General features: G+C 44.0%; 1 long non-coding RNA gene across 1 annotated transcript; it reads left to right on the top strand.

Annotated features, from left to right (window-relative positions):
* The first annotated feature begins 26,480 nt into the window (after positions 1-26,480).
* Positions 26,481-39,529, top strand: LOC116912166. Its single transcript, XR_004389428.1, has 2 exons — positions 26,481-27,723; positions 39,126-39,529. It is a non-coding gene; the product is annotated as an uncharacterized LOC116912166 (long non-coding RNA).
* Positions 39,530-72,089: the final 32,560 nt, after the last annotated feature.

Raw genomic sequence — 72,089 nt, 5'->3', positions numbered from 1 at the left:
GCAAGAGTCAGGAGTTGTTATTTTTACATTCGGATATCTAATTGTTCCATCATCTGTTGTTTCTAAAATTATCATTTCACCTTATTTTGGGGAGATAAGCAATTGGCCATATTTCTGGGTCTATTTCTGAAGTTTGCCACTCCAGGGACTTAGGTACCTTATTTTTCTTACGTATAAAACGCATGCTACATTCTCCTGATGACTACAATGTGATTGCAAATCTTTTTTTCTTAATTTTATTTATTTATTTGTTTTCTCCTTTTTATTAAATTGTGTATTTCTTATTTACATTTCAAATGTTATTCCCTTTCCTGGTTTCCTGTCTGTAAGCCCTCTATCCCCTCCCCCTCCTTTTCTTCTATAAGGGTGTTCCCCTCCCCATACACCCCCCCTTATCACCCCCCTGACAATCCCCTACACTGGGGGTTCAACCTTGGTAGGACCAAGGGCTTCCCCTTCCACTGGTGCCCCAGCAAGGCCATCCTTTGCTACCTATGCGGTTGGAGCCCTGGGTCAGTCCATGTGTAGTCTTTGGGTAGTGATTTAGTCCCTGGAAGCTCTGGTTGCTTGGCATTGTTGTTCATATGGGGTCTCAAGCCCCTTCAGCTCTTTCAGTCCTTTCTCTAATTCCCCCAATGGGGACCCCGTTCTCAGTTCAGTGTTTCGCTGCTAGCATTTGCCTCTGTGTTTGACATGCTCTGAGGAGAGATCTATATCCAGTTCCTGTCATCATGCACTTCTTAGCTTTATCCATCTTATCTAGTTTTGGTGGCTGTATATATACGGGCCACATGTGGGGCAGTCTGTGCTCTAAACTTTGCCTCCCTATCCCCTCCCAATGGTATTCTTGTTCCCCTTTTAAAGAAGGAGTGAAGCATTCACATTTTGATCATCCTTCTTGAGTTTCATGTGTTCTGTGCATCTAGGGTAATTCAAGCATTTGGACTAATATCCACTTATCAATGAGTGCATACCATGTGTGTTTTTCTGTGATTGGGTTACTCACTCAGGATGATATTTTTCAGTTCCCTCCATTTGCCTATGAATTTCATAAAGTCATTGTTTTTGATAGCTGAGTAATATTCCATTGTGTAGATGTACCACATTTTCTGTATCCATTCCTCTGTTGAAGGGCATCTGGGTTCTTTCCAGCTTCTGGCTATAATAAATAAGGCTGCTATGAACATAATGGAGCATGTGTCTTTGTTGTATGTTGGAGCATCTTTTGGGTATATGCCCAGGAGAAGTATAGCTGGGTCCTCAGGTAGTGGAATGTCCAATTTTCTGAGGAACCTCCAGACTGATTTCCAGAGAGGTTGTACCAGTTTGCAGTCTCACCAACAATGGAGGAGTGTTCCTCTTTCTCCACATCCTCGCCAGCATCTGCTGTCACCTGAGTTTTTTTTATCTTAGCCATTCTGATTGGTGTGAGGTGGACCAGTGGTTCGAGTGTTGTTTTCATTTGCATTTCCCTGGTGACTAAGGATGTTGAACATTTCTTTATGTACTTCTCAGCCATTCGATATTCCTGATCTGAGAATTCTTTGTTTAGCTCTGTACCCAATTTTTAATAGGGTTATTTGGCTTTCTGGAGTCTAACTTCTTGAGTTCTTATATTATGGATATTAGCCCTCTATCAGATGTAGGATTGTTAAAAATCTTTTCCCAAACTCTTGGTTGCCATTTTGTCCTAATGACAGTGTCTTTTGCCTTATAGAAGCTTTGCAGTTTTATGAGATCCCATTTATCTATTCTTGATCTTAGAGCATAAGCCATTGGTGTTCTATTCAGGAAATTTTCCCCAGTGCCCATGTGTTAGAGACTCTTCCTCCCTTTTTCTTCTATTAGTTTGAGTGGATATGGTTTGATGTGGAAGTCCTTGATCCACTTGGACTTAAGCTTTGTACAGGGTGATAAGAATGGATCGATTTGCATTCTTCTACATGCTGATCTCCAGTTGAACCAGCACCATTTGTTGAAAATGCTATCTTTTTTCCATTGGATGGTTTTAAGCCCCTTGTCAAAGATCAAGTGACCATAGGTGTGTGGGTTCATTTCTGGATCTTCAATTCTATTCCATTGATCTACCTGTCTGTCTCTGTACCAATACCATACAGTTTTTTTATCACTATTGCTCTGTAATACAACTTGAAGTCAGGGATGTTGATTCCCCCAGAAGTTCTTTTATTGTTGAGAATAGTTTAGTTATTCTAGGGTTTTGTTATTCCAAATGAATTTGAAAATTGCTCTTTCTATCTCTATGAAGAATTGACTTGTAATGTCGATGGGAATTGCATTGAATCTGTAGATTGCTTTTGGCAAAATGGCCATTTTTACTATATTAATCCTGCCAATCCAAGAGCATGGGAGGTCTTTCCATCTTCTGAGATCTTATTCAATTTCTTTCTTCAGAGACTTGATGCTCTTGTCATACAGATCTTTCACTTGCTTGGTTAAAGTCACACTGATGTATTTTATATTATTTGGGACTATTATGAAGGGTGTCATTTCTTTAATTTCTTTCTCAGCCTCTTTTTTCCTTTGAGTAGAGGAAGGATACTGATTTGTTTGAGTTAATTTTATACCCCAACACTTTGCCGAAGTTGTTTATCATGTTTAGTAGTTCTGTGGTGGATCTTTTGGGGTCACTTAAGTATACTATCATATCATCTGCAAATAGTGATATTTGACTTCTTCCCTTCCAATTTGTATTCCTTTGACCTCCTTTTGTTGTTTGATTGCTCTGGCTATACTGAATAAGTAGGGAGAGAGTGGGCAGCATTGTCTAGTCCCTGATTTTTGTAGGATTGCTTCAAGTTTCTTTCCGTTTAGTTTAATGCTAGCTACTAGTTTGCTGCATATGGCTTTTACTATGTTTAGGTATGGGCCTTGAATTCCTGTTCTTTCTAGACCTTTTATCATAAAGGGGTGTTGAATTTTGTCAAATGCTTTCTTAGCATCTAATGAAATGATCATGTGGTTTTTATCTTTGAGTTTGTTTATATAGTGGATTACGTTGATGGATTTCCATATATTGATCCATCCCTGCATCCCTGGGATGAAGCCTACTTGATCATGATGAATGATTGTTTTGATGTATTCTTGGATTCGGTTTTCAAGAATTTTATTGGGTATTTTTGCATTTATATTCATAAGAGAAATTGGTCTGAAGTTCTCTTTTTTTGTTGGATTTTTTTGTGTGGTTTTGGTATAAGCATAATTGTGGCTTCATAGAAGGAATTTGGTAGTGCTTTGTCTGTTTCAATTTTGTGGAATAGTTTGGACACTATTGGTATGAGGTCTTCTATGAAGGTCTGATAGAATTCTGCACTAAACCCATCTGGTCCTGGGCTCTTTTTGGTTGTGAGACTTTTAATAACTGCTTCTATTTCTTTAAGAGTTATGGGGTTGTTTAGATGGTTTATCGGTGTGATTGCAAGTGTTGAAGTCAGGTCGTATTGTGAGCCCTCAAACATTCTTTATTAAAAATATTTTGTTTTGTTAAGATCTTTGTATTATTACATAAATTTTTATAAACTTCTGCTTCCAGCAAAGATGAACTTACAGGGACCCGATTTTTCCTCATACCTGAAACATCTAGAAAATTGAATAAAATATATGAAAGTATAGTTTTGGAGACATCGGATGTCAGTGGTGCATAGCAGTGATCATTGAGAGAGAAGAAGCAAATGAGGTAAGCTGCCAAATTGCAATTCCCCCACCTGGAGAGAGTTTCCAGGCCACAGAGCAGACAAAGGGCACCCAGTAGAGGCTAACTGTCTTCCTGTGGTGACAGAAAGACTGGAGAATCTTGAGAGGGTAATCAGGAGAGTCCCAGGGCAGGCTACAAAGGAGGAGAGAGCTGCCAGCTCTGCAGAGGATCCTGTAGTCTTCAGCTGAGTATAGGGTGTGTGTGTGTGTGTGTGTGTGTGTGTGTGTGTGTGTGTGTGTGTATTTGTACCTATGACTATCGATAGAAAGAATACTACCAGAACACAGCAGAGAAAAAAAAATCAAGTATCCACACAGGCCCTGAAATAAAACAGATTTTATCATTGAAAATGAACAGCTCCTTAGTTCATAGTGCATTGGTTGGGGGATTCAGAAAGGTACTGGAATCAGCCATGGACTAAAGGTTGTTTGAATTCCCACCTAATAGAGCATACAAGCAAGCCTTCTCCGTCTCCAGTAACTAAACTGCATTAACGAACAAAGTTCAAAAACCTTTTTCAAAAAACACGAGACAATCCAGCACTGAACAAGGTAAATTTAGTTTAGTGCCCCCTCCTCCAACTACAAGCACCCTGCTTGTCCAACTGAATGCTCGCCCAAGGCTATCTATGCCCCAACTATGAGAACCTGTGAGTAATGGGTTCAAGATGAAGAGATGGTTAGTGATTGTTCAAGTGGGCTGCAGCTATAATTAAGTTTCCTTAGAAGGGAGGAGAGGGATATGTGAATACAAGAAAAGGCAACGAGGCCTGAAGCAGGGTGCTGTTGGCTTCGAAGGGAGTCAGAGGCCGGGAGCCAAGGAATATGCTCAGGATACTATTCTAGAACAGAGGTTGGGGGTGGGGAGGGTTGGAATAGGGTGATTCCCTCTGAGTCTACAGAATGAGCACCCTGAGGACGCTTTGATTTCAGCCCAGTGAAGCTGACTTAGGGTTTTCAACCTTTAGGACCAGAAGATAATAAATATGTGCTATTTGCACAGCCAAGTAGTAGTTATTACGGTAGGAGATTAATAAGAATTTCCGTGCCAGGAGCGAAGTAATCTTAGTATGCGCCTAAACTTGTGAGGGGTTGTTTTGGAATTGGGTAGCAGGGTCAGGCTGAAGAAGGTGGAGAAGCATGGGTTACTTGCAATAGACTCTTGGGAGAAGTGTGAATGCTCAGTGCTCTGCCCACTGAGAACTCTGGAGGAGGCCAGACACATAATTTCGAAAACTAGCATGTGAGAAATAGATTGTCATGGTCTATTCCCAATGAGATGCACTTGGAGTTCACGGGAGTCATAGATAAGCAGGGTGCACTGTGCCTCCGCCCCTAGCAGCTGTCAAGTGTTTGTCTCAGGATTCAGAGGCTTCAGAGTTTGTGAGAGACTGCGCTCAGGATCAGACAAGGGTGAGGGACATCCTGGACACTTCATTGGATGATGCTCTTGCCTGAAGACAGTCTGATTGGGGACTTTGGCACAAGGTCTGGCTTAGAAAGGAACGCACACTGTCTTGTGGAATCTAAAAAACTACCGTCTTTGGCCAAATCAACCAGCTGGCCACTTCTGCTTTTTCGGCCATTCCCTTCTCCAGAGCTGTATATTAAAAACTGTGTTGTTTTTGGACTCTTATATGTTGTTATCTTATTCATAGCAAGAGGAAAAAGAAGCCTTGCTGTATGATGCCAAACGTCTTACCTGAATTGTGTCTGAAGGTTGTGTGGATAAGTGTTGATAAGTAATCTATTTGGTCCTGTAACTGAGTATATTTTGGAGAAAATGTACAGAAGGCACAACATGGTTTTTTTCTTGTCAATTAGAATAAAATGAGAAATGGAAAGAGAAATTAAGATAAGGACTTTTAGGAAAAAATATAATAAGGCCTTATTGATTTGGAGCAATTTTTATCACATATAAATGACAAAATATGGTATGATTCAGACCTTGCTGCTAAGAAACCATGCTCTGAAGAGACAGCCAAGAATATGTCTGGACAGCCTTTGCTGAAAGAATTCAGAGACAATCTGTCTTTCTAACTCTTCTTTATCTCTGTCTCTGCCTATCTCTCACACACAGCACAGACAGACACAGATACACATAGACACACACACACACATACACACACAGACACACACATACACACGGACACACAGGGACACATACAGACACACAGACACACGCACACAGACACACACACTCATACACAGACACACACACACGCACTCATACACATACATACACACACACATGCACACACACAGACACACACACAGACACACACACTCATACATACACACTCATACACAGACACACAGACACACACAGACACACACAGACACACACACACACACACACACACACACCTTGCTATGTGTAGCTCAGGCTGGCCTCTAACTCATCATGCTTCAGCCTCTCAAGTGCTGGAATTACAGTATGTGAGACCACAACGCCTTACACTAAATTCTCTTTAGGGGAAATTACAAATATTAAACTGGAATTTATAGGCCTCCTTAACTCTCCCCGCAGAAGTTAAGAAGAACATCTTTTTTCCTTCTTTCCTTTTTGTGGTGCTGGAAATTGAACCGAGTGTCTCAAGGTGATTCATCGACCCCAAAACCTATCCTTTGAACGGATGTGACTATTCAGAAAATATATTCAGACAAACCTCTTGTTTAGTGGCATAAAGTCCTGTGAGATACACAGGTGGCATACAAGGCTTTTGAGGATTTCCCTTCAGTGGAAGCAGTGCATTGTTGGTTTACATGTGACAGGCATGATAGACGAAAGAAGAGAATGGAGCCCCCAGTTTCTAGAAAGAGAGCAGGCCAATGTACCCACTCAGCAGTAAATGTCCCTTGGCCTTCAGGGAAAAGGGTAGAGGATGTGGGATGTCTGCTATGAGTCTGCCACTAGCATCAGGAGGGTTGATTTGACTTATCTCGCTGGCTGGCTGGGTGTCCCCATGAATCCCTCTCCAAGCTTCAGGCTTGGTCAGAGGGACAACTTCCCAGCCAGAGGAATGTTCTTGTTCTTTGGTCAAGGGTCTTCGAGTGACTGTACCTCCAACCTGGTTCTCCAGAATAGGGGCGATAACTCAAAGCATGGAGCCTTCGACCCAGAGAGTAGAGCGTGGCCAGCAGCGAGACCCACGAGTCATAGACAATCGTTCCCATGACCAGAAAACTAATGGAATTTGCCTGTTTTTGCTTTAAAATTGCCCAGAAACAGTTCTTCCTCCTACTTTATCTTTTTAGAATATTTATATATGCCATCATTATTTTTGAGAAGACCTTTTTTTGTTGTTGTTGGTTTGTTTCACAGGTCCACACACAGAGGAGATGTTTTATTGCAAGTGGATTGTCCCCAGAGTCTCAACCATATAAGATTTAGATGAAGATACGTGGATTAGCTGATTTTATTAGAGGAGATTTTGACGAATACTGTGCTGGGACACAGAAGGCAGGGATGGGGGCAGCTTCTGTAGACAGTAAGACAGGGCTAGTCTTCTCTTACTTAGGACCCTCTCATGGTCTCCCCTGAGGTACTGAAGTTTTAGGACCACGCTGGTCTCCTAAGAACCTAGCTCACTGCTTCCAGACTCATAACCAGACTCTAGACTCGTAATACATTACGGAGATCCGGTGACTCCTAAGGGGGTACCACACACACCTAAGAGTCACATCACCCTCAGAAATATCTTAGAATTTAAGAGTGTTAGGCCAAGATTCCCAAAGCCTTCAGATTATAAGTATTTTTCTGTATACCTGTAAACCCTCTCTGCTAAATGATGCTAGGTTTCCATGGGAATGTAAGATGAAGATTTACTTTGTGCATAGTTCTGGCAGGGCAGCCCTTCTTCCAAAGAACAACACCCTGCCCTTCACTCAAGGGCTCTGGCTGAGGGGCTAAAAAAAATCCCCTCAGTAACTCAAGTCAAACTTCCTTCATTAAAATTAGTACGCTCTCATTGACATCAATCGGGGGAATCTTTTCAACACACTGCCTGTTTACCTTAGTCCTCAGGGCACAGACCCCCATACTTCTACCACAGCTTCTGTATCATGGCCGTGGCAGCCCTGGCTCTGACTACCGGCCTTGTGCCCTGGCACTCACTGAAGAACTGTATATATGTATGTATGTATTTTAAGCTATTTATAGTGGTTTTATTTTTTACATCTCTTCTTTTTCCTCTCTTTTTCTTATATAACTGGAAGTCATTTTTATTTTTTATCTTTCCCATTAAATTATTTATTCACTTTACATCCCAGTCACTGCCCCTCCCAATTTCCCCTTCCCAAGTCTTTCCTCCTTCCCCTTCCTGAGAGGGTGGAGTCCCCCCAGGTATCCCCCTATCCTGGTGCATCGAGTCTCTGCAGTGCTAGGTGCATCCTTTCCCACGGAGGCCAGACAAGGCAGGCTGGCTAAAGGAACAGATTCCACAGACAGGCAACAGCTTTATGGATAGCCCTGCTCCTGTTGCTAAGGGACCCACATGAAAACTGAGCTGTACATCCGCTGCGCATGCGCGTGCGTGCGTGCGTGCGTGCGTGTGTGTGTGTGTGTGCACGTGTGCGTGCGTGAGTGCGTGCGCGTGTGTGTGTGCGTGCGTATGTGTGCACGTGTGCGTGCATGCTTGTGTGTGTGTGTGTGTGTGTGTGTGTGTGTGTGTGTGTGGTGTGTGTGTACATGCGCGCGCGCGTCTGCGCACGCGCGGAGTGGAACTAGGTTCAGCCTGTGTATGCTATTTGGCTGCTGGTTCAGTCTCTCAGAATCCCCAAGGATACAGGTTAGTTGTCTCTGTTGCTCTTTTTACAGAGTCCTTATCCCCTTCAGGGCCATCAATCCTTTCCCCGTATGTACAAAAGTCCCCGAGTCCCATGTTTGGCTGTGGGTCTCTGCATCTGTCTGAGTCAGGTGCTAGGTGGAGCCTCTCAGAGGACACTTATGCTGGGCTCCTGTCTTCATAGCAGAGTATCATTAATAGTATCGTGATTAATAGTATCATGAATAGATTGGTGGTTGCCCATGGGATGGATCTCGAGTTTGGGCCAGGTATTGGTTTGCCATCCTCTCAGTCTGTGCTCCATCTTTGTACCTCTATTTCTTGTAGACAGGACAAATTTTGGGTCCAAAGTTCTGTGCATGGTTGGTGACCCTATCGCTCCACTGGGGTTCCTGTCTGGTTACAGGAGGTGGCCTCTTCAGGTGTCATATTCCTATTGCTAAGAGTCTCAACTAAAGTCACCCCATAGCCTTCTGGGAGCCTCCCCCGTATCAGGTTTTTGGCACATTCTAGAGATGGCCCCCACCTCCTGACCCTGCCAACTACAGATTTTTATTCTCTTTCCCCACACCTCATGCTGACCCCTCATTCTCCTCCCCATGCCCTCTCCCACCCAATTTCCTCCCTCCATCTGCCTCCTGTGACTATTTTATTTCCCCTTCTAAGTGAGATTCAAGCATCCTTGCCTGGGCCTTCCTTCCTGTTTAATTTCTTTGGATCTGTTCCTTTTCTTCTACTGAAAATAGGGTTTTTTTTTAAATATAATATATCCTAATTACAGTTTTCCCTCCCTCAACTTCTCCCAGTTCCTTCCCATCTTCTGCCATTTCCAAAACAACAACCTTTCTTTTATTAGAGAAAGAATCATCTAAGGAATACAAATAAAATAAAATAAAATAAGACAAATCGGAATAGGGCTAAACAAACAGAAGAAAGACAGCCAAAGAAAGGGCACTAGAAACACATAGGTGCAGAGACACACACATTCACATACACAGGAATCCCATAAAAGGGTAAAACTGGAAGCCATGACAGACAAACATAAACAAGCAAACAGCCCTCACCTCAACATTATGAGAAGATGTTGTTGAGTTCATTCTGTGTTGGCCATTTATTGCAGAGCATGGGGCCTCCGTGGAGAAAACTAGTTCTTGTTGCAAGTGATTATCGACGGGAGATTAGCCTCAGGGTTAAGGATGGGCCATGTGTTCACTTGCCCTTGCTGCTCTAGGACTCCATCGGGTGCAGATCCAGGACTTGCACGTGCTGCCTCAGTCTGTGAGCCTTACATGTGTTGGTCCTGCCATATTTAGAGGGCCTTGTTTCCTTGGCGTCCTCCATCCCCTCTGGTTCTTACACTCTGTTAGCTCCTCTCCTGATCCCTGGCTGGAGGGACTTTATGAAAACATCCTATGTAGAGCTGAGTGTTCCAAAGTGTGTCACTGTCTGCCTGCGGGTCTCTGTATTTGTCCCCATCCACTACCGGAGGAAGTTTCTCTGATGCTGTCTGAGCAAGGCACCGATGTGTTTCCTTGGTCAGCATGGCCAGTGGGTTTCCCACAGAGGACTTCTTGTCTTCTTTTGTTTCTTCTTTAAGCTAAGATTTTTGTCTTTTTGCGGGGACCCCAATGGAGGAGTTAGAGAAAGGACTGAAGGAGATGAAGGGGTTTTCGACCCCATAAGAAGAAAAACAATATCAATGAATCAGCCCTCCCCAACACCACAGCTCCCAGGGACTAAACCACCAACCAAAGAGTACACATGGGGGGGACCCGTGGCTCTAGCCGCATATGTAGCAGTGGATGGCATTGTCTGGCATCAATGGGAGGAGAGGCCCTTGGTCCTGTGAAGGCTCGATTCCCCAGTGTACCTGATGCTAGGGCGGTGAGATGGGAGTGGTGGGTGGGGTAGCACCCTCACAGAAGCAGGGGGAGGGGGAATGGGATAGAGGGGTTCCGGAGGGGAAACCAGGAAAGGGGATAACATTTGAAATTTAAATACATAAAATACCCAATAAAAATTTTGTCTTTTTTGTCGTTTCCTTCAAAATTTATGCTTTTAGTTTTATTGATATACACCTAAATTTTGTTTCCTTTAATGATTTACGCTTTTTAATCTCTTTGAATTTCTTTTAACCTAACTGTATTTTAAAAATTTCAAACTCTGGAACTTAGAGTGGTGTCTTGACTTTTTCATTTCCAGCATCCTGCTTTCCTTAGTTCAAATTATTTTAAGATGCCTTTTGGTCATTTCTTGCTCTTGATGCTTGAGTTCAAGGATAGTGATTCCCCCAGAAGTCCTTTTATTGTTGAGGAGAGTTTTAGCTATCCTGGGTTTTTTGTTATTCCAGATGAATTTGCAAATTGTTCTGTCTAACTCTTTGAAGAATTGGATTGGTATTTTGATGGGGATTGCATTGAATCTGTAGATCGCTTTTGGTAAAATGGCCATTTTTACTATATTAATCCTGCCAATCCATGAGCATGGGAGATATTTTCCACTTTTCTTCCTTGTATTTATTGCAATTTATTTTACGGACTAAATAACATGGATGATATTTGTAAGTCTGGTTACAAATGCTTTGTCCAGGGAGTGGCTCTCTTAGGAGGTATGGCCTTTTCTGAGAAGTGTGTCACTGTGGGCGTGGGCTTTGAGACCCTCCTCCTAGCTGCCTGGAAGTCAGTCTTCTCCTAGCAGGCCTCAGATGAAGATGTAGAACTCTCAGCTCCTCCTGCACCATGCCTGCCTGGATGCTGCCATATTCCCACCTTGATGATAACGGACTGAACCTTTGAGGCTGTAAGCCAGCCCCAGTTAAATGTTGTCCTTTATGAGAGTTGCCTTGGTCATGGTGTCTCTTCACCGCAGTAAAACCCTAACTAAGACAGTAACTGTTCTGTGTGTTTAAAGAAACCAATGCTGGGGTTGGGGAGATGGCTTAGCTGATAGGGCCCTTGCTGGGCAAGCATGAAGGGCAGAGTGTGGATCATGTAGTCCTAGCACTTGGGAGGCTCACTAGACTAACTGGAATCAGCGAGCTCTTTGCTCAGTGAGAACCCAGCCTTGAACATACTGAAGCGAAGGACAAACAAGGAAGGCACCAGATATCAGCCTCCAGCCTCCATGGGTGGGCACACTCATGTGCCTGCCCATCTGCACACGTGTGTGCCCAAGCATCTGTGAACAGACACACACCACACACACCTGCGAACAAACCCAGATCCACCATCCACGGTTTGCAGTCTAAAAGACCTACTCACTTCCGCCATACACACGGGTTTTAAAATTCTGCTCTCGCCTCTCCCATCTTTGAACTGAAATAGGACAACTGTCCGCAGTATTTCACCGTTTTATTTCACTTCCTCCTCTCCCTTCTCTCCATGCCTCTTATTAATTTCTGTTATTATACTTGTCATTGTCATAGTATCATCACAGTTGTCGTTGATGTCTTCATCATCACCACCACCACCATCATCATCACCACCATCATCATCACCATCATCATCACCATCATCATCATCATCACCATCATCATCACCATCATCATCATCCTCTTACTATGTAGCTCTGGCTGTCTGGAACTCACTATGTAGACCAGGCTGGTCTTGAACTTGGAGAGATCTGCCTGCCTTGGTCTCCCAAGTGCTGAGATTAAAGACATGTGCTACCATGCCCAACCTACTACTTTTATTCCTCAATCATGATTTCCCCGGTTGTCTTTTTCTGGATTGTAGTTCTAAATTATCATTTGCTTATCTTTGAGTTTTCTGTTTACAAGTCTTACATCAAAATTATATTGGATTTTGAGTTTGATCATGCTTCTGCTTTTAAAAACTAGCAGCTTTCTCTTTCACCACTGCCTTTTAGTGTGTACTGGCTTGAGATAGTCGCCCTGAATAATAATAATAATAATAATAATAATAATAATAATAATAATAATAATAATAATAATTTTGCTTCTTGGCTTTTTTGGCAGCATCCTATCTGAGTCATATCGCTTGTGACTGTGCAAACTTCTTCCTTCTTCCAGAAGTGTGAACATGACTGAAAAAGAATTGACTTTTACTCTACATCTTTGAAAAGAATGCGCATATATTTTTCCTTTTGTTCCCAGTATTTCATGTGAGAAACCTGATGTGATTTTCTCTTCCATGTTAAGCTCCCCCCTGTCCACACATCAGTGCCTGGAAGTATGAGATTTTGTTAATAATTTTATCTGATTTTGTGCAAATGTGTGTCAGTTTAAAAAGTAACTATGCCCAGCACATTTACTCTGTTGTCTCTTGACGCACTCACTTGTGTGGTTTTCTTTTTAGCGCTTTGGATTCACTTTTTTATTTGTCCAGATTCCTCTGCCTCATTCTATGTTTTGAGACTCGTGGCTTTTGACTTTCATGGGGGGGGGCTCCTCTACTGATCGTCTAGAGTTTGGATTTTGTTTGTGGGAGCGCTCGCCCTCTTTAGTTGTTTACACGTGAAATTTGAAATGTTTTCAAAGAAACCATTTTGGTTTTCTGGTCTCTCGTTTGCCAACGTTTTCTTATATGTCATTGACTTCCAAATATACTGTTTTAGCTGTTTCCTCTCTACGTGTTAATGCTTCAATGGGCCATGGCCATCCTGGTTTTTGCCTTGGTTTTCCTTGTTCAAGTATTTAACCCATGGGGAAAAAATGGGTTGAGATCTTTGCTCTTCAACACGTTACTGTGCATGTGCAGTTGGCGGCTGCCTCTTTCAGGGGGTGATGGATAGGCAGATTCCTCGGAGAATGACTCACAATGTCAGAAGCAGAACATTTCCTTGCACTGGTCCAAACAGCCAGCTGCCCCAGTAGATGCAAAATCAGTCCAGGTCACTTTATCATCTGCTAGGTGATCTGCCCTCTCCTTCCTGACTGGCCTTTGATCCTTTTGGCTTTGCAGACACATCAGCAACTATTCAAACCAGGCCAAGCAAACTGTCTCCCTTGGATGCTAAATCTAAAATAGGCCAGGCTTTCTTCAGTTTCCTTTCTACTCTCCAAAGCCTCCCCCTATCAGCTGTTGTCCTTCAGAATCAGCTGAAAACAAAAACAAAAACGAAGAAACAGAGGCTGTGTGCTCCCCTCATCTTCCCGCAGAGGCTGCGTGCTCCCCTTCATCTTCCCGCAGAGGCTGTGTGCTCCCCTCATCTTCCCCAGAGGCTGTGTGCTCCCATCATCTTCCCCAGAGGCTGTGTGCTCCCCTTCATCCTCCCGCAGAGGCTGTGTGCTCCCCTCATCTTCCCCCAGAGGTTGGGTGCTCCCCTCGGTCTTCCCCAGGGGCGGTGTGCTCCCACTCGAATTCCCCGGAGGCCGTGTGCTCCCCTACATCTCCCCCAGAGGCTGTGTGCTCCCCTCATCTTCCCCAGAGGCTGTGTGCTCCCATCATCTTCCCCAGAGGCTGTGTGCTCCCCTTCATCCTCCCGCAGAGGCTGTGTGCTCCCCTCATCTTCCCCAGAGGCTGCGTGCTCCCCTCATCTTCCCGCAGAGGCTGAGTGCTCCCCTCATCTTCCCGCAGAGGCTGTGTGCTCCCCTCATCTTCCCCAGAGGCTGTGTGCTCCCCCAATCTTAATCTCTCCCCAGAGGCTGTGTGCTCCCCTTCATCTTCCCCAGAGGCTGAGTGCTCCCTCATCTTCCCCGCAGGAGGCTGAGTGCTCCCCCATCTTCCCATGCAGAGGCTGTCTCCCCTTCATCTTCCCCAGAGGCTGTGCTCCCTCATCTTCCCCAGAGGCTGTGTGTGCCCCTTCATCTTCCCCAGAGGCTGTGTTCCCCCCAGCAGAGGCTGTGTGCTCCCCTCATCTTCCCCCCCCCAGAGGCTGCGTGCTCCCCTTCATCTTCCCATGGAGGCTGTGTGCTCCCTCATCTTCCCCAGAGGCTGTGTGCTCCCCCATCTTCCCCAGAGGCTGTGTGCTCCATCATCTTCCCCCAGAGGCTGTGTGCTCCCCCCAGAGAGGCTGTGTGCTCCCCTCATCTTCCCTTGGAGGCTGTGTGCTCCCCCTCATCTTCCCCAGAGGCTCGTGCTCCCCCATCTTCGTGCTCCCCTTCATCCCAGAGGCTGTGTGCTCCCCTCATCTTCCCAGAGGCCGTGCTCCCCTCATCTTCCCCAGAGGCTGTGCTCCCCTCATCTGCCCCCAGAGGCTGTGTGCTCCCCTCATCTTCCCCAGAGGCTGTGTGCTCCCTCATCTTCCCCAGAGGGTGTGCTCACCCCGTCTTCCCCAGAGGCTGTGCTCCCATCATCTTCCCCAGAGGCTGAGTGCTCCCCCATCTTCCCCAGAGGCTGTGTGCTCCCCTTCGCCTTCCCCAGAGGCTGTGTGCTCCCCTTCGTCTTCCCCAGAGGCTGTGTGCTCCCCTTCGTCTTCCCCAGAGGCTGTGTGCTCCCCTTCGTCTTCCCCAGAGGCTGTGTGCTCCCCTTCATCTTCCCCAGAGGCTGTGTGCTCCCCTCATCTTCCCCCAGAGGCTGTGTGCTCCCCCTCGTCTTCCCCAGAGGCTGTGTGCTCCCATCATCTTCCGCAGGAGGCTGTGTGCTCCCATCATCTTCCCCCAGAGGCTGGAGTGCTCCCTCATCTTCCCAAGCAGAGGCTGTGTGCTCCCATCATCTTCCCCCAGAGGCTGTGTGCTCCCATCATCTTCCCCAGAGGCTGAGTGCTCCCATCATCTTCCTGCAGAGGCTGTGTGCTCCCATCATCTTCCCGCAGAGGCTGTGTGCTCCCCATCCCCAGAGGCTGTGTGCTCCCCTCATCTTCCCCAGAGGCTGTGTGCTCCCCTCATCTTCCCCCAGAGGCTGTGTGCTCCCCTCATCTTCCCCAGAGGCTGTGTGCTCCCCTCATCTTCCCGCAGAGGCTGTGTGCTCCCATCATCTTCCCCAGAGGCTGTGTGCTCCCATCATCTTCCCCAGAGGCTGAGTGCTCCCCTCATCTTCCCGCAGAGGCTGTGTGCTCCCATCATCTTCCCCCAGAGGCTGTGTGCTCCCATCTTCTTCCCCAGAGGCTGAGTGCTCCCATCATCTTCCTGCAGAGGCTGTGTGCTCCCATCATCTTCCAGAGGCGCTCTCCCCATCTTCCCACAGAGGCTGTGTGCTCCCCTCATCTTCCCCAGAGGCTGCGTGCTCCCCTCATCTTCCCCAGAGGCTGTGTGCCTCCCACAGCATCACCAGCTTTCTCTAGTTTCATCCCTTTTTACTTCCGGCTCCCTTGCTGAGAACCCTCCATACCGATTCTGGCCTCCGGTGGCCCTGTTCTTTTAGTCTGAGTTTTGATGACGTTCTCCCTTATATCTCCAGGCTATTGCATAGTCTTCAGTTATTTACGTTTTTATTATGTAGAACTTCCGTTACGTTTTTACTTTGGCAAGTGTATCTTTATTTTCCAAAAAATCCTTTATGTGTCTGGCTGCTTTATTTCTCTCTCTCCAAAGTCATAGTAGCCTGGCTTGCTTTACAGAAATGCTGCCCTTTCAAATATCTGAGGATAAAAATTCAACTTAAAAAATCATGTTGTTTCTTATATGTTGTTTCTTATATGTTTTTTTTTTTAACTCCAAGATTCCTCATGGCATTTGGTTATCTTTGCATTTCTTTTTCCAAGCTTTGTTTCTTTTCTTGGCTGTATCTTGATTGTGGTCATCTATTCCTGTCTGAGGAAGCACTAGGCAAAACAGTGCAGTAGCTGAAGCAGTTTTACACTGGAAACTCTCCGTGCATCTTCCCTGCCTGGGGTGTGTGTTCCGGATGCCAAAGTGAGGTCAGTGCAGTTATGCAGGTAAACGTGCAAAGACAGGGCAGACAGGAGAGCCGCTGACCTCTGTGACTGACCAATGTACAGAGTCTACCTTGGGCCCAGGGCTCTGGTTTTATTTTTTTAATTTAATTTAATTAATTTATTGTCTATTTTTTAAAATACGCATTGGTGTTTTGCCTTCATGTATGTCTGTGCTGTGCCAGGGTGTCCCATCTTAGAATTACAGACAGTTGTGAGCTGCCATGTGGGTGCTGGGAGTTGAACCCGGGTCTTCTGGAAGAGCAGTCAGTGCTCTTAACTACTGAGCCATCTCTCCAGTCCAGGGTTCTGGTTTTTTGGTTTTTTTTTTTATTAAATCTGTTTTAAAATCTATTTTTAATTGTTAGAATTGCACATATTTACAGAATATGCTTAGCGTTCCCATGCATGCGTACAACGTGTGGTGATAAATCAAGGGTTACTATTATTTTCAACAGTATAAACATTTACATTTTTGAGTACTGATTGAGATTATTCTTTTACTTTGAAGTATACAACAAGTTACTGGTGTGTAGATGAGTCACACCACTCTGCTACAGAACATTCCTCTTATCCTAACATAATTTTGTAGCCTGGGACCTCTCTCTCTCTGTCTCTCTCTCTCTCTCTCTCTGTCTCTCTCTCTCTCTGTCTCTGTGTGTGTGTGTGTGTGTGTGTGTGTGTGTGTGTGTGTGTGTGTGTGTGTAACACACTGACGTGGTAATGTATGTAGAGACCTGCCCATCCTGATTTTCTCTTGAGGTAGGGCCTATCTATTGCTGGTACTGATTACACCAGGCTGGCTGGCCTGTGAGCCCTAGGGATTTACCTGTCTCCACACTTCTCCCTGCCAAGCTTTTTATGTGGAGGGTGGGGGTTGAACTCAGGACCCTATGCTTGGCAAGCCCCTTCCCATCATCCCTCTGGCCTCTTGGTTACATAGCTTAATAGTCTAAGTGCAGCTAATTAAGATCTGCTGCTCAGAGTTGTTTTGTTTTGGTCTGATGTAGGTAGCCAATTAGGGAATCCGCACTCTTACAGTGGAAATAAGAAACTGGACTGTGGGGGGTAGGGTGGGGTGGGGGTAGACTGTGGGGAGTGGGTGGGGAAGTGGAGGGGGGATTGACTGTGGGGTGGGGTGGACTGTGTGGGGGTGGACTGTGGGGGACAGTGGACTGTGGGGGTAGGGTGGGGTGGGGGTGGGGGTGGAATGTGAGGTGGTGTGGACTGTGGAGGGCAGTGGACTGTAGGGGGGTGGACTGTGGCGGGGTTATGTAAAGCATCCCTGTCTTTTATAAATAATTTCCAGTTCAATTCAAACTTCGGCTTAAGTGTTTTAATATCTTTAGACTGTAAGAGGATTTATAAGTCTAGTTGTAGACAAAAAAATAACTGTCTCTCTTTTTAAATAAAGAAATATGCTTAAAGCACAGTCTCCATTCCTTTGCATTATTCCTGTGGTGGGAAGAGTGACCACGCTGGAGTCTATAAGCTTTGTCCTCTCCTTAGATATCTATGAAGTTAATCACGGTCTTACAGTGTTTCGCTTTTCTTATTTGGGCCGCATCCCTTCTCGGTCGAAAACTCTTCATGTAAACCAAGATGGCCCGACACATTTTCTGAGCATCTTTGGCCTGGCTTGTTTAAGTTGACCTTTCCGTGCTGCCCGACCTGGTAGGTCACTGATTCCAAGTCAGGCTCGCATGTGCTGGTGAGAAGCACACCAGCGGACCTTGAGGGAGATCGTTGAGCTGGCAAGAAGCGGCCATCGTCAGGGACAAACACTTCTCCCAGCTCTGAGGCACTCGACGTTCAGATTCTGTCTATTCTTGGCATTAAAAGGTGAGGGGGGACATGGCCATGGCCATTCGCTGTCTTCTTTCCCACCTTCCTTTTGTTTTCTTCCCCTGGGGGTAACATTTCTCAACTCTATAATCTCCTAAAAAAAAAAAAAAATGACAGCAGGCTTAGGGCTGTGTGTCTGCCAAGAGACTGCCAGGGGGAGTGAAGGCCAGGTTTTCCCTGCCATTTCAGAGTCCACAGTCATTTTAAGATTGAATGACTCTAGAGGATCTGAAGGCAGGACCACCGCAACCTGGCTGTCACATAGACATTCACAGAATAAGAGAGGAAATAGGAAAACGGATAGTTAGTGTCTTCAGCCATCCAACACGCACACAGACCACGGATGAGTTCTCATTCTGGTGAAGACGTTACTGAAGGTCTTTAAAACAAATGACGTAACTAAGGATGATTGAGCCTTCAGGTGCCAATCAAAACAGGAGATCATCTGTCTGGACTCCTCATTTATAGAGAAATATCACTACCATCATTATCGTCGTCATCATCGTCGTCATCATCATCATCATCATCGGTTTGATTTATCTGAAGAGCTGGCTGAAAGAGACCTCTGGGAGCATTTACATATCCAATTACAACGGGGTGATTATTTATATCCCTAGGACTGCCTTGCGCAGAAAAATGCCTGACCTAGCTGAAATTTCTTAATAATGCTTTGCCCCTGTGCAAGTACTCTCGACGTTTCAAAAGTTTCGCATCCATTTTCTTAAACCGGGTCTCATTAGAACCCAGGTTGATAAGTGGCTCTCAAATATTATTATCTCTCCCTTCCAGACAAGAACTTAGAAGATCTATTAATGACTTAATCTGAAGTCAGGTAACCAGCTAGCCCTGAAACTTAAATTTGCATCCTGAGTATTTCACGCCGGGCTCCTAAGATAATGCTGTCTTCTTTCCAACATTTTGTGGAGTCCAGAATCATTGGATCACTGCGAAAATAATCTCAGAGTCTGTAGCTTGCTTCTGAGAAGAGGGGAGATACTGCTCTTTGGCATTCTTGCCCTGACTTACTTAGGAAATGATGGAAGGCAGGCTTGCCCAGGATACACTGGGAGTGTTACGTTTCCTGATGTTGACTCTTAGCTACACATCCTTAGAAAGAATCTCTTATAAACAAGCTGGGTGGGAAGGAAGCCTCACAGTCGCCCACTTTCCCTTCACAGACAATTTATTTTGCAGCTATATTAGTTCCATGTGAATTTCTTATTTTCTTGGAGGTCAACATCTTTTTAAGACTTTCCGCTGTGGCTTCCCCTCAATACCCATGGCTCTCCATACCTTGTCTTTCCAACTGCCAATTTGTTCGGGTGACCAGGTCTTCTCCAGGAAATCAAGTCCTTTGGGAAATCTTGATTTGTGTTTGTGTTATTCCGGGATATTTATTAGTATCATGAGTTTTTTTTTCTCTCTTAAGAGTGTCTTGGATTGAATAATAAATTAACCTTCCTGTTTTGTGGGGATGTGAAGTCTATTCACTGTCAGAATGTGGCACGTCATATAATTCAAGTCTTAGCTAGTTTGGTGAAATTCAAAATTCTTCCAGGCATGTGGGTTCCGGGATGGGTATGGCACCAGTTTGGTATAATGAAGCAGAAGGGAGGGTTGGTAGAGGCTCACAATTTTCCTAGACCTGGATTAGCCCTCCATAGACTGTACCTTCTCTTGACCTGTGGGAAACTTTTTTGAATGTCAAAGGGCTGAAATGGAATATGAGGGTGGCAGAGGTTTGTCAGGATGGGCTAGGTTACGCTTGAAGTAACAAGCAACCTGAAATTGCCACGCTCAGGAAAACAAGGCTTGCCTCCCACTCTCGCTCACCCTTGAGAGTTCTTGTGGGCCTTTTTGCTCCATATCACTGCACTGAACGTTGACTCGTTGAGGATCCACCATCTTGGAATGCTATTATCCCTATATCTGGCTTGGAGAAGGCAGAGCTTTGAGGCAGCCCTTTGTCTCCCGGAGTCTAAAGCGGTGCTGTTGGACCCATAGCTGATGTGCAGCAGATGTGTAATTTTACTTGACTTTATTATTATTGTTGTTGTTGTTATTGTTATTATGTTATGATATCTGAATGTAGTGCTTGCTTCCTAAGATTTCTTTGGTTGTTTTAAAATAGGAGTTAGCTTACATGTAGTAAAATTAAAACTTATCTTTTTTTTTTTTTTTTTGGATACAGGCTCCACTTGTCTTTCTAAGTAGCTAGAATTACAGGTATGACATAATACTGCCAATCAATGCCTGATGTATGTCTGTGGTTTGCTTCATTTACTAAGTCATAGTCTGTCTCTCTCTCTGTCTGTCTCTGTCTCTGTCTCTGTCTCTGTCTCTGTCTCTCTCTCTCTCTCTCTCTCTCTCTCTCTCTCTCTCTCTCTCTCCTTCTTTACTCCTCTGCTGATTTTTTGAGACAGGTTTCTCTGTGTAGTGTTGGCTATCTTGGAACTCACTCTGTACGTAGACCAGCCTAGCCTCTAACTCACAGATAAGCTTGCCTCTGCCTCCCGAGTGCTGGGACTAAACGCACGTGTCACCACTGTGCCTGCTTAAGTCATAGACTTTTCTATGGACGTTTTATTTACTTTGTAACTGAGGTAGTTGGTTGTTTAGATTTTGGTGACTGAGAAAGTCAATGTAAACAGTCATCTATAGAATTTTGTATGAGTTCTCTTTGGTAAATATTTAGGAGTAAGGCAGCTAAGTCATATGGTAAGCTTATGTTTGTCTTCATAAGAAATGATTAAACTGCTTTCCAAATTGGCTTCCATTTTCCATCAACAAAGTATTAACCAGTATTTATGGGAATTCAAGTTGCTTCATCTCCTTGCTTGATAATATCAGCTTATTTTTAAACTGCTTCATAGGTCTATAGTGAACACACATTCCTTACCAGTGACTGCTTTTTATTCAAACAAACAAACAAACAAACAAACAAACAAGAAACAACAAACCATAAACCTACTACCAAAAAGAGAAACAGGTAAAATGATGGAGTTTTGTTTTGAAATAGGTTGATAGAGAGCCCAGATGTGGCCTTCAGTCATATCAGAAGACCCCTGATCTTCCCAGCTTTGCCTCCTTAGTGGGGTAGAGGTGTGCACCATCACACCTACTTAATATCAGTGTTAATTACACACTGTGCACATAATTCTAATACAACATAAAGTATTATTATCTCAACACATAATTTCTTTTACCAAGTGTTTGGAACACCTAGCGTATTTTGTCCTTTAGCACTTCTCCCTGTTGCACTGCTTAAGACCCATTAGCCATGTGTGAGCACAGGGGCTGTTCTGACTGGTGTGCACCTAGGTTTAGTTATGGCTCAATGCATTTGTGGGTGACCTGGTAAAAATGTGATGTCCTACATATCCAGAAAATGATGCCGACCATTATCACGTCTGCCCAAAGTAGAGGAAGACAAATGACCATCCTTCAGTTGCTAAGGTGAACTAAATCTGAACATCTTCTCACATACGAACTTCTGCCTTTCATAACAGAAATGAAATGCATGAACTGGCTTCTTTTGTCGCTTGAAAAATCTCCTTGATATGATTTTTCATTGCAAAAGTAAATATGTGCTCAGAAAAATTTCATTCAGAAGAATGAAAATCCAGGTAAGCTCAATAGGGGAATGAAAATTCACCTGGAATGTCAGAGATGATATTCTGGTGTACAATTTTCAAAACATATTTGTATTGATGTGTGTGTATGTGTGTGTGTGTATATGTGTGTGTATGTGTGTGTGTATGTGTGTGTGTGTGTGTATGTGTGTGTGTGTGTGTGTGTGTGTGTGTAGTGTGTGTGTGTGTGTGTGTGTGTGTGTGTGTGTGTGTGTGTGTGTGTGTGAGTGTGTGTGTGTGTGTGTGTGTGTATGTGTGTGTGTGAGTGTGTGTGTGTGAGTGTGTGTGTGTGTGTGTGTGTGTGTGTGTGTGTGTGTGAGTGTGTGTGTGTGTGATGTGTGTGTGTGTATGTGAGTGTGTGTGTGTGTGTGTGTGTGTGTGAGTGTGTGTGTGTGTGTGTGAATGTGTGTGAGTGTGAGTGAGTGTGTGTGTGTGTGTCCACGTATAGGGACCAAATGTAGAAAGGTCTGTGTGCCTTCAGTAGATGCTTAGCTTAAGAAGCCAATTTCAATTATTTCGATAATACAAATTGACTCTCCCTTATATGAAATGCTCAAGGACAGAAATGTTGTGGGGTACAGATTTTGTATTTGAAATTTCAGCATTTTTGGAAGTATGCAATGTGATACTTTAGGTTAAGACTTAATTCTAAAATTCTAAGTTCACTTGCTGTGTATGTATTCTATGCATTTACTCTGAAGATTGTTTTTATGTTTGTGGTCTGCTTGCAGCACACATGAGGATAGGTGCGGAATTTTCACACAGGACATCATCCCATGACATAAAAGCTTTATTGGGAGCATTTCATATTTGGGGTTTGAATCTAGCTTTGTGCCTTTGTCTGGAGGTCTCACAATTTACCCAACCCCATTCTATATTATAGCTGGACCACTGAGAATATTTCACTGTATACTCTGGGGTGGGGCGGATGGAATGTCTATTTTGGAATATTTCCTTACATGACCCCCAAAAGGAGTGTTTGGAGATATTGTTGTATTAGTTTTCTGTCTTGGGGGAGAGGGGGAAACCTGAGGAAAATCACCTTAAAAGAGGAGAGGTTTATTTTGTCTCCTGATTTCAGAGGTATCAGTTCTTGGTGTCTTGGCTCCATTGTTTGGGGCCTGTGCTGAGGCAGAGCACTACAGCAGGGAGCACCACATCAGGGAGCACTGCTGCAGGGAGTACCACATCAGGGAGCACTGCAGCAGGGAGCACCACAGCAGGGAGCACCACAGCAGGGAGAACCACATCGGGGAGTACCACATAAGGGAGGACCACATCAGGAAGCACTGCAGCAGGGAGCACCACAGCAGGGAGCACCACAGCAGGGAGCATCGCAGAAGGAAGCATCACATCAGGGAGCACTGCAGCAGGAGCATCACATCAGGGAGCACTGCAGCAGGAAGCACCACATAAGGAAGCACCGCAGCAGGGAGCATCACATCAGGGAACACCACAGCAGGGAGTACCACATAAGGGAGCACCACATCAGGGAGCACTGCAGCAGGGAGCACCACAAAAGGGAGCATCTATTGGAACAAAGCTATTGAGGTCTCAGAGATCTCAGGAAGTCAAGAGTGAAAGGAAGGGGCTGGGATCTTGGTGAACCCTTCAAGGACAAGAACCAAGAATTTGATCCAATTAAGTTTGTCTCTTAAAAGTTCTACTACCAACTGGAGGCCAGGCCTTCAGCACATGACCACTGAGGAATGCTAAGAATCTAAATGACAACATTTCGTCTCTGGATCTCAAAGGCTCACTCATCTCTAAGGTATAGGTCTAGGGATGCCTGCCCACAACCTCACTACCAGGGAGGAAGGACCAGGAGGAACAGGAACCTAAGACCTTCCTGGCATACATTGTGAAACCTAGTCTCAAAAAGAAACAGAAGAAAAGAGCACTCACCCGGCCCCACCCCGAGGAATGCTTCTAGTCTTGCCAGTTCACAGCATTGCTCTGAATGTCCAAGTTCGAAGTCCACTCTGAAACTTGAGGCAAATTCCTTGCTGTAAAACTAAAACCCTCAGACACAATAGCACAAGGCAAACATTTCCATTCCAAAGGAGAGGGGTAGGGGCCTGTTAAGGAAGAAGCAGACCCAAGCAGGGTGGGAGCCAAGCAGGGCCACCACACAGTCTTATAGCTGGCTGTTGAGCACAGGGGCCCAGGTTGCATTCTGTATTTCCTCTCCTGCTGTGTTCTTTCTCAACCTCTCTTGTTACATCTGCCTTCTTCTTAGGTCTTGCAATAGAAATAGTTACAAATGGGACGGAACAGCTCAGCAAAGTAACTAATTAGGAAAAGGAAAACTGAGTTTCCTATACAGTTGTCAGTAGTTTTTGCCTTATTTCTGTCCCTAACCAGCAAGTGTTAGGCTGTGGCAATTCATGGTGTTCCAGGTGCAAGAATGGAAAACAGCAGATGACCTGTGAAAAGCCCGGAAGGAAACATAGGAAGGGCAGGTTGGCCGAGGTTTTATTTTAAATCCAAAAGCCAATGTAACCTACACAGGAAAAAATGAACTGTGTTGCAGTGTTCCACATGCTTCTCTTTTATTGGCTGTGGCCATTTGGCCTTTCCAGTGACCTCCACTGCCTAGCTTCCTGCTGTGGAAGGTAGAGAAGTAGTATTAAAAATACTTAACAGCTGCTAAGGCAGGGAATTCAAGCAATGAGAAAAAAAGAAAAAAAACCCTTGTCGAATACAATTGCTATGATCTAAACAAGGTGCAAGAATTGGCTGGCTACCTGGGGCGAGGGAAATAAAACAGAGAAATGCATTTTAAAACCTTGGAGGGTTTGCTCATTTTATTCCAGTAAAACCGTTCTAGGTACAAAACCTTTTTTCTTGGTTTTAACCTTGTGTACATTTCAAATGATACCGATAAGGAAACTTATTTCCCCACAAAACAATGAGTTGCCTCATCCTTTTATAACACAGTATCTGAGTTCACAGAGAATGATTAATATACCGACTGTGTGAGAAATGCAAAAAAAAAAAATTCTACATAGAAACGAACAGAAGGAAGTATTCGCAGGCCACTCAGAAGAAAGAAATAAAGAAAGAAAAAGAAGGATCGCCATTTTCCTGAGAGCAGAGAAACGCACCTGTAAAAGACCCATCGTAGAAGAATATAGGCTTCTCTGTGAGCAGAGATTTTAGTGCTCTTGGGGTGGGGACCGTTGGACCATTTGCTCCTGGGGAAGAGAGAAGACCATGGTGGAGGGCTTGTGGTGAAAGGAGGGATGTTTTATGAACAACTTGTTAAGAGCCACAAACTCTGTACATGATGATAGCATGTGGCGATGCTTCTGCCCCTCTCTCTACCTTTTCCTTTTTAAAGATTGTTTTCATTTAGCAAGTACAAAAGACGTTTTGAGACCCCTTTGAGTGCCACAATTGTATGCTTTTTTTTTTAACATTTATTTATTTAATGTATAGGCTGGGATTTGAACTCAGGACCTCTGGAAGGGCAGTCAGTGGTCTTAACCACTGAGCCATCTCCCCAGCCCAATTGCATGCTTTCGTAAAAACAAAATCCAATAGTTTATTCTAGGGGAATCAGCTGTCTTAAGTTACTCCTGGTCAGTAGTGGTTACACAATAACTGTTTAGGAGGGGTTAGGGGTCGCTAGTGTCTATCAACCTGAATTTGGACATTACTTTCCATTGGCCTGAGAACTATACTTTCTAAACCAAGAGAGGGGAAGTGGGAGGAGGGAGGACTCAGGTCCTTTCTGAGCTGTGGCTGAACTCTGAAGGTGGTTACTGGCTTGATTCAGGGCACTCTTTCAACAAATGTTTACAGAGTTGCCATATGTGCTTCAAAATACAGAGATTAAAAAACGCTGCTGTCTCCACAATGGCTCCGGAGAGCTTTGAGGAGGAGCTGGGCAATTCCTAAATCCTCTAAATATTCAACAGCCACACCCAGTTCAATCCAGTGTCGCTATGGCTAGGTGGTGACAGTTAGGGATCCTCCAGTTTCATTTCATTCACTTATTCTAAAAAGCAAGGAGTTCAGGTACTATCGGCGTGCTTTAGAACATGGGCCTCCCCAGTGGTCCTCAGCAATATTGGAGTCTATTAAGATGCCTGCCCACCACCCTGAACAGCTCCGTGTTCACTGCCACTTCGAAGTCCTTTCTGGACAGTCTAGCCGTCAACAGCTCTGCCAAGATAATCCGGGAATCTTTTCAGTCTGCCCATCGAAATCCAGTCTGTATCTCTCCCATGCAACGATCCCCAGTTACAAAAAAAATGATCAAACCTGGGCCAGCTATTTTTATTTAGTCCTCTAAAAATAGCTATCCCTCAGTACTGGCTGGAAACCAGACCCCACCCCATTCCTCACCTACCACCAAGTGTGCACACCAGGATGCTTTTGCCCTGGCATTGGCTTCCCAGTCATTGACATTTGGAGACTCAGCTGGACCCACCCAGGCCGTGTGGTGTTTTCAGAGTCTTTTAGGAAACTCTAGAGGTGCACTAACCGTGGGAATTTCAACCTAGAGCACCCGTGACTGCCAGGCTACAGGGAAAACCCCCTGAGGGTCCAAAAAGCGAAGAAGGCCATCAGTTCTGCTCCAGACTCTGTGTTCAGCAGCAGTGGGCAAACTGAGAGGTAGAGAGGTAGCAGTTAGGACTTGGGTGTGAGCACCCTGTCGCTAACTTGCTTCTCGGGTGGACCTGGATGAAGTACCCTCCACAGTGCCTGAATGGAGACCCAACCTCCCGTTTCCACCCCGCCCTCGGTGTGACCACTTTTGATCCCGCCTCAGACAAAGCCAATCCAACTCCCGCAGGATGAATAAGGGGATCAGGTTGCTCTCTCGCCTTCCCCCACCCCCTCACCGCGGCTCCCCTTCCCCACGTGACTCTCCGGAATCTTTGCCAAAGCTCAGAGTCTCTGAGTCCATTTTCACACCCAGCAAAGGAGAGAGGAAGGAGGCGAGAGAGGCGGAGGAAGGCGGAGCGTGTGTGCTTTAAATGCGGGGATCCACTCGGGGACTTATCTTGTGCGTTTCCAGGCCCCTCATCTGAGGAGCATTGAGTTCGGAGGCGTCTTTTCTAACCCCTCTCTTTCCTCGGTGCATCTACAATTATGGCTCCACCTCCACTTGGGTAATCGCACCTCCGCCCTGCAGCGCAGCTCGGGGGTGCACCGTGCGGGGAGGTGGGCGTCGGTGTGGAGCAAGCCGCGCCCCTCAGCACTCCTCCTCTCGGCTAGGGGCGGGGGCTAGAAAGTGGCAGCAGCGCCCCCCGCGCCACCTTTCGCGTGGAGCTCTGGAAGCGCCTGCAGCAGCCGGGCGGCGTGGTGCGGTGCGGCTGCAGCGCCCCCGAGTCCCGGAGCTCCTGCAGGGCCGCACAAAGTTTGCAGCCAGCGGCCCTGCACGGCCGAGCTCCCTGAGCGCTGCTGTGGCCCGGCCCGGTGTGTTCGCCGCGACCGCCCTCGGCCGATGCTACACGGACAGACGGGGGCGTGCCGAGAGAACTTTGAAAAGCTGCGGAGAAGGAACCTGCGCCTGCAGCTCGCCAGTCGGGGACCTCGGGAGGAACTGGTCTAACCCGAGGCAATGCTGCGGGATCCCAGCAGCCACTGACCTGCAACTTTCCTGCTTAGACTTAGCGGCGGTTTAAGCGTTGCCTCCTCCTCGCAGGCTCTGCTCACATTGGTGGCCGCTCTGCGGGAGAGCGGAGTGAGCCTCCGGGCTGACTGAGGGTTGCAGTCGGCGGCATCCTTCTCCGGTCCACCCGGCCAACCTCGGCTCCCGGACGAGCAGCCCCGCGCTTCCCCACTATCTGCGGCTACCGGCTCCCGGCGCCGCTGCCTGGGGTTTGGAGGAGAGCAGGTTCTTGGATGCTGAAGGCTGGGCTCCTCCTGCGAGAGTGTCGCGGCGGCGATGGGTGTCTTCAAAGCGTGGCTCGGGGTGGCCCTAGCGCTGGCGGAATTTGCAGTGTTGCCTCATTGCGAAGGTAAAAAGAGCGGAACCCCGTATGTGTTCGTCCGTGCAGTTTAAAAGACTCAGCCGGGTTTAGTGTTGTGGGTTGGGTGGAAGTTTTGATTTGAGGCGAGAGGTGGATGTGGAGTGGGTTTTACTCCCGGCTCAAATCCCCACTCCTGGTTTCTCTTGTGGTCAAATCTCAGCCTGGCCACGGCCTCCTCTTTGCTTTTTTGGGGGGGGGGTGGGTGGCCCCTTGAGGTGACATTTCTGAACCTGGATGAATCTTCCTTCCACTTCTACCCTCCTCCTCAAGGAAAAGCAGCTACTCGGAAGCTAAGCGAGAAGCGAGCAGTTGCTCTCAATCCTCCCCTAAGCCCCGCTGTTCTGTTTTGCTTTCCTCGCTCCAATAAGTCTCCCCTCTTAAAGACCACTTAAGATTTTATAAGTAGTAGGTTAGAGTGCTCTGGATGGTGAGGTTTCAGTTGCTGTGAAATAAATCTTAATCGGCACCGAGAGCACGAGGCTGCCTGCTTCTCAAGGAAGAAAAAGTGGTCAACGACAGTGTATGAGCTTCTCTTATCCCTGGGGTTTCTATGGGGGGCTGGGGGGGGGCTCCAACCCACTTCTTCAAGAGCCTGGGGAGAGAAAGCAGACTTGAGTGTTGTCGCCAGGAGAGCACCCACAATCTCGGCTCAGATAATAAATCAGTAAATCAAGAGGGGTGTGTGTGTGTGTGTGTGTGTGTGTGTGTGTGTGTGTGTGTGTGTGTGTGATGTTGAGTCTGGTGCGGCTTCCCCCACTCCACCCACCCCCCCAGGCGCGCAGTGAGCTCTCACCTGCTCAGAGCCGCGGGGACAGTGGCTGGGTTAGCACTCGCAGAGGGGGAAGGGAGTGGCGTGGTGGGAGAGGGACGACTTCATCCACTGTTGGGCTCTCTCTCTGTTTCCATTCCCGGCTCCATTCATTATTCATCCAGCTGCAGGGAAGAGTTCACCTGCCCAGTCGCAAATCATATAGGCAGTGGCTTGCACGGGTCGCCTTCCCCGCCCGCACCATAGGTGCTGAGTGGGGGCAGCTGGAGGTCGCAGGAGGGTAAAACCTCAGGTGGACTTCCAGTTTTCAGAGCAGTGGCACCTCTCTTCCTTAGCATTTTTTTCTCTTAGCAAGCAGCCTGGCCTTGGAAATCCATGCACGGACTTTCCCACAGGTTTAGGCAACACCTTCTCACACTGTCTTGGGAATTATGTCAAAAAGATATTATTTCCAGGAAAAGCACGCCTGGGGAGCCGTGCAGTGTTTTTCCGAACTGTGGACAACCTCTTTTAAAAAGAATTGTGTGTGTGTGTGTGTGTGTGTGCATGGTTTTTGCATACTTAAAAAAAAACGTTGTAAGGTTTAATTATAGTAATTAGCCAGATGGGAGAGTCAGGCCAGGCTCCTCAAACTTCAACTTAGAGCTTAGAAAAATTACAGTTACACTTGGTGGCAGTTTCTTATTTAAAAATTATATCCCAACAACACAGAGAATATGCTATCACTCCTGGATTGCTCACCAGGGGGCAGTTGGAGCGATGCTGTTTCTCAGAAGCAAATCTCTTGAAATGACAAAAGCCATTATTATTAAGAGGCTATGGGCTATGCTCTTTGGAGGGCTGGTAGATATAGCAAGTGTCTGAAGTGCGTGCGCACACACGTGTATGCATCTATGTGTGTGTGCATGCATGAGTATATATGTGTGTGGGTACATGAGTATATGTGTGTGTGTGTGTGTGTGTGTGTGTGTGTGTGTGTGTGTGTGTGTGTGAGAGAGAGAGAGAGAGAGAGAGAGAGAGAGAGAGAGAGTCCTTCAGTGATTCATTGGAGAACTTTGCATCTATTTTCTTTACCCATCTTAAGAGCATTCTGCATCAGCTCACAAATTAGGTCCTAGATTGCAATAGGTCAGAGAACTCCCAGCCAACCCACGATGCTTGGCTCAGAATGAGTGAGCACAGACAGCTACTGGTCACATATTATTTCTCTGTACTATGTATGCTGAGCAGTTTGCACACTCTACCCCATTTAATTTGTTTAATTGTGTGATGATGGTCTCGCATATACAAATCAGCTGTCCTCTGACGAGGCTGTTCCTTTGGGCCAGGCGAGGCTCTTTGTAAAGAGGTTGAGATGGAAACCGAGTGGACTTTAGAGAGTCCCTTAAGTGTTGTTATTCACCCGGGGAATGCTTTTGAAAAACTGCCATCTACATGTGCTTTGCTGGATAGGCCAAACCCTCACAGTTCTTCTTTGTGAACAACAGGGAGTGCAGAACTCCAGTTAATTCTTCTTACAGTTACTTTAGTGAGTCTGTCCTCAGTGGTGGTGGCTGAGCTGAGAGCAGCTTCAGGAACTCCTGTGTCTCCACCTTGATTCTTAGTGCTGTGAGTTCTCAAGAGCACCAATCAGAGGAGGGAATGCCAAATAACATTCTTTTCAATGAACTTAAATAGATCAGCCTCCATGATGAACCCGCTGGCCTTGAATGAACCTGAAGGAGGTGTTATGTAGTGGTAGCTTTAAATATGCTTTCTAATTGTGGGGGGGGGGGGGGGGAGAGAGAGGGGGGGGAGAGATATCAGGGGTCAGGGCTATAGATCAGTAATAGAGTTTGCCCAAGGCCTTGGGTTCAACACTCAGCATGCTGAGACTTTCAGGTTCTAAATTTTTATCTTAAATATCAAGAAAAAGATGAATTTTTATAGCTGAGTTGTTGGCAGTGTTATTGTATATTGCCTCAAGATTGCTAAGCTGATAAGCCATGATTTGAGGGCTTTAATAAAATCAAAAAGTCACAGGGAAGCTTCAAGCATGGCTGCTTTCCGAATCAGAGAAACCGGAACAGCATTTTCTTGGAGACTCAGTCTGAGTGGTGCTCACATGTGCAAATGATGGGAGTTTAAACCAGAGAGACTCCTGGTATGGACTTGGGAAATACGGTTGGAGACCTGAGCCCTACTTTGGGTCTCATTATTATAACCCGCCCCACGACTTCAGCCTACAGCTGCCCTCGTTTCTCCTATACCTATTATTAACAGATTACAGTGGAGAGGATTATTTGTTTGGACATTTGTCTTATTTACAGATACATCAGTAATTTGTGTTTGGCCAGAGTTCCTTTGGTGAGACTTTCTGTGCTCGAAACTCGGCATTGGAGACGAGGGCTGCACTGGCTGGATAAACAGCCTCCTTCCATCTTTTGTTCCATGAACCTTTACTGAGAGAGCTCTTAGGCCGTGTTAGGCTTGGTGGGACTTGGGGTTTCCGACATCTTCAGGAATGAGCAAAGTATCCCTTGCATGTGGGGCTTGTCTTGAAAGGCATTTACATGTCCCCAAATTTATAATATTGGTGAAGGACTTGTGGCCCTTCTTGAGTCTCTCAGGATTGAGATTTTTACAGGCTCCAGCTGATTGATACTGACCGCAACTTCGCACGCTCTGGTTTTCATCACGCTCTGCAAGTAGATATAGGTACGTGATGTATTATCATAGGCTCTTGTTTCTAATATACTGCTTTCCCACTCCCCTCTGGGATTAGGTTTTGCGTTATCACCTTCTCCATAGACATCCTGGAGTAGGGACACAGACATCCATAATCACTGTTATGGACTTGGGTGGCAACCTCACTGAATTTTCTTTTTTTTTTTTTTTTTTTTACTCAGGCAGGAGTAGCCATAAAACACTCCACCACATGGGCTCAGAAGAGGGGAGGGATCGCCACTCGGCCAAGCTGCTGCCTCGTGCCAAATCTGACGGTGGTTCAGAAGCAGTTGGCCTGTTTTTTGTTTTACTATTCTATTAATTGATCTGATCCTAGCTGACAGTCACCAGGATGTGAGCCATCCTGTCAGTCTAGACGTGATTCTATTTTAACTGTTCCACAGTGTGCCCGGCCATATGCCGAATTATAATAATATAAAGCTTGAACATTTAAGCGCCAACGTGCGGCTGCTTGATCCTAAGGAGTCATCCTTTTGGAATACCCTGCATACTGGCTACTCTTATGTCAACTTGAAACAAGCTAGATTTATCTGAAAGGAGGGGACCTCAACTGAGAAAATGCCTCTGTAAGATCCAGATGTAAGACATTTTCTTTTTTTTTCTTTTTCTTTTTTTTTTTTTTTTATTAACTTTAGTATTTCTTATATACATTTCGAGTGTTATTCCCTTTCCCGGTTTCTGGGCAAACATCCCCCTAATCCCTCCCCCTCCCCTTCTTTATGGGTGTTCCCCTCCCCACCCTCCCCCCATTGCCGCCCTCCCCCCCACAATCAGTTCACTGGGGGTTCAGTCTTAACAGGACCCAGAGCTTCCCTTCCACTGGTGCTCTTACTAGGATATTCATTGCTACCTATGAGGTCAGAGTCCAGGGTCAGTCCATGTATAGTCTTTAGGTAGTGGCTTAGTCCCTGGAAGCTCTGGTTGTTGGCATTGTTGTTCATATGGGGTCTCGAGCCCTTCAAGCTCTTCCAGTTCTTTCTCTGATTCCTTCAACGGGGGTCCTATTCTCAGTTCAGTGGTTTGCTGCTGGCATTCGCCTCTGTATTTGCTGTATTCTGGCTGTGTCTCTCAGGAGCGATCTACATCCGGCTCCTGTCGGCCTGCACTTCTTTGCTTCATCCATCTTGTCTAATTGGATGGCTGTATAAGTATGGGCCACATGTGGGGCAGGCTCTGAATGGGTGTTCCTTCTGCCTCTGTTTTAATCTTTGCCTCTCTCTTCCCTGCCAAGGGTATTCTTGTTCCCCTTTTAAAGAAGGAGTGAAGCATTCACATTTTGATCATCCGTCTTGAGTTTCATGTGTTCTGTGCATCTAGGGTAATTCAAGCATTTGGGCTAATAGCCACTTCTCAATGAGTGCATACCATGTGTGTTTTTCTGTGATTGGGTTACCTCACTCAGGATGATATTTTCCAGTTCAACCATTTGCCTACTGAATTTCATAAAGTCATTGTTTTTGATAGCTGAGTAATATTCCATTGTGTAGATGTACCACATTTTCTGTATCCATTCCTCTGTTGAAGGGCATCTGGGTTCTTTCCAGCTTCTGGCTATTATAAATAAGGCTGCGATGAACATAGTGGAGCAACGTGGTAAGACATTTTCTTAATTAGTGATTGATGAGGGAGGGCCCAGCCCATTGTGAGTGGTGTCATCCCTGGGCTGGTAGTCCTGGGTTCTATAAGAAAGTAGGCTGAGCAAGCCAGGGAGAGCAGGACATTGAGCAGCACCCTTTCATGACCTCTCCATCAGCTTCTGCCTCCGGATGTTTCATCAGAGCGATTGCAACCCTAACTAGGACACCCTGCTCTTTAAGTATCTTATCTAACGACTCTTTGAGCCATGATTTCTCTTGACCTGTGTGTCTGTTGTGTGGCAGACTTTTCGTGGGAAGACATACACATGCTTCTACAGCTACTCACTCCAAATAGGAGTCCACGACAGATCAAAGTAGGATACCATCAAAGTCAACTTAGTGAACCAGTGAGTTTTATTGGGGTTACTTACAGGAGCAGAAGTGACTCAGAGACAGGTACATCACCAAAGCCCACCCCCAGCATGGATGACATCTAACAAACCTGGGGACCTGGCACACATTGGTCAGCCTGCACAAAGCTCAAGAGGTTGCAGGGTGACCTTTCCAGGTGGCTCAGGTAGCTGAGTCTCTTTTAGGCATCTTTCTTGGTCTTTGGTTTGCTTGGCTTCTGCTTCTCTCAGGCCCCTTGTCTGACCTCTGCTTCTTGTTTATAACCAGACTCCTCTGGGAGTGACTCTCATCAGTCTTTACTCTTTTTTTTTTTTTTTTTTTTCGGGGCTGGGGACCGAACCCAGGGCCTTGCACTTGCTAGACAAGCGCCTACCACTGAGCTAAATCCCCAACCCCCGAGTCTTTGCTCTTTATACACTCTTGGGGACAAAGAAACCTAGTGAATCTTGTTAGCTTCAGGGACTTCCTGAAGCTATTTTGAGTTTACTTCCTGTCTTATGGAGCTCCCTTTGCTGTGTTTTACTCCCCTGGAACATCCTGATGTTTCATCTCCTAGTAAACATCTTAAGTTCCCTAGAAGATGCAGTTTTCACAGAGGAGGAAACTGCTCTACAAAAGTCTGACATTTTGTGGCTGTTGGATTTTAATTGACCCAGTTACCAGCTAATGTCTCTGTGGCTAATAGTTTTTGGATGGAAGTAAGGTACAAATTATATCTCAAAGTAACCCTAAAAATATTAAGCTCTTTATGGGTGCCTCAGAAAGGAGTTCATTATACTTTCCAAGAGACTTCATAAAAGGAAGCCCTTTGTGGCTTCTAGTATATCCAGGTAACAGTCTGCATATGTAACTCAAAAGAAATAAACCAAGTAGCAGGGGAGAACAGCCCAGTCTCAGGATACAGGCTCCGTATGTGAAACAGAAATATGCCTCATTGTAGAAATTATGATCATGGCGTCTTAGCCATAGTTCATGCCCTGAAACTAGAGATTGCCTTAGTTAGAGAACTCCAGTTCCAACTGTGCCTGCTACCCCTAGTCTTCCTGTATAGAAAGTCCATTTCTCCTTCTAGGCCTCTACCATTTCTAACAGTCCATTTAAAGCTGTAGTTCTTTGTAAATTCATCTAAGCCCATCAAGTCCAAACCATAGACCCTCAGGGTGGTTCTAGTTCTCCTTACAAACAAGTGTGGTGAGTGGAAGGAGTGGCTGTGTTTTCCATATGAAGTAACTGGACAGAAGAAAGGCCCCTCTGCCTTTCTTGTGCCAGGAGATGCTCCCAGCACCCCCTGCCAGAAAACATCACAGCTTCACCTGTGGGTGGATGTGCAGCCTGACATACTGTGGGAGAAATACGCTTGCTCTGGAAGGCCTTGTCTGGCTCTGGGTGATGATAAATGTTTGATGGGTCTGGGCATCATACTGGAATGCTTTATTTTCTCCAGAGAGTAGAATTGAGGTTTTGGAAAGTGTGTTAATGGAGACTCACATAGGCAGCTGCCTTCCGGGTAGCACTGTTCGTTTTAGGGAAACCCTCAGAGGGCAAAGCTTATTTCTTTTGGAATTGCACATCACGGAGTAACCCAAATTGAGTTGTTCCTTTTTCTAATGATAGAATTTATCAGCTCCATATTGTTTGACTTGGGTCTGTCCCAGATGTTTGGCTTAAACAAGTACACGTGTAGAGCCATTCCCGAGGCTGCTGGGTATTTTCGTGCTGCCGTGAGTTTACAGGTTCTGACCTGACTCCCGAAAATGGGCTTTTCTATGGCTGTTTGCGTATTTCGCAAGGTGCTGGATTTCCTTACGAGCATTGAAAACGAGCTCATCTTGCAACACAACGTTATGGAGACCAGAACTAATACTACAGTAGCGTGCTCTGCACTGATGTGATGGGCAGTGTGTGCGTCGGCTCTAGGTGATTCTGCCCCAGCCTGTGTTGGTATCTGAGTTTGTGCCATTGCACAGTGATGCCCACACGACAAGGACACTACTTAATGATGAGCTTTCTTGGAAAGTTGCCTTATACAACTGTGTGGGAGGATGGTCTTATTCTAAAGGGTAACTATTGCCTTTTTTTCCCTAAAAGTAAAATTTTCTTAGATTATTTTAAAGGTTACACAAACACTTGAAAATACATGATAAATGCATACAATTTCACCTATCAATTCAGAGAAAACCTGAATATGTCACAGATATTCAGTTGTTTAACCGCTAAGAGATTCACAGTCTGAAAAGACGATTCAGTTTTTTTAAATTGCACCTAAGTGGTGATTATCTTCATTATAATTTTAAAAACATCATTATCATTTTATACTTATAATAAGTGTCAGAAGTTAGTAAATGTATGTTTAAATAGCTTGGAAAGCGAATGGTAGGCATGAATGTAAAAGTTGACCGAGTGGGAAGAAAATGGGGACTGGTGGGAGAATGGGGTAAGAGGTGTCAACAGAGAGTGCATATGACCAGGGTATGTGATGTGGACACACAGAAGTGTCATCACGGAACTCAGTATCTGGAATGGCGAATGTGGTGTGGATAACATTTTAAAGCCGTATTGCTTGTTCGGGAAACAGTTCAGTTGGGAAACTGCTTGTCACGCCAACATGTAGACTTGAATTCACTACCAGGATCTCATGCTTGCAATCAGTGCTAGGAAGGTGGAGCCAGCCACCCAGCCGTGCCTGCCCAAGTTCCAGTCAGGGAGAGATCCTATTTTAAAACACAAGATAGAAAGTACCCATGTAATGACACCTACACCTGAGGTTGATCTATGGCCTCCACATGCACACATACACACACACACACACACACACACACACACACACACACACACACACACACACACACACACACACACACACACACACACACACACACACATGCACACATATATACACACACGTACACACCCATATACATCACACATACACACACACACATACTCATATACACACATACATATACACACATACACACATTTACATACATACACATACACATGCACACATATATACACACACGTACACACCCATATACATCACATACACATTTACATACACATACATTTACATACACACACATACACATGCACACATATATACACACACATACACACCCATATACATCACACATACACACACATACACACACATACACATGCACACATATATACACACACATACACACCCATATACATCACACATACACACACACATACACACACATACACATGCACACATATATACACACACATACACATGTACACATATATACACACATACATACACACCCATATACATCACACACACACACTCACACTCATGTACATGCACATACAAACAGCACATATGCACACACTCACACATTCACATGCACACGTGCACAGATACATACACACATGGGCATCACACACAGACACACATACACATATGCATCACACCCCCAGACACACACATATGTATCATACACAGATGCACACAGACATACACATATATGCATCACACACACGCACACACACGCACACACACACACACACACACACATGCACACTGATTTGAAAACTGAATTGTTGAGGTATATATCTCTTGTAAATATACATGATTGTTTAATATTTATACACATATGTCTCTCCTTCCTTACAACATATAGATTGAAAATACTGTCTTCAGAACAATGTTTCTTAAAAATAGGACAGTTAAGATCAATTTCCCCTCAAGTTTTTTTATCCCAAATCTTTCTTATTTGAATGCCAAGGACATAAAAGTCATTTCAGCGAATTTGCCCACAGAGATCTTTCATTGGAACCCAGTGTAAACAGTCATCTCATTGTCTTTAAAGATTGTTAGATCCATGATTGACAGGGAAGGTAGGCCAGCCATTGCTGCAAAGTTGGCTTTTGTGGGACCTGTTGGGAAACAGTGCTGTAATAAACCTGTCCAGCCCTCCTTGGACTGTGCCCTGTCATGATACGCCTTGTTGCGTCTGCACTCTGGTGCCCTGCTTTGTGTTTCGTTTGCTGAGTGTGGCAGCACACTGTGCCCCTGCTTTGAGATTACATGGCACCTGTTGTGCTGTTCAAGAATCGCTGGAGAACATGTGCACACGTCTTACAAGTAGGGTTGCAGTTTCATTCAATTCAGAGTGTAAGCTCCTCCCACCGACCCCAGTCCAATCCTGCCCTCTTTTGCCTTTAGAACAGATCACCCTTTGCTTTTTTCATCCAGTGTCTAATGACTGGAAAATATAAAGATGCCTCAACTGATAAGCAGCACATCAAGGGAAAAACGTGGAGTGGGAAGATTTTGGAGGTCAGGGGCTCAACAGGAGAGGCTGCTTTTCAAATAGCTTACGTCTATGCCTGTGCTTCTCAACCTGTGGGTCTCGACCCTCTCGGGGGTGGGGTCACTTATCAGATACCCTGCATGTCATATATTTTATGTGACCTTTCATAAGAGTAGCAAAATTACAGTTATGGGGTAGCAACGAAATAATTTTATGACTGCGATCACCACAACAGGGAAAGGGTCACAGCTTTAGAAAGGTTGAGAAACACTAATCTACATACATACCCGGCATAGTGGGTTATGCTCCCTGATGATGGATGCACTATAGGAAAGGTGTGCAGTGGGTGTTTTTGTGTTCATATAGTAAGTTGGCGAATGCTTACTATGGGGACAGGTGGTGGAGAAGTTCATAGTTGAGGCAATCCCTTTCCTGAGCTCGGCGTCCTGATGCTATGAGGCAAAGGCACCATTTCCCATCCTTAGCAAAAATGTCACACGCAGGGGTGATCATGGTGCTCTCCAGAAGCTGAGGCAAGAGGATTGCAAGTTGTATGTCAGTTTGAGCTACGTGGGGAGACCTCGTCTCAAGACAAACAAACATAAACTAACCAGGCAGACAAGCAAGCAAGCAAAGAGCAAATAAAAATAGAATACCACAGGGAAGTATGAAGAATGGGCCAGCAAAAAGGAATTCAGGCAGGAAGGACTGTGAGTTTAAGGAGAAGGAATGTTATTCTGTTCGAGGGTGGTCTCAAGCTCAAGAATCCTGAATAGACTGAATGCATCTCCATAGGAACGGAAGATGAGGGAAACTTTGAGCCATGAAAATTACCATGGAATAAATTGGCCCCTTGAGTTGATCTAGAGAGTTTAGGTAGCAAAGTTTGGATAAGTAAATTGGGATTGGATTATGGAGGCGTTTGCGACAGATCACAAGAATAACAACATTGTATTTAGGCTATGTCCCTATAAATACATTTTTGATTAAAATATAGTTTATCACTTTTCTCCATTCTCCCTTCTTCCTACAACTATTCATTTCACTCATTCTGAATCCTGGTCTCCGCTTCTTTAATTACTATTGTTACACACACACACACACACACACACACACACACACACACACACACACACACACACTGAAGTCTGCTCAGTGTTGCTTGCATGAACACGATTTCGGGCTGACCACTTGGTATTGGATAACCAATTAGGGGCCTTCTCCCTTGAGAGAGGACTACTTCTCCAGCTCTTGGCATCCCTTTGACGTCTATAGTTCTTTACCAAGGGGTGTAGTCCTCGGAGAGTTCCCCCTTGTGTGTTAGCATGTCAGCTGCTGTTGTCCTTTTCGGATCTCCTTTAGGCAGCCATACTGTTGAGGTATAAAGACATTTCTTTTACAATTCCAATAATATGCTTTAATCATGCACTTTGTCATGTGTCTGGGAGAGACGTTGATTTGATATAAGGGGTAGATTTCCCTCGGGGGAAGAACGTTCTAGCCTCTAAGTAGTTCGCCCAGTCCGCTGTAGATGGAGTTAAGGAATAAGCATTCTGGGTAGTGACTATTGGTTTGTTATGCATCACATTTTAATCTGTGGTTTGTTTTTGTTTCCTCCCACAGGTGCTTGCGTGTATCGGGGCTCCTTGCTTGCGGTAGGTCATTCTCAATCTATTTCTTTTGGATGTAAGATGCTTGACTGGGATGACTGAGTGATGAGGTGATCGGTATCATCGTAAAATTTATTCATTTTTCTTCACGGGCTGGAGATGACTTTTCATCCGGGTAGCGGGGTACCATCGGGCTCAATTAATTAATAACCCTTTGAGAGTAAATTAGTTCCATTTGGATACTCAGTTATTGAATGAAAAGTCCAATGCTCTCCCCACCCATTTACATTCAGTGGCTGTCCTTTGTGCTCCTTCAGTCAGAGATAATTGGATCCCATCCTCTTGTCACATACAAACTAGGGCACGGTTTGTTTATAATCCTGGTGTATTTGTTTCCTGCTTTGATCCCCTCTTTTTTTTTTTTTTTAATGCTATTATTAAACTCAGCACACTAGAAAAGATTCTTGATTATTTCTCCAGGATGATAAGCTTAAGTTTTGGGTAAACAACAAACAAGTTAGCATTTTTATCCCTGACCCTTTGCCACCGGGTAGGCAGAATTGATTTTGAATTTAATGTCGGAATGAATTGGGGGGAAGCTGATGCAAGTCTCACGCGTTCCTTTTCATTAATAATGTACCGTGGTGCATAGCAGTGTGCTAAAGCCTTATTGAAAAGACTGTCTCCACTCCATCAACTCTAATAAATGCTATGACAAGTCATTCTTCACCACTTTTTGAGTTTGGGTTTAATGCATGCTGCACTAATGCAGACTCTGAGGGTTGGGAAGGGTGCGTTCATCTGCGTCCAGGTCTGCCATTGACACGTGCGGTTTTAGTTCGTCATCTGGCATTATCCTTGTGCCCAAATAGATGAGGAACAGCTAAAGTTTCCAGGCGTCTAGATAATTACAGATATTTGAAGTAATATTTTTCCAATATGGTCTTTATGTGCTACAGTTGAAGCCCTACAGATGAATGTATTTTTTTTTTCCTCCTTGATGTTTTTCCATTAAAGAATCACGGAAAAGCTATTTTTTTCCCTCTCTTTCCCATTCCATGCCCCTAAAGCAGAATTTTCTTTCTGTTTATTCTTTAATACAGTTCAGAAATCATTCTGAGATCAGAGTCTGCCATCAGTTTTGGGGAGTGATGGTATGTAGTGTAGACGTCAGTACAAGGAGGCTGCTTACTGTATAAAGGGTTCTATACTTTTTGTAGCCATTGAGTCATCTGATACTGAGGCCAGTGCTGTAGGCAGGCCATGTACCACTCCAGGTTCCTATTGTGGAGGCTAGGGTGGCATTGAACTCATGACCTTGAATGCTGGTGGTGGCTTACCAAGCCCAGAACTGCATCCTGCCCCCCTTTTTAATGGCGAATTGGAGGAGAGAGAGGGAGATGAAGAGATTGGCTAGAGGTCTTTGGCTATTGAGGGATAAGTAGCATTAAGCAATTTGTCTTCTTTCTGTTTTCTACCATTATCTGAAGATGTATCTGGAGTTTAGATTCTAGACCATCTCCCATACTTGGCTTTGCTGTGTGTTGCTGTGTACTTGAGTTAAAAAAAAAATCAGAAAATTAAAGGGTTCAGTTCCATCCAGATAAAAGAGGTATGGTCTAGCCAACTTGCATTGGATGAAGAACCTTGATTCCTTCTGTCCGTGCCTTCTGGTCATGCCTAGAAGGGTGTTCTTCCTTTACCCACTCACTCATGGGCCGTCCAGGTGCTGTCTTTGTTCCTCATTCATCTCAAGCCTGAAGTATTTGAAGCGCTTAGCGTTGTGTTGTGTTTATGCAGTTCAGTCAGAGAGGTCTATGCTAATTACCACAACAAAGACTATTATTAAAGCATTTACCCACTCGGTGAGAACACTGGGCCTGCTAGTCTCAGTCCTGGAGAACATCAGTGAACAGATAAAGCCCTCTGTCATCCTGAAGTTCAAATTGTACATCAGGCGTGCTCTCAGGAAATGGACCAAAATAAAAATAAAGACGCATAGGATGGGAAGATGGAGGAGACTCAGTCGGGGGCCATTGCGTTTGATAAGATGAGACAGTGATACTTGAACCGAGAGGTCCTTCTAAGACTCAACCCTGCAGACATCTAGAAGATGGTAGATATAAACTTTGGGGTCAGAGCTGAAGCCTGGAGGTCAAGTAGCTGACGAAGATCCTGGAGGAAGAAAGAAGCTGAAGAGGAATCCAGGAAGGTGGGCAGGGGACCGGGTGTCCAGCCTTGGCCTGGAGTTTGCTTGTCCTTTCAGTGAGGTGAGTGAACCGTTGGAAGTGCAAGAGAAGTGACAAAGCCTGACTTATCGTTTAATTAAACTGCTGGCGTAGGAATATAAAAAGAAATAGAGCTCTTGTTTCTAGGGAAACAATGTTGAATACTTTAAAAAGACTGGGTAGAGGTGAGTCACTAAAAATTGCTGTCAAATCAGGTGTGGGAGAAGCAGACACAGGGATGGGGGTGGGGATAGCTCAGAATCTTGAGATTCCAAGTTTTTATATTTATTTGTAACCACCTTTTGGTTTAAGGATATTAAAACTGACAGTAGCCTTTGGGGTGCACCTCAGAGGTGGATTATCTGCCTGGCATGCACCAGGCCCTGGGCTTGATGTCTAACATCATAGTGGGGGTGGGTGGGAGAGGAAATAAAGAAGGGAGGGGAGAATGAGGTGGTGGTCGATAATCTATCATAGTCATGAGTAATTACTTACTTTGTCATGAGACCTTCTTCACACGACCTACCGAAGACAGACTGGAGAACAAATGTACACAAATCTATTTAGAATTTTAAGAGTCTATTCTATTCTAGCAGTGTAGCATACTGTTCTAGGCATCAAGAATCAATAATTCTTCCACTCTTTGGGTGAGAGAGTCCGTCTCGTAAACCGCATCACTCTAGAGTTAACCCTGAGTGTGGCGGCTCAGGGCCAATTTATAATCCCGCCTGCCCGCTTGTTCATTATTTAGAGCTAGAAATGACGTCAGAGATCTTGCTGTCTGGGGTTCCTGGGTTTGTGGCTGAGGATAGCAGCACAGGGATGTGAAGTTCTTGGGGCCCATTCCTTTGTCTAGTGGGCAACCAGAAGGTGACCTGGTCGGCTTAAAGATGACAAGTGTGAGCTTCATGCGAAAGACTTCCATGAAACGGGGCTGGAGAGGTGGCTCAGTGGTTAAGGACACTGGCTGCTTTGGTTCCTGGTAACCATATGAGGGCTCACAACTGTCGGTAACTCCAGTTCCAGGGGGAATCTAATGCCCTCTTCTGGTCTCTGCAGGAACTGCACACATACGATGCACAGACTACACACAGGCAAAACATTCATACCTATGACATAAATAAAGTTTAAAAAGTCAATGAAACATTTCATACATGGCAGCATGAATTGAGGCAACTTTTAGCTGTAAATTGCTACACCCCCTGTGTCTTGTGAAGTCACTCCTCACTGATAGATCCTTTTGCTTTCTTCGGTATTTAGGAGGTCACTAAAGAGCAGGACGTTCAGGGTCCTGGTAGGGAGCAGTGACCTCGTGTAGAGCCTTCCTCTTCTGCTGCAGAGCAGCTTGGTGACCTTGGGCACATCATACAACCTGCTCAGGCAGAACCTCCATTGCCTACTATGTGAAGTGGGGACAAACATAAGGCCCCTCTTGAAACAGTTTTTACAGGGTAAGAACGCAGAGTGTGTGTGGCATTGTGCCAATACAGTGCCCGACATGGGATTTTTTTTTTTTTTGTCACAGCAAGTTTTCCTTTTTACAAACAAAGAGACAGTGAGTGAGCATTTGCTGGGATTTAAAAACTTCCAGCAACTCAGGAAATAAGTGTTTGAGCTAAGGAAGCTGGGGTTCAGGCCATGTACCACCCCACCCCCAGTCTCAAGGCAAGCAAGTGCCAGGGAAGAGGGTCCAAACCCGGTTCTGAGTCTAAGCCACCACGCCCAGCATTCTGTCTCTCACCGCCATGCTGGCCCCTGAGCATGTCTTATTTTACCTTTCTTTCTCTACGCCCAGCTCCCTGCACACTGCCATGCAGTTGTCCCTGCCACTCACCGTCTCTGGCCTCCTGGAGAAGCCAGCTGTCCCTGACTAACCTCTTCCCATTTTGCAGAACTAGTGCGAGTCACACTCACTGACTTAGTGACAAGACGCTAAAAGCATTTAGAGGCTCATTGCATTTTAACAGGCATAGAACGCCCCTTACAGGTATCCCGTGTGTGTGTGTGCGTTTACTCAATCTGTGTTGTGATTTCCAACTTCTGGGAGCCACATGGGCATGCCGTGGTATTCCGGGATGATCTGGCCCTAAGCCATGTGGCAGTCAACTTCAAGTCATGCTCTGACTTCAGCTGTCCCCTTTCTTTCGCTGTCTTCCCTATTTTTACATTCCTTCATTTGTCAAGTCAGAGATGGCTGGAAGGGATACAAAGGAATACCGAAAGAACACCGAGTAATCTATTTTTGGGTCTGTTTTACGCTCCACCATGCTCGTACATTTTCAGACCCACAGGACTTTCATCAAGGTCAGCCTCATGAAAGGGGGAGTGTCCTAGGTCAGGGTCTGTTAGAGAGAAGCAGTTATGATGCCCTGTCACCCCAGGAGTAATGCATGTGTGCAAGGAGAGAAATGTCCTGTTTTAGTTCTTACGCATCTGTATCTTCTGCTCTTTCTTGCGTAACTGGAACACAAAGAATTTAACTGTCCCATTGTCTTGTGCCAGTGCATTCGAACCCCTCTCCTGTATGTACGTTCTTCCTGGGCACAGATGGGTTGATTGCTCCCTTAGCCATTTCTCAGTGGTAAAGTGCATCTGAAAGCAGGATTGCTGGCAAGCCGAAAGGAGACCAACACGATCCACTTGGCCCAAGAACACTTGGTTTAAAAACACATCGCAGCCATCATTAGAAAATTGGTTCTGCTTTGCCAGAAGTGAACAAGACTACTGTTCCACTCTAGGTCAAATGTGCTAAATATTGAGATGCTCTTCAGGCAACTGCGGACAAAGCGAGTCATAAATCGTTAACTTTTAACACATATGAAAAACAATATCAGGGACAATAAGACACGGCGTGTTTGCAACGTGCAATACAACGGTAGTAGAAAAACCTGGCTTTGGGAGTTTGAACCTTGAGACCATAGCCTACCTGGTGCATGGCCTCAGATATAAACTCTCTGAGGGGTGATCGTTTTCATAGGGCCAATGGAAGGTTAATTGAGTGGGTGCTTGTCGTGAACAGAGGGCTGACCTGACACAGAGCAGGCATTTACATTATCCAAAGGGTGACAAGGTACTGGAGTGGATGTGACTTAGTGATGGAGGCCAGTGGGTCTTGGTTGAAGTCCTGGTGCTAGAGAACTGGCTGTGTAGCCTGGAGTGAGTCCCTGGGATGGAACCAAGTCTCAGGTTCTAAGTTTGTAGCTAAGAGAGTTAGAGTAGACTCTGCAGGGTTCCTTACCACAGTGCTGAATTGGTGGGACTAGGCCTTGGTTGTATCCCCTACTACAGCACCCCAGAGACAAATGTGGTTCCTGAGTGGACTCAAGATGTAGACCCCGGGAACTGGATTTTAAGTGATGATTAATCTTAGTAACAGGTTTATTTTAATTTTTCTATTCTTTCCTTCCTTCCTTCCTTCCTTCCTTCCTTCCTTCCTTCCTTCCTCCCTCCCTCCCTCCCACCCCCCCTCTCTTTTTGCGTTTTTTGTGTGTGTACATGTGTGCATTGTGTAGCACGTATGTGTAGTTTCTACACAGGATGCGTGTAGAAACTAGAGGATGACCTACGAGAGTAAGTTTTCTTCTATGTAGGGATTGGGAATTAAATTCAGGTGATCAGGCTGGGTGGTAGTGCCTTTACTGAGCCATCTCACTAGTCCAGAAATTTATGTTTAAATAGCCATTGTGGCTACTGGCTATTGATTGTATGAGATCATCTCTATTCATTTGTTTGTTTTTGAGACACGGTCTTTCCATGCAGCCGTGGTTGGCCTGGAACGTGCTGTGCAAATTCAGCTGACCTCAAACTCATAGAGATCCGCTGGCCTTTGCCTCCAAGTGCTGGGTTAAATATGGCACACCATACCTGGCCAGAACAGCTCTAGGGACTTAAAGTTCTCCATTTACTCTTGAGGACTTCCGGTTAGAGTACGGCTTCATGGGTGACTGTGACCCTGGGGAGGAGGATTTCCTGTAGCATTTCCAGGAACTGAAAGGCAGGCAGTATGATATTTACAACAATGCCCGTGCCTACCCTTTTCACGTCCTTTGAGTGGTTTTGAGCTCATCTATATTGCACATCTCTGCTCCCATTGTTCACTATGTCCTCTGGAACTAAAGAAAGAGATAAAGCGACAGCTGAGCCACTTCCCCTGCATCTGTGTCTTGCATATTTCCTGAACACTTTTGTATCTGTTTGCTCAAAATCTGGTCTAGTCTTGTGCGTACCATGGCAACGAAGAACTAAGACCCTTTGCTCTGCTTGGGAGGCCCAAGACAACTGACCAGGGACACTTAAGGTCTGGGGTGCTGCAGCATTTTTAGATGTGCTCTGTCCATGACTTTCTTTTTAAACTGTATCAGGGATGTGATCCTGTAGGCTTGAAGTGCCCACTTTTCATTGTGTTGATATCCATCAATGTTCTCAGAAATCCTCTGGAAAAGAGAGGTGAAGGAAGCTCCAGAACTTTCCCTACTAACTGCCCTAAGTCCCTCTCACCAGAAGAGTCTTGCTTAGTGGCTGCAACTAAGACATTCCAGGCTTCGCAGTACTGGGGTGAATATGGGACTTCCTGTGAATTTATTCAGAAGGGAAGCAATTTAGCCATTCCTCAATTCCTCAATTTCCTGTAAGTATGGTAGATAATTTTCCAATACCTTTCTACGGGGTATTATAAAATATCTTTTTTTTTTTTTTTTTTTGGTCAACTTGACACAAGTTGGGGTCATCTGGGAAGAGAAACCTTGTTTAAGAAAATGCCTCCATCAGATTGGCCTGTGAACAAGTCTGTGGAACATTTTCCTGGTTAATGATTGATGTGAGCAGGCCAAGCCCACTGTGGGCAGTACAATCCCTAGGCAGGTGGTCTTGGGTTGTGTCTAAAGTGAAGCTGAGTAAACTATAGGGAACAAAGTAGGAACAGCATTTCTCTCGAGTCTCTTGCTTCAATTTTTTGCCTCCAGGTTGGGTCCTGCTTTGACTTTCCTCAACAATGGACTGTACTTTCCTTTCCAAGTTGCATTCGGTTCTGGTGTTTATCACAGCAGTAGAAAACAAACTAAGGCACCCCTTTTCATTTACTTTTTACTACAGAGTAATATGCTCTGGAATGGGGAGGCCAGGTTTTTAATTAAGATGTACCTGTTTTATGATAGAAACTTAATTTCTCTGTAATACAGCATTACTGCTGAGGGATGGCAAATACATAGGGATCTGTGAGCTCTCTGATTCTAGCTGGAGAAATTCAGATGAAGACTAGACAAAAATCAAGACCGATTATTAGAGGAGCTCTTCTGACTCCTCTAATCAGGGATGCTCTAATCTGGTTCTCCCTGTGTAGACTGAATGTTAGAGCTGTGTGTTTCCTATTCAGGGACTCTTCAAGAAGGTGAAAAAGTCCCTGACTTGAGGGTGCTATCTGTCTGCCTGCCTATCTATCTATCTATCTATCTATCTATCTATCTATCTATCTATCTATCTATCTATCTATCTACTATTTATCTACCCACCCATCCTTCTATGTATCTGTCTATACATGTATCTATCATCCACCCACCCTTCTATCTATGTATCTATGCATCTGTATATCTATCCATGCATCCATCTATGTATCTATCTGTGTATCAAACTATGTATCTATGTATCTGTCTACCCACTCACCCTTATATCTATGTTTCTATCTATGTATCCATCTATATATCTATGTATCAACTATGTATCTATGTATGTATGTATGTGTGTGTGTGTATGTACGTATGTATGTATGTATGTATGTATGTATGTATGTATCTATCTATCTATCTATCTATCTATCTATCTATCTATCTATCTATCTATTATCTATCGAGATAGGATCTCACTATGAAGCCCCAGATGGTCTGGAACTCACATAGATCCTCTTGCCTCTTCATAACTGTTGAGCTGAGAGGCATGCTCAACTACTATGCTAACCAGTATACATTCCTTTTAAGGGACCCATACCCTTGAGTTTGTACACTTGAGACCCAGGTGGTGAAGAGTGGTCAGTCAGAGCTGTAGATGATGTTCTGTCTTCATTAGGGCTTTGCGTGTTGTAGGTCTTCATCAGAGATGCTGGTTCCTTATTTGGGAATTGATGCCTTCATAGGATAATTATGTGTGAAAGGAATAATACAAGAAAATTTGTACTTTTATTGACAAATAATCCATATGCATTTTCATTCTTATTCATATTCTTTCTGGAGGAACAGATGTTTTAAATTAACAAACACATTTCTTATGCTTTGTTTGCAATGTAGAAGATGCAGCTGAATTTGGCAGCCATATTTATTTGCTCCAACTGTGTTTTGTATGATCATATATCTCAATTTTCTGGTTAGGCCATACGTGCCCGCCTTCCATTTGTATTTATGTTTCAATGTTTGTGCCAATTTTTTTTTTTTGCTCAAAATTGAAGTCTAGTAGTTTGTTTTATTTCTACATTTCTGTGCATAACTATAAACTATTTATATGTGAATGTTTATTTTATACATAGTACATTTATGTATACATATCCATGTATGTAGATAGTTCCTAGAGGAGAGCTGCCAGTCATTTGTGACAACTTATGATACTACATTATTATAGTTTGCTTACTCTTCCAAGTCTTTTGCTTACTAAGGGAAAGATAATATGTGAATATCAAATGATGATTGAGTTTAACAACTGAGCTTATATTTTCTTGGGATTTGAATTGCAAATGCCCAAAGAAAAGATAGCTTGAAATTTCAGATAGAGGTTTGCTTCTATGACGGGAGGGACATTTATACATGGAATTGGCACAGGATAACTTTGAAAAAAGCCATTGAGCCATTCCATATAAATTAAGTGCATAGTTTCTGCTGTCCCTGCTAGATTCCTTCAGCAATGAAGTTTTGGGCTTTTGGTATTCCCAAGTGGGTCTGGAGGAAGACGGGAAAGGCTCCCAGAGTAAGAAACAGTTTATTGTTAGTATCCAAGAGACCCTAGAGTTTGGTCATGACCTGTGAGTGGTTCTGCAGTAGCTCCCGAGATTGGTGATTAAGCAAGTTTACAATCATTCCTTTCCTTCAAAGGGAAATTGGGCAGGAAAGGGTTGCACGGAAGAGCAGATTTCATTGTCCTTTGCTCTGTTCTTCACATGGGTTTGCACATAGAAAGCATGAGGAAGTTATTAACAGAAATATTAATATTCTCTGGTACACTTCTGGGGTTGACTCCCTAGGGCGGATCTTGGTCTAAAGGATGAGAGATCAGGGATGGAAGGAACTTGAAGTAAATGCAAAGCAGGAAGTGCTCCCCCAATCCCCTGCTCGCTATAGGAATGGATAGTAATGGGACCTTGTTACAGTCCAGAGGCATTGATCGACTTCCAAGCACTGGGCTTTGTGAGCAGATCCATGGAGGCCACATGATATGAATGAAGCCAGTAGAATATGAACTAGCAGATCCCGGGCCGCCTACTCACCAGTTCCTTTTCCCGCCTTCTGCTCACACAGCTCTGCCTTTTTTTTTTTTTTTTTAAATCAGTTCTTCATCCCTTTGTTGGTCTATAACCCAGTTGTAAGCTAAACAAGATCTTTCCACTCCCTTGTCAGGGGTTAGTTAAAACCCTCCGTGGATGTCTGGCAGAGTGTTGGCCAATAAGATGTGAGTAGAGGTCCACTAAGACTGTTGGGTGTTTAAAAAGAGGCCCACACAGATTTCCCCCCTTCCTGAGGCCTGAACAAGCAGAGAAAAAAAAGAGATAGTAAATACAAAAGTCAAAATACTGCCCTAAGGACTTGAGCAAGTGGAAGAGACCTTGCCTAGCAGGAGCAAATTGCTGGGTTTGAATCTCAAGCACAGCTAAATAAATAAATAATTGCTTTAAAAAAAAAAAAAACCTATCTAAGAGGAGCCTAGAGCTTGAGTTTCCTTTTCCAGACACAGGCATTCATGGGAGAGCTCGGATGATTTTTTTTTTTTCTTGTAGAAGGTTGCACGGAGAAGAATAACTGTTTGGAGGAGCAAGAGAAAGATTTTTGTTGATAGCTTTGCTCCATGAAACAGGACTTGGAAGGCAGAGCTGTTAAACACATCAAGTTATTATTATTTTTTAAATCGGCCTGTTAGATAAGGTGTGCTACCTTCCTCCTAAGGATAAGAAAGGCCTGGAGCCACAGGTTCATCCTCTTTGGAGGGGAAAAAAAAAAAAAAAAGAATCCTTAAGGGTAGAAAAAAAAATCTACTAATGGAAAGTTTTGAAGGTTGGAGTTTGAATTGCTATACACATGAAGACATGCTTGCCTGAGCTGCTGCACCCAGTTTATAGTTTAGGTAGCAAACAAAGCTTGTTGGAAGAGGAATATGGGAGAGTTTGAGTCCTCCAAGAGTTTGGCTATTAATATGCAGACTTAACTAGCACAGGGACAGACTTTCCTGGGGAATTCTTATATGGATGGATAAATTTTCTCATTGTTTAAGCCAATATAAAGTGTCTTTTCTGTTTCTTCAGTGTTTGAGCCAATATTCTATAATTACTTAGGGACTGCAGTCTACAGCACTTTGGGATATGTGGCAGTAAATAAGAATAGAGCATCATGTTTAAAGCAGGAGGGTGGGGTTGAGCTTTTTTCCTACTGTTTTTCCTTGGACTTCTTTAAAATGGATGTATAATATAGTTGGACCTATATTATAGAGCTGATGCAAAGATAAATAAGATAATGCGTGAAAGTACCTGGGATAAAGTCAGTGAGTGCTAGCTCCTGAAAATACCCTTCTCCGGGAGAAAACCACTTTTGATGTTGGTCTTGAAATGTGGGTCAGTGTTGATGTGGAAGGGGCCGGGGGAGGGGCTCGTAAGTCAGGATCAGCATGAGTACACAGCTAAGTGGCAAAGGGACCCCCCACTTGATTGAAGTCTAAGAAGTGGTGGATAAAGTATGGAGAAGGGGTGTTTTATACTCCAGCTCACATAGGCATGGAATAAGGCATTTGAAGTGGAAATCATTTGCTCTTGAATTCAGACTCTGTCTGACGAACCCATGCCTGTTGGAGATGAGATATGGCAGTGCCTCCCTCTGCTGTGTGCTTTCTCTTCTCATTTTCGACACGGTCCAGATGTCCTTGCTCCGTCGAACTTTGGAAAGGATGCAGATGACTCTGTGTCAGTGATCAGCACAGTGTAAAAGCAAGGTCAGTTCGCAGGTATCCCCTCATATTGGTCAGTACTGCTAAGGCTACTGTCGGCTCATCAAAAGTAGCTTCCCCTGGTGTCTGGAGACAAGGCTTGTTACAAGGAACTGGTGATGCCCTCTGTAGTTTCACTGTCTACCACGACGATGCCCTGCTACCAAGGAGTCTCATAACCCTTTTCAATTGTCTTTACTCTAGTCCCATTTCTCATTTCCTTTCCACAATTGGCAAGGATTAAATTACGACTGGACAATATTATGATAAAGTACATGTTGCATTCAAATTTCCTTTTGAAATTAGGAGGTTGATTCTGTTATATAGGCCAACCCAGAGACTGAGGAGTGTGGCTTTTCTTTCATGCTGGACAGTAGAATTCTTCTAGTTGCTTCTAGACTTTTCTCAGATTTTCCAATTCCGACATCTAAAATGTAGTTTTTAGATGAAATATCAGGTGTCCCCAGAAGCTTTGACGGTAGTAGGACCACTTGAAAAAACGTGTTCTGCTAGAGAAGATTCTTAATAGCCCGGGAACCTAGGAGAAGAGAGGAAGATTTCATAGGCAGAGCAGCTCAAGTGCATATGAAAAGCAGGGAAACAGATTAGATGGCCATTTTGGTAGCCCCTTTACAAGAGCCAAACAAGCTATCGGAGAAAAGATGTCTTTTCATAGTTCTTTTTCGGTTTCATTGATGATTCTGGAGATAAAATACAATCAGGGCATAAATATAAACAATAGAAAAGAAATAATGTAAGTACTTAAGCATGTATATTCTTATGAGATGCTTCCATGCAAATGTATTGGACTCAGGATATGGGAGATTAGGTCTTTAAGATTAGGATTTTCTTTTGTATTGTTAGTGTATTAGAGAGTAAAATGTAGATAATTAATAATGATTTTGTTTCTTTGTTTGGAGTCAGGGACAGGCCTTGGGCTTCTTATGTAGCTGAGGGGCACCTTGACCTTGAACGTCTGACCCTGCTGCCTCTACCTACCAAGCGTGGAGAGTATAGGCACACACTCTCATGTTTATTTCTTTCCTGCTTTGCTTAAGATCAAACCCAGAGCTTTCTAGATGTCAGAGAAGCACTCTATCAACTGAGCCCTATTCCTGGTCCTAACAATAGTGTTCTCTAAAAACTAAGACATAGGGCTAGAGAACTGGCTCAGTAGTTACAAGCTCTTGCAGGGAACCCAAGATCAGCCCACAGCATCCATGTTGGGCAGCTTCTAACCTCCTGAGATTCAAGAGGGAGTTACATGGGCATGGTGCATAGAAAGTCATTACATGTGAATTAAAAAAAAAACCCCTAAACTTTATAAGGACCCAAACCATAAAATTCAGAGCACCAATTCTAAGGGATGAAAAGTTTCTTGACTGGTTTCGTAAGTGGACTAGCCTCTTGCTTTATTTATAATATTAAAATAATGCAGACTTTTCCTAAAGGAATGTAAAGGAAGAAAAGCTCAATTAATCTCAGTAATTTCACAAATAAAAATACTATTGAATATCAGACAGTAACATTTTAGAACCTTTGCTATGAAGGCATGTCCTTCATCAAATATGCATGCATTTTCCTACCTATGTTTAGATTTCATGTGCTATAATGGATTTTTTAGAAAAGACTTACCTCTCTTCCTAATACTTGCCTATTTGTACTGTGATCTTTCATTGATAGACTGTGAGATACCAGTTCCTATTGACTGGTGTCATAGTAACCCATGAATTTAGGATTGTAAGTAACCTCATGATAAATCCATTAATGCTTCCTAATTGTTGTGTAAGCCTACACTCCTTAGGGAAACGACATCCGAGGCACATGGTATATGTTTTTTAAAGCACATCTGTATGCACAATTAATACATAATTATCGGAAGACATGCGATTCCCATTGCCTGTGATTTCTGTATCCCTCAATGTAAGGATCAAAATCACACTCAGCTTTCGAGTGATCGGCTTTAAAAGAGGATGGGGTAGAAGATGGTATTGGCCAATTGGATAACATTTAAGAGTATCTAACAATTCAAAACAAAATAAGAGCAAGAAAATACAGGTTTTTGAAAGATAGAGTCTTACAAAGGATCAGTATTTAGACTTCATGTAACTGTTTAAGAACATCAAACTTTAGAAGCTGAACAGACTGAGAATAGAGCTCTCACACCAGTGATAATCAAGAAACAGACAAAGGGGTCAAGTTTGGTGGTGTAGGCCTAGAGTCTCAGTACTCAGGAGGCAGAGGCAGGGGGAAAGTGAGTTCCAGGCCAGCCTCGGGTACAGAGTAACGTCCTGTTAAAAGAAGTAACTATCATTGTTATTAATGACTACATTAAAACCAAACCTACAGTGAGATATTATCTTATGTGTATTAGAAAATAATTCAGTGAGTAAACTCAGTTTGGCTATGGCTCCTAAGCATTTGCTCTAAGGAATGTGTATAGAAAAAAAAGGAAAGTTACCTGTAAAGAAGTTCCTTCTGGTGTTATTTATATTACAAAGTAAGGAGTATCTAAGTAGAAGAGTGGCTAAGTAAATCATCATAAATTAACTTAATGTGGGACATTATATAGTCATTAAAATAATAGATGTAATGAACATCTAGCCATGCAGACATATTTATGTTAAATAAGAATGCCAAGCTCACATTTTGAGATTAAAGCTCCTGCAAAAAAAATGTCTTTATATGATCTGAGCTTGGGGAGGGGGAAACATGATTGATTGGTCAACAGGACAAAGAAAGCTTGGCAAGTGGAGAATGCAGCCAGCATTGAGAGGGGACACGAAGACAATGGGTGGAGAAAGTCAAGAAAGGGGTGGATGGCTGTGAAATGGCAAAGCCCTGGTTATGTAGAACACACACGCAAGAAGTTTTCTTCAAAGAAAGGAGTAAAGCAAGAGAAAGAGTATGAGAGTTAAATTATTAGGATTCTTAACATAGGTAATTGATGCTCAACCCACTGTTCCCTTAGCCTGAAGTCCAAGGATACGGACAATGGGAGCCCAGGTGCCTCTGACTCTTTTGCCTGCTCATGGAATCTATTTCCTTCTACTGGGTGCCTTGTGCAGCCTTGATATGAGGGTTTGTGCCTAGTCCTATTGTATCTTGAGTTCAGCTAATATCTGCGGGAGACCTGCACTTCTCTGATGGGAGATGGAGGAGCAGTGGGTCTGGGGAAGAGAGGAAGTGGTGGTGGTGGGGTGTAGGAGGAGAAGAGGCCTTGGAGTGAAGAATGAGAGAGAGAGAGAGAGAAAGAGAGAGACAGAGACAGACAGAGAGAGAGACAGAGACACAGAGACAGAGACAGAGAGACAGAGACAGAGACAGAGACAGAGAGACAGAGACAGAGACAGAGAGACAGAGAGAGACAGAGAGACAGAGAGAGATCCAGAGAGAGAGAGAGACAGAGAGAGAGACAGAGAGAGACAGAGAGAGACAGAGAGAGAGAGAGAGAGAGAGAGAGAGAGAGAGAGAGAGATAGAGACAGACACAGACACAGACACAGACACAGACACAGACACAGACACAGACACAGACACAGACACAGACACAGACACAGACACAGACACAGACACAGACACAGACACAGAGATAGAGTGAACAAGCTCTTTTGGAGGATAGCATCTCCAGCAACAGCTCCAGGGAAAGTTGTAGTTGCTGTGGTTTCGAGTCAAAGATCTCATCCCAGCTATGATGGTACCCTGTGGCGATGAAGAAACCTTGTGAGCGAGCCCATCACCAAGAGAAAGAGAGGAGCTCTGGAAATGAAAGCAGGCCAATGAGAAAGGAGCAGATGTTCTCTTCAAGGGTACACAGACCTTTGGAAGCCACTGGGCTTGTTTACTGAGTCTTAAGTGTCATCGGCCATCTGCCTGATTAGCCTAATCATGCTGGTGAAGCCACCAGAACCTGGTCTCTGGCTCTCATCTTGTCTCTTTCCTCATAGGCCAGTAGCTGGGACTTGCCCTTTTGACTTTGGACTTCAGACCTTTCGTGGAGTGGTTCACTCAGCCTCTCACTAAAGATGTCTGTTCCTTTTGCTGCACTAGGCCATAGTTCAGATGTTCCCATTTCTGTCCCACCCCTAGGCTAGTGTCTGAGCTCACTTGCTTTCATCTGACAACCAGGAAGATGTTAGATGGATGCATTTCCCTCTATAACAAACCTCTTGTCTGAAAATAGAAAGTCTGGACCTAATGATGAATTAGGGCCGCTGACATCTTCTCTGGTAGTTTGGGGGTTGGGACAGTGAAGTGAATGGGCTGTAGGTGAGATGTTAATATGTCTTGAAACGGGACGGTTTATTGTTCTCTTGATATACCGGTGCGGACCATTCCTTGGGTACTTAGTTCTGTGCTTCATTTATTTTCCTTTGATGAATGGCTAGCAGAAAGGAAAGGGAGTCCATAATGCAGTCTGAAAACACATCAGCTAGGAAGATAGAGTTCGGAGTGATGGGGCCAGGCGTTTTTTTTCCTAGTCCTCTGGAATGAGTGGATGTCTTGATGCAGTTTTCATGGCAGAACCTTTTTCCAATGGTGAGGACAGAAAATGGCAGGTTAAAGCCATATACTTAGTGTGTGTGAGAGCTGTGGATTATTATCTGAAGGAGCTCTCATCAGTTCCAGCCTTGCTGCCGACATAGCTCTGCCCTTGGCTCTTGAAAATGTGTGAGAAATGGGTTTCGAGATACTGGGAAGAAGTTAAGTCTCTCATTGTCAATAAATGCCCCATGATGCCTATAAACTAGACTTCCCTCTCATATCCATACTGGAAGTCTTGTGTGGGACATTTAATTTACTCAGTTTCTTTGGCTCCCAGCTGACATGTGAGGGAGTAGCTCGAGATGTTGCTTTGACAGACTGGAACTGGAACAACCGTCTCAAGGAGTAATAGTCTGGGGTGTGCTGTGCTGTGGGCCTTCCTGGCTGTGGTAGGTAGAGCCACTCTGGACGTCTGGATGTAGGTAGCATCCATGCATGGACTGCTCCTCAGACTGAATGGAAAGGGAGGAAGTGCTGAGCCCCTTGCTCTGCTCCTGACTGCAGCAGCTTCAGGTTCCTGGCCATGATGGACTCTAACCAGGAATCGGAAGCTAGAATTAACCCTTTCTTGCCTAAGTTGCTTTTTAACAGGATATTTTATTGCAGTGACGGAAACAAGGCCACTGACTCTCATTGTGACATCGGTATTCCTGAAGGGGTTTCCTCTTTGGATACCCTCTCGAAGGGAGGCGATGGCTCAGGCTGTAAAGTGATCGCTGCACAAGTATGAGGACCTCTGATATTCTGAACCTACATGTGGTGGCATGTGCTTAGAATCCCAACATGTGTGTGTGTGTGTGTGTGTGTGTGTGTGTGTGTGTGTGTGAGAGAGAGAGAGAGAGAGAGAGAGAGAGAGAGAGAGAGAGAGAGAGAGGGGACACTCTCCTACCCTTGGTTCTGCCTTATATTCTTCTGTCTCTGGATGTCTGAGTGGGCCCAAGCCTCAGTCATAGGTGTGATATTATATACAACGGACCCTGTGCAAAATGTAAAGATATCTCACCTTTTGGTTACTCAGCTCTCTGGCAATCTCCCCTGTTTGCAATACAGCTCAGAAACAGGAACTAACAACAAAAGGCCTGTGAAAGAGCTAGAATAGATACCACATTGTCTGTGCCTAGAAGGGCTGATTGATTTATTCCCCTGGGGCTGCAGAGCACAGCCCCTTGCTGTCTGTGTACCTGGCTGGAGAGAAGGGCTGCTAATTGCAGGCTCAGCAGTATTGAGCTTCCACGAGGCTGGGGCTTTCTGCCAGGGGGTTGGGAAGGGTGGAATGTATGGCTGAACACTTCAGCCAAAGATTTGGGGCTCTTGTTTGTAATTATATATTTAAAAAATATATTTTTATCTGCCATAAGTAAGAAGACTATAAAAAAGCAGTTATTTCCCCGGTGGAATCGACTCCACTGTTGGGAGTCCCTGGGTAGTTGGCATGGGGCTGCTTTGGGAAGCAGGATGTGAACTAATTTTTGTCCACTCAGTTCTGCATGAGGTTGTGAGCGCACACATCTGCACAAGCAGATACCTGTCAGCATTCCGCAGGTGCAAGCTGGATGCATCAATTTTGGGCTCAGAAATACTTTCCCATCTGACATTCCTTTAGAGTCGTTGAATATTTATTTTCGCTTCTAATCTTTCATTTGTGTAGCACTTCTTTTTTTCCACTTCAGGTAAACCATTCATCATTTCAGTACCTTTTAAATCTGCCCCAGGACTTTTGCTGGATGAGATCTGATCCTGGTCTGTGCTGACAGATACAATGGGATCTGCCCCTCTAAACCCCACCTTGTTCTCGCATTGGGGAAACACACCCTTTCTGACTCTGTAGCAGGGGTAAACATCCAACTGGTGTTTAACTCTGTACCCTGGTTTTAGAGGGATGTATGGAACCTCTGAGAAAGAGCATCCACCCTGAAAACAATTGTAACCTAGATATTTAGTGTAATGTGCTATGATGACGGTGTGGGGCTGCAGACAGGAAGGCTACCCTGGAAAGGGAACGATAGTTTTCCTAACAGGGTAATATCTGCATGTGAGGGCATTGGCATGCTGTTGAACTTCATGAGTTCCTTCCAGAAGCACTTAATGAAATAACAAAGCACTTCGTATCTATGCTGGCAGTCAGTCGCCATGCATGGCTGTGAAGCATTTGGAATGTGGTCAGTGCCAAAGAGGAACTGCATGGTAGTTTATTTATTATGAATGAAATAGAAATGGCCGGCTGTGTCTGGGAGCTTCTCTGTGGACAGTTTTAACAATGACTTATTCTCAAATAAGTCCCCTGCAGAAAGCGTCCCTTCTAGTTATTTTGGGCAAACATGTGAAAGACTCTTACTTCGCCTCTCGGCAGGTTTTCAATCGGATGGGCGAGGACTTCAGATAACATTTAAACAAACAAAACAACATTAAAACAGACAAAAGCAAGCAAACATCAACCCAGAGTGATTGGGGTCTGTTTTGGAAAATGGGGCAGTACATTGATTAGAATCTTCTCATCAGCTTTTCTGGCCCTCTTAACATGGGCCTCCCCTTGTTGCTCTTTTCAACTAGAGGACAGATGCTGGGAGCCACGCAGTCAGGAGGTGACCAGGAACTCCACGTTTCATACTTACTTTGACATGTGGGTAGAGGATAGCTGGACAGACACTTTGATAACCTAAGAAACCTCATTTCTCTTCTTCAAAGGAGCCCAACTTCTTTCAGGGACCTTTTCTTGTAGCCACATCTTTTAAAAGATGTGGACTCTTTCCTTAGGCTCCAAGATAAATGTTCTTTGATTTCAGACAGAGCTCTCCTGAGTCAAGGAGCTTTTATTTTTTTCAATCTCCTTCCATTTTCACTCACATATCCTCAGCTTCCAAAGCAAAAGCAACAACAACAACAACAGTAACAACACCATCTGTAACAACAGCAGCAACAACAGCAATAGCACCACCAACTTCACCAGCAGCAGCAGCAGCAACAACAGTGACAAGAGCAGCAATAACACCACCAACATCACCAGCAGTAGTAACAACAGTAGGAATAACAACAGCAACAACAGCAGCAATAACACCAATAACACCAATAACACTAACAACAACACCTACAACACTAACAACAGCAACAGATACAACAACTGTAACAACAGCATCAGTAACAACAATAACAACGACAGCAGCAACAACAGCAATATCACCACCAACTTCACCACCAGCAGCAACAACAATAGTAACAACACCATCAGTAACAACAGCAGCAACAACAGCAATATCACCACCAACTTCACCACCAGCAGCAACAACAACAGTAACAACACCATCAGTAACAACAGCAGCAACAACAGCAATATCACCACCAACTTCACCACCAACAGCAACAACAACAGTAACAACACTGTCAGTAACAACAACAGCAACAACAACAGCAACAACAGCAGCAATAACACCACCAACAGCAGCAGCAGCAGCGGCGGCAACAACAATGATAACAACAACATCAGTAACTTCAGCAACAACAGCAGCAATAACACCAACAACAGCAACGACAATAGCAATAACACCAATAACACTAACAACAACACCTACAACACTAACAACAGCAACAGATGCAACAACTGTAACAACAGCATCAGTAACAACAACAATAACAACAACAGCAACAACAGTAACAGCAGCAGCGGCAGCAGCAACAGCAACAGCAGCAGCAGCAACAACAACAACAACAACAAAAGCAACACTCCTATGTGTTTGAAAACCATATACTTCTTCTACCTTAAAAATGTTGTGCCAGTGCTGGATGTTGTGACACACATTTTTAACCATATTACTCAAGAGGTAGAGACAGGCAAATCTCTGTGAGTTTCAAGGTGTCCTTGTCATTTCAGGTCAACCAAGACTCTATGGAGAGACCCTATCTCAAACAACAATAGCAACAACAAGATCAACAAAACACACCCAAAACAAATGAATAAACAAAGTGGCCTCTCAAGACATGTTCATGGTGCAGTAGTGGCACAAACACCATATGAATACCCACCAACCACTTTCTGATTGGATTTAACTTTGCTCCACAAGATGAAATACATACATGGTACTACTTCTGGCTCAAGAATCTGTGACTAGAGAGCTCATGGGTACTAGGGAAGAACCCAATACTAATATGTTCTAAATAGATATGGCATTGAACTGACTCTTTAAGTCTTATTGTTTTCTCAAGGATCAATGCATCGCTCAACCTTTATCTATAATGCTTCTACTTATAGTGATTAACACACAGACCCATAATTGGCCAAGGTGCAGAGAGTCAGAGACGACAGAGTGCTCATTTCTGAAAGGAATTTCAAGCGCTCTCTCTCTCTCTCTCTCTCTCTCTCTCTCTCTCTCTCTCTCTCTCTCCATCTCCCCTCCCTACCTCAAAGCTCAGGGATCATTGCTGAAGATGGGGTAGAAATGGTATTAAAGTGAAAGGTGGTAGGGGTCTACAGGAAAAGATCTTCTGGAGCAGCAGGGCAGCTCCACATAGGAATTCACAGTGGTTGTGATAGCATGTACAAAACCTATATAAGTCTAAGCCAGACCAAATTGCAGCATGGAGAGGGGAGTTTTGTACACAATCCCACTCCTGCTTATGGAGCAATTGGCAATTGTTAGCTGCTGGGAATAAAAGGGGGGGGGTTCATTTAATAAAAATTAAAAACAAACAAAACAAAGGAAGAAACAACAAAAATCATCAGCAACAAAATATTGTATGAAAAATTTTGTGAAGTCCTACGATTTATGCCAATACCATATACACAAAGGCACACACACAAGCATGCAGAGGATACACAGATCACAATGTACATAATGGTTTGGTTATGAGAAACACTGAACTAATAGGACAAAACTCTTAGACCTCTCTCGAGTGTATCTGATAGAATGTGGAGACTGTAGCATTTGGATTCTTGCCTGCATCCACAATCAACTATTCAAACTCATCCCCAACTATAGAAAACACATTTTTCTCGAAACTATCATTTCTGATGCACAGAACTTATCTAAGTGTGATTTATATTTTGAGACTGTTAAGTCTTTTATTGATCACCTTATGATTCTTCTCTGCAACAAAGTATGTCTATAAATTTAGAGCAAAAACATTTGTAATGTTTCCTGTGACCATAAGGCTTCACATGTTAAGTGATTTCTCTTGCATTGAGTTATCACGGTTGAGCAAAACAACATAAATACATTAAAGTTTTTGATAAATACATGTTAGATATTAGAAGCCACAGCTCTGCTGGAACTGCATCTCTTAATGAGATCGATGGGATTTTTTTTTCTTCAATTAGTCCTTGCAGGATGTATAGTATTTCTTGCCAGAGGAGACAGGATTCAGTATCAATTCCATTCCTATTTTTCACTGGCCTGAATGTAAACACTGTAAAATCTGTTCACATCATGAATATCCGGGAAAGGAAAGACTTTGTTATGGTCTCTACAAACATGTTCTGAATTATAGGCCAAAAATCAATTATGATGGGTGATTAAAAATTATCTTTAACGAGCAGCTAAAAAATTGATCTTGGTCTTTCTTCAGTTTTGTTAAAGAGCAAAGCATTGGCTATCACCTGATTTGCAGAAGGATTGCTTGTGAGTTATTAGAGTAATTTCCTTTCTTAATACACAGATATTTCAAAATGTCCTTGCATTTGACACCCCAGAAAACTGTATTATATAAGGTTCAGGGAGAGGTATGACGTATGTGACTTTGTAGTTGGAGAAGAAAGGTAATGGAAAAGATAGCCTAGTCTTAGGAAAGAACAATATAGCAATTGGATCTGAAAGTGCTTTAGATCTTTCATTCATTCATTCGTTTATTCATTCATTCGTTCATTCATTCTCTCTGTTGTCCTTCGGAAGACACCAGGGCCCCAGAAGAGCAGTCCACCAGCACTCTTAATTTCAGAGCAGCTTCTGTGGTTTTCTTCAGAAAACTGGTCAAAACATGACATGCAATGTAGTTCCTAACAAGAAAGGTGAAGGCTTCTGGAAGATTTTTCTCATGCTAAAAAGGGGATCCAAGGACTTGTCAGTCTCTTGTTCTGTTGGCTGTGATGGGGTTAGGGGTAGTAAAACAGTAGAGATACTTTGGTCATTATGTGACCTGGCTTAAAGTTATGGTGCTGCCCTTGGCATGTCAGAATTGAAAGGAAAGACACAATGAAAATGTTTCCTCGTTTCTACTCCTTTTTGTGGAATGGGCGATGGGTGTGGGGAAGATGCAGCTCCTTAAACATGCTTGACAAGTACTCTATCCCTGATCTTCACCTCACAACCCTAGAATTATAGTTTTAAATGATGATCCTCTGAGGCAAAAACAAACAAAGGCAGCCAGCCAACCAACCAACCAACCAACCAACCAACCAACCAACCAACCAACTAACCAGCCAACCAACTAACCAACCAACCAACCAGCCAGCTAACCAACCAGCCAGCTAACCAACCAACCAACTAGCCAACCAACCAGCCAACCAACCAGTCAACCAACCAACCAACCAACCAACCAACTAACCAACCAATAAAATCTACTGAATTTATCATTATAAAAGCACTCCCTTATTGTTTAAGGCACTTATTTTTGGCTATTACTCTACTATCATTTTCACTGGAGTTTTATAGTCACAATACTCAGATGCTGTACACTTTATCTCTTTAAACCTCGCAACTGGCTTTTAGTATAGTCCCAAGTTGCACAACTCTCCTTGATGTTTCTCCACAGTTAGCATGTATCAAAACTTCATCTTTTTTTTTCAAATCTCTGTGTGTGCATGTACGTGTGCACATGCATGTGCTTGTGATTAGCTGGCCTGTGAGTTCTGGAGTTTTCCTGCTTTCACCTCTCATCTTGCTGTGGAACACTGGGATTGTAGAGTCTTATGCTAAGAGTCTGAGCACAGGCTCTGGGGATTGGGAACTCAGTTCCTCCCACTTGCAAAGCAAGGGATTTACTCAGTTAGCCATCATCGTCTCATCCCCATAGCTCATTCTCTGTAATTGCTGAATAGAATTTTATTGGATAGGTATACCACATTTTAAAAATCCATTCATTACTTGTTCATGTTTGGGCTGTTCCCACGTCTCCACTCCCAGTGATAGGAATAACGCTACTGTAAACATTTGTGTTTACTCGTAAACATACACTTTCAGTTCTCTCAGAATCTTAAGGTATCTATCGGTGTGATAAAGCACCATGACCAAAAGCAACTTGAGAAGAAAGAGTTTGGTTTTATTTTATCTTATAGCTCATAATCCAGTCATCCAGGAAAGTCAGGGCAGGAACTGGAGGCAGGAACTAATGCCAAGGCCATGGAGGAGTGCTACTTCTTGGCTTACTCTTGGTGGCTTGCTCAGCCTGCTCTTTCATAGCATGCAGCGCCACTGGATCAGGAGTGACACTACCCAGACTGAGCTGGACTCTTCTGTATTAATCATTAATCAAGAAAATGCCCCACAGCTTAATATTTCAAAATGATTCTAGCTTGTGTCAAGTGGCTAGCACACTTGAGTATGTGTGATAAAGCTCACTCATCTGAAAAACTGAGAAGTTGTTTATGAAAATACACCATTTTATAGTGGTACCTAAATTATATGAAGGTTCTGGTTCTTTCCACACCCTCACCAATGTTGTGGTTTCCCAGGTTTTGATCGTAGCCATTTAGAAGGTCTGAAGTACAGTCAGTCATAGTGTGAGTTTGCATTTCGAAGGGTGGTGATATTGTTTTCTGTATTTAATTGCCCGTGTTTGTATATTTTCTTTGGATATCGCACTATTTAAGAATATTTTATAAGGCTCTGGAGAAGTGGTTCAGTGCTTAAGAGCTTACACTGTGCTTTCAGAGGACCCAAGTTTGTGTCTCAGTATCTTCATCAGGTGGTTCAGGGATGCCTATAGTTACAAAGATATCCAGTACCTATGGTTTCTGAGGGCACTGGCATTCATGAATACACACATAAATATGCAAAAGATATGTTCTACAAACTGTCCTAGACAAGGACTTTAATGATTTTGGGGGTTTTGTTTTGAGTAGATTTTAGAAAACTATCTGAAAATATATAAACATCCATTTTTTCATGAACCATTCTAAAAAACTAGCAATTCGTAGCCAAGTTTGTCTCACTTTTCTGGATTCTATTCACTCATCCACTGACAACATTATGATTACACATGGATGAAACTGAATGCCACATTTATCCATGACTACTGGCTGACAAGTGTTTGCGTTTTCAGCAGGCTTTTGGTCTCTAGAGTATCATCAACCAGAAGTAAGAAAGTCAAAATCCAGTGTTTTAAGTGGTCGCTGAAACGATGTTGTATGCCATGTCACATTAGATATGTTGTCAATGTGTATTTGACAATCAAGAAGTGCATTTTATCGTGGTTTCAACTATGTTTCCATGTTGGGGCTCAGGAAAGGATGCCCCTATGTATGGTATCTGCCATTCCGAGTACTCAGAACTGAAGGACATTTTTAGTGGGTTGGTCTGATGCTGCTTGTATTCTAGTGCTAAATACTGGTTCCTCAAGATGTGGTTGTCCACGATGAGCAGATTCCTCATAAACTCAAAATGATGCCATGTGAACCTTCTCCTTAATTTAACGGGTCAAGGAAAGATTAGAGCCTGTGATTGGGCAGTGGAGGGAGAAAGGTAGGACTGGACATTCGAAGGAGGGGCTTGCAGGTAGATAGAGGGAGAGGAGAGAAAGGTGGAAGAAGCCGCCATGGACCAGAACTGTATGACCAGGAGAAAGAGCAAGTAACAAGGGGCCTGCAGCTGAGGAATAAGTTAGAATAGCCCTAGATCTGCCCAATCTAGGTTTATGGCTTATAAATAAAACACGTGGATTGTGTGTCTTTTATACAGGTTTGTTAGGATCATAAATTCCTACTACAGAAACTAGGTAGGTGTTGGGGAAGAGTTCAGTAAAGATGCTTTCCTGACCTTCTTCCGCCTTTTCCCCAGCAGCTCACCTTAACCCCTCCTCAGTCTATAGAAAATAAGAATTCCTCTTACCTAAAGTCAGTCATGGAACCTTCGGACTCTAAAACCAGCTCTAAATTCTCGAAACACTTCTCAAACCTCCTCCGTCCTCTTCTGCCATTTGGTGTGGAACCTGGCCATAAAGAAATTCCAAGGCCCACCTTGTCTGGCATTAGATCTTAAGACCCTCCTCATTCCAGAGAGGCCTTGCAGTATACCCTACCCTGTTCCCATACAAGAAGGAGGGGGGATGCTATGCTGAGAGGGCGAGAAGAATCTGGAGGGACAGGCTCTGCTGGATTTCTCCCCTCTATCTGGTGCTGTTAGCTCGCACGTTCCAGTCCAGATTCTTTATGGCTGGCCCTTCTTGGCACCTGAACATAAAAACGGGCACCTTTCCTCCAGTCTTTGGGTCTGCATTCCGAAGGCTCTGGAATGCAATTAAATACTTCATGAAATGACTATACGGTGCTTTGCTCTTGCGACTTGGTTGTTAGAGGGCTGGTGGCTGGCACCAAGGAACTCACTACACCGAAGTTTAATGACCGTTTGCGTTTACCGTAGGCGCTGTCTAGTCATGCCTTGGCTTAGTCTCTGCCTCTCTGGAGAGTTTGGAGCACTCTGACTTGATGGTCTTGGTTACGTCGGAAGATATTCTGCTATAGACGTGGAGAGCCCCACTAACAGGCTCTAAGCAAGGCGTGGGAACATTGACAGCCCATATAGATGTGGGCAGCGAGGGCAAACAGAAGTAGCAGCTTTGGACATTTGTAAGACCTGGCCCCTGTGTTCCTGCCCTGCTTCTGGGAACCTTGCACACAGAAGAGGAGAAAAAGAATCACTTGGAATGAGGCAGCGGAAGTTGGGGGACTTGGTCACGTGGGCTTGCTGGGTTCCGGTATAGTAGCAAAACACAGATGGAGGTGGGGCCCAGGGTCCGGCCCGTGTGCTGGGATTGCATGCAAGTCCTTCTGTTTTGACTATTAGTTATTTTCTTCTCCCAAACTCCAAGTTTTTCTCTATCTCTGGCATTTTAAACTCTAAGTAACCCTAGGCCCTCATTCTGTCGATGTCGAAAATATGCCATCTAAAACCCTTCAGGTGTCAGGGCTAGAAAGAAAGAGGAAACGGAATTTGGAAATCACTGCTTTAAGCTCTGCTTTTTCAGAATTTATTTGCCATCAGTTATGTTGGCAATTCATGACAGATGTCAGTGACGATTTGAGTGGCCCAGACTTGTGTCTAAACTTCCGGGAATCCAAAGGCCTTGAAGCCCCTTCTTTTGCCGTTCGAGTCCCATGAGTGTTTGCTGTCTGCATGGCTCATGCTCCAAAGAACAGCCCACTATTCCAGCAAACCCCGAAACAGCGCATTTATGATCATCTAAGGGGCACAGTCCATTAAGTTTCAAATTGGAAGGATGCTGTTTTACTTAGGAAAAAAATTAAATGCTTCGAATTCATACAGTTAAGACTATGCTTTCAGGGATCATTTCTATAGTTCGTCGAATACATACAGTTCCTCTTACTGAACGGACACAGCACGTTTCGAACATCTCTGAATTTGAGAGCCAGGGTTAAGATGAGCGGTAAGGTAAAAAGTGTGGTCTTGAAATAATACTAAGTTCAAAGCTCCTCCTCCTTCTTCTGTTAAAAGGTTTCCTCTTTATTTTTGAAACCTGCCATATAAACTTCTATGGTAGACAGTCAGCTCTGGTTTAAAAAAAAAATGGAGTGGTAGACCAGAAAGACCTTTCAAGACTGACACTTTTTAACCCCATCCTTGAATTTCCATCTTGCCGTTCCGTGGCCCCCAAACTATTAATTCATCTCTGCTCAAGACCATCGAAGCTGCGAATCTGCCCTGTTCCTCACGTGCAGCTGTGTTTCCAGAAATGACTTTCTTCTCATCATTAGCAGAACGAATTCCCCGGGAATTGTTTTCTAGGGCACGGCAAACACGCGGAAGGCCTTTCCCCCTTCTCTGATGTACAGGCTGTCATGGTCGAGAACGGCCTCCATTATCCTTCTCAGCATTGACCGAGCATAATTTTCAAGTGTAAAATTCCAAAAGGAGCATAATTCTGGAACTGCGGAGTGGCAATTATGCGCGGCATAAAGGATAAATTTGTAGTTTATAAATCACTGGCATTAATATTCAGCAGCAGTCCAATTCACAGTGAAACCTGAAGTAACTGCATTGTTAAAAATAATTGAATTTTGGTTTAGAAGAAATTTTAGCAGTTGGGGGAAGGCTTTTGACATCTGGGATTTTAAATTTGGGCTTGGGCGGGGTAATTTGCATTGTGATTTGAAACAATGGCATACATTCAAATCCGAGTAGATTAACTTTCCTTGTCCCTGTGACCCGCTCACCCTTATCTAGTCTGTCATAACAGCTTGTTTAACTTTTTGTATTTTCTAAATCTCTTTTCGTCTGCCTACCACCGTCCTTTGCTTTTTAACCCTGTTTCTGAGGTGGTTACTTACACACCTTTTTCTTGTGCTTCTCAAATCCATGTCACACAGTAACAAGAGAAATCAGGGTACTGGGGGAACCCCACATTGCTCCTTGTCATAGTTTCCCCTTGCCTCCTCTCTGTCCACAGAAGTGGGGTTGGTCCACCACGCTCCGAAGGCCAGGGTTAGCTCTGGGGAAGAACGAATTGGCAAGACTTCGCTTTCACTCGAGTAATTAATGCTGACCGTTTTCACGGGCCTCGGTTGCTGATGATTTTCAAAAGGCATTCTTTCTGAATGATTCTTAGTGTGTACATGTGTAAACATATGCAGGTGACCGTGTGTGGGTGTTCATTTATGTGCGTGCACATAGGTATGTGTGTAAGCATATGCAGGTGTCTGTGTGTAGGTGTTCATGTATGTGTGTGCACATACGTATGGCAACCAGAGGTCAATGTCAGGTGCCCTTTTTCAGATGTCTGCCCTACACCCTGTTTTTTGAGAGAAGATCTCTTACTGGCATAGATCTCACTGACCATGTTAGGCCAGCTATATCTATATCTATATCTATATCTATATCTATATCTATATCTATATCTATATCTATATCATCTATATCTATATCTATATCTATATCATCTATATCTATATCTTTATCTATGTCTTTATCTATGTCATCTATATCATCTATATCTATATCTTTATCTATATCATCTATATCATCTATATCTATATCATCTATATCATCTATATCTATGTCATCTATGTCATCTATATCATCTATATTTATATCTAAATTTATGTCATGTATGTCATCTATATCTATATCATTTATATCTAAATCATCTATATCTATCATCTATATCATCCATATCATCTATATCTATATCATCTATATCATCTATATCATCTATATCTATATCTATATCATCTATATCTAAGTCATCTATATCTATATCTATATCTATATCTATGTAGCAGTAAATAATAGAAAATGATGTAGGGCACCAGGCACTATGCCACGCTACCGCCGGCTACTCTCTGTCCCTGGTGGTCTCTCCACCTCCATGGCTAACCCCATCAGAGGCCGTCTATCTCATGGCTCTCTTGTCTCGGACTCTGTTCATATTTGCAGCAACCTGGTAAAATCAAAACTCTAGAAGCTTGGAAGTTATCAATCAGATTTATATCGGTAAATTCTCATTCCATAAAACGTCCACACAATAAACTCAGAGCCAATTGGTATTGATATAAACTGCCCACCTAGATAAGACAAATTGTCCTATAATAATCCATTCCTTAGAAGATATTCATAGCTGCCTGTGGCTAATTAAAACCACACGGGGGTGAGTCATCCTCCATCTTCTTGTTCCCTCTCCACTCAGTCTACATACACAAGCACACACATAGAGAGGTGGTAAGACGGATGTGGTGCATGTGTATTTGTGTGCATACCCTTGAGTGCAGAGAGATCCATGGTAGGTGTTTTCCTAGTCACTCTATACATTAGGTTTTGAAATGGTCTCTCTGATTTGGCTAGAGAAGCTGACCAGTGAGATGTAGGGACTCCCCCACCCACATCTCCACATCCTTCCCCAGCACTGGGACTATGGTCAAACTCTGCTGTGCCCACCTCTTTACCTGACTTTGGAGATCTGAACTCAGGTCTTTACTGACTGAGCTATCTCCCCAGCTCCAAATATATGTCTTATGAAATAAAAATTACTTCAGTTTTAGGGACCTGAAAATGGTGTGGCTTAAAAGCAAGAACTTCTCAGGCTGGTACTATTTCTGGAGTTCTCGGTTCTTGGTTTGGAGCTCATGAGTTAAGCTATCTTGCTGACCAGTGAGTCCCCAGGGATTATCCTTTGTCCTCTTGCTCTAGGTTGTGATTACATGTGCATATCATTTTTACTTCTGGGGTTTGAACTCAGGTCTTCTACCAACAGAGCCATTCCTCTTCTCTCTCTTCAGTGTTATGGGGACAGGGGAGTTTCAGGTAGACCTTAGTTCAAACGTAAACCAACTTCCTTCTTCTGAGAATTTTACATGCACTGTTTAAGTGGCGCAGACGTCAGGTCCTGGTTCTTGTGATGACTGAGCGTGGGAGGTGTAAAACACCTGCACGGGACAGGCTTTTCTTGGAGCTCTTTAGAGGTCCTGGGAAGTAAGTCTCAAGGGCCGGGCGGTAGAGATGCTCACAGAGTGTGCTGCTTCTCAGAGTGAAGTTTGTCACGTTTGTTACTCCCAGAGGCAGGGACAGAGCAGAGGCTAAGGGTAGGTACCTCCTGGAGCTTCTCCCAGGCCAGCGAAGATCACCACAGACAGCTCAGGTGATCTGTGGTAGAGCACGAGCTGCTGCTGAAGGAGCCCAGTTGGTTCCGAGTGACGGCTGGAGAGGGGAAAATAGGCCCTGTAGGGTTTGCCCCTTCCTGTGTGCAGTTGTCACAGTTGATCACGGTGAGGCATGCATAATTTTTAACCACAGTCGCCTTTTGTTTGAAAATACTAGCTTACCTCAGAAGCATTCTGAGCCCAGGCCCGTGGTTACATTCCTGTCTTGATTCAAGAGCAGCAGCCACAAGGAAGGAACCTCTACCAGACTGAGATCATTAACTATGCATAAAGATGCTCTCAGATAGGATAAAGCTATGGCCAAGGAAAAATACCACAAGTACCTGCATAAAAATGCCTGTGCAGGAGCCATGAAAAAATAAACACCACAGTTATGGAGGGGAGTGAACTAGGGTTTCAGGGAGCCAGGATAGAAAGCGCTAAGTACAATCGAAGGGACTTGTCTATTTTTATAGTTGTTATGGCTGAGACAAGCTGCTTCTGTAGAGACAAAACAGCATTCCTACCACTACGACATCTGATTATATTTAATATTGACTCCCACAAACCCTTATTAATATTTCAGAAGAGCAGAAGATTAAGTGACTAGCATCGGAATTATTTTTATCAGAATAAGAATAACAAGGTATTTAAAACCTGAACTACCAGATCTGCTATATCTGGCCAGCTGCTCTCCAAGTTTTTATTTGTACACACACATATATTATTCTTTTTTTTTCCTAAAGAACCATCTGCTCTAAGTGGAGGCGCTTATTAACTTTTCTAGGAGAAAAAGAAATTAGCGTCTGAAGACACGAAGCCAGCGGATTGTGGAAGAACACAGTTATGAAGACAAAATTAAAAAAAATCCTCTGACACCCCATGGACCAATTTTAAAAGTGTTCTATTTAGAGGGGTTCTGTTGGCAAAGCATCCGATTTTAGTTATTTCTGTTATGGTTACCACAAGCAGCAATTTCCGAACCGTGTTTTAATAGATGTCGCATTTTGTTACAGCTAAGGAGAATAAGTTCTGGGTTGTGGCGCGTTTGTTTAAGGGACCAATGTCCCATCTTTCTTGTATCTCCCAGTTCTTGATGATCTCCCTGGAGTATCACAACAGGTTAGAAACATAGCATCAGTTTGAAAGTGGTAGGTCAAATCATTTACCATGAACCAAATGGCTCCCCCTCACCCAATATTCTATCTTTATGTTATCTGTATATTTCCAAAGAATTCTGGGTCACATAGTATGGGAATTTGCATAAATTTTTAAAAATGAAAAAGTTGGCACATGCTCTAATTTAAATATTTAGGTTTTTTTTTTTCTCGAGGCAAACTGAATTAAGGCCGCATGCAACATCCTTCATCACTCTCTGCATTGTGTTAAATATATCTCTCAATCTTTAGTTTGAAGTGGGAATTTTTCTGTCTTTTGTCTTTAATAGAATCTTTAAAATGTGGAACGTCCTAATAAATGCTATGTCAGAAAAACCTTCCCTGTTTTTTTTTTGTGAAGAGTTTGCCTACTTTAGAATTGACCTTGTATTGGGAAAGATATGTTATTGGATTATTATGAAGTGCATACTTGACCTGGTAAAACTGATCGCTGTTAGAAACTTCAATAGCTTCTTTTTCTTGGCTGAGAAGAACACTATAGGAAATGGGACACAATGACAGCCTCTAGTAACTTACACTGGAGCTGGATGATCCAGTCTCAGGATATGGGTCTTCTGTCGAGCAGCTCACGGACCTGAGGCAAGTCCTAGAATGAATGTGCCTTTCCTCAGCTGTAACGTGGCTGAGGATGATGCCTGACCTAAGAGGCCACTGTAGGGCACCCAGTGAGTTGATACAGTGTTTGTGTATTTGGTTTAGAGTAAGCAGTCAGCCAGTTATTTTGTAACCTTTTTGAGGTTACTATGAAGAATAAGTACGGTTCTGGATAAGTCACTAATTCTTTTAGAAGTCATTAGTCATTAGTTATTACGTAAATCAGTCTACACTGATTTTAGATTACCAGCGAGGGCAATAAAAAGTTATCATGCTTAATCCTTTTCCTGTTTTCAAATTAAGTATCAAATACCATTTCTGCGAATTTTCTCGTAGGTTCTGGAAGAGCACGCTGAACAGCATCTTTATGCCGTGCTTACCTTTGTTCAAAACGCTTGTTTTCCATTTGTTTTTGGCAGTAATTAAGTATCCCAGTGAGCACAGCTGTTCGTTTTGGGTTTATTTATTTTTTTGACATATTTATTTTTTAATTAAAACATAATCACATCATTTCTTCCTCCCTCATTCCCCGGCAGAGCGTGCCCTATTGGGCTGCGATGGCGGTAGCCCATACCAGACCGAAGCCATGAGCAGTTGACAGGTGTGTTTGAGTCATTGCTGCCTGAAGCAAACAGGTGTCGCCTACTGAGACTCACGGTGGGGAGGCAAATGTGGCCGGCTCCAGTTTATTCTAAAGCATTTCACCAACACATGCTCAAGTTAAAGGGATCTCAGAGACCGGGGCGGGAGGTTGCTCTTCATGGTTATTGGAGGTCAGACAGGTGATGGCTTCTCCTAAGCCCCTTTGTTCCTTATTAAAATGCACACAGTGGACAGCCCTTCTTGAGAAAGGATATGGGTTGACTTTTGGAAGTGGCAGGGCTAAGAGTCAGTCACACCTGGCTTGGCCGGACACCAAAGTGCTTTCCTGTGCAAACTTCCTGGTGCCTGGGAAAGTAAATTGCCACAATCTAGCATTTCAAGCGGTAGGTGCAGGCAGTAAAACACACATACGGATCCACACAATACCTTTTAGTGTATGGTGTTGGGTTTTGTATCTTATTTTGTAGCAAGGTCAGGTGCTTCCTTTGTATTTTCCCTTGACAGATGGAGAAATTTTCTTAAGACCAAGAGCATTTAAGAAAAAACAAAAACAAAACAAAATGACAAAACAATAACCCCCAAACCACAACCAAAACCCAGAACTGTAAGGAAACTGCAGAGAGAATTCTAGGTAATTAACTTCAAAGTACCCACTATGATTGTAGGTGGACTGTTTTGTCCTACTAAGGACACCGTCCTCTCTTAGAGCCAAGGGTCTTATGAATTTTCTATTTGTCATTTGTAGCTGGTTTGATTAGATTTGCTTGGTTTTGCTTTTAGATAAACATCTGTCAATGCATCTGTGGACCAAGGGCATATGAAGCGGGTCCTCCAGTTGGTGCTCAGTGGGAATAAGAACATGAAATGATTACC

The sequence above is a fragment of the Rattus rattus genome, chromosome 11 (assembly GCF_011064425.1).
Source record: "Rattus rattus isolate New Zealand chromosome 11, Rrattus_CSIRO_v1, whole genome shotgun sequence".
NCBI lineage: Eukaryota > Metazoa > Chordata > Mammalia > Rodentia > Muridae > Rattus > Rattus rattus.
This window is presented reverse-complemented; position numbering and strand designations above follow the sequence as displayed.